Below are 72,089 nucleotides of genomic sequence, written 5' to 3' on the forward strand. Positions count from 1 at the left end.
TGCGAGTGGCTGGACGACTGGACAGCGGGTTGGACTGGGACATAAACAGTTATACAACAAACAACAGAAACCCCAGCCAGTCAAGAGCTGCTAATGCTAAAAGCGCTAGTCAATCATTTCAGTTTACATCATCCCTGGGCAGTGTGCCTCCTGGTAGTCTAGGGTCATTACTGTTACTAGTAGAGGGTGGCGGAGAAGGAAAGAGACAGGGATGGGGCTGGAACTATTCATCTGTTAATTAGTTCATAGTTAATTAAGTTCGACACATATGCAGTGTACAGTATGTAACACACAGTGGACAGCCGTGGAAGACGTTCCAGACAGAACTGGCAATAGGCTAACTGGCAATAGGCTAACTGAAACGTTTTGTTGTTTTCAGAGTGTCTGAGATTCTTGCTGTAACGAAATGACTAATTAATGCGTAGATATACACACTCTCTCACGCTCTCTTCCTCGCTCTCTCTCTCTCTCACACACAAAGCATTCTGAATCTTTCAGGATCCCCCAGGGCAGTGTTTCCAGCATCTGAGATGTCCTGGTCTTATCATGGGCTAGTCTGCCATGTGCAGTGGGACAGAACATTCTGAGAACATTGTGCAGTCACTTACATGCTGCCCTCCGTCTCCAGAAAAGGAGAACAGGGTCATTACAGGAACAGAATGAGATGTGGTCATAGTTAGAGCTCTCTATATTTCTAAATAGGAGATTTACATTTGACACTTTAGTCATGTAGCAACATGCAACAATTTTACTGAGGTACAGTTCATGTATAGAAATCAGTCAATTTAAAGTCAACCCTCCTCACACCCCAGATGAAGAAGCCAGATGTGGAGGTCCTGTGCTGGCGTGGTTACATGTGGTCTGCAGTTTTGAGGCCGGTTGGACGTACTGCCAAATTCTCCAAAACGAAGTTGGAGGCGGCTTATGGTAGAGAAATTAACATTAAATTCCCCAGCAACAGCTCTGGTGGACATTCCTGCAGTCTGAATGCCAGTTGCACGCTCCCTGAAAATGCCACTGAGTCATCAGTGGCATTGTGTTGTGTGACAAAACTGTTATAAATAAAGGTGAAATAAATAAATAAAAAACTGCACATTTTAGAGTGGCCTTTTATTGTCCCCAGCACAAGGTGCAATTGTGTAATTATCATGCTGTCTAATCAGCTTCTTGATATGCCACACCTGTCAAAGGAGAAATGCTGACTAACCGGGATGGAAACAAATTTGTTTGCCTTATGGAACATTTCTGGGATCTTTTATTTCAACATGAAAAGCCGGACCAACACTTTACATGTTGCGTTTATATTTTTGTTCAGTATATATCTATATTTTACTCCAAGAATCTATTTAATTTAATTTTTGCTACTGTAGGTAGGTAGCATTAGCTAGCACTGGTCATGTGTATCTGAGCCAAAACGCTGCCAAATCGCAATAAAATCACAGTATTGAATCACAATACATATAGAATCATGAGAATCACAATACATATAGAATCATGAGAATCACAATACATATAGAATCACAATACATATAGAATCACAATACATATAGATTCACAATACATATAGAATCATGAGAATCACAATACATATAGATTCATGAGAATCACAATACGTATAGAATCATGAGAATCACAATACATATAGAATCATGAGAATCACAATACATATAGATTCATGAGAATCACAATACGTATAGAATCATGAGAATCACAATACGTATAGAATCATGAGAATCACAATACGTATAGAATCACAATACATATAGAATCATGAGAATCACAATACATATAGAATCATGAGAATCACAATACGTATAGAATCATGAGAATCACATTACATATAGAATCATGAGAATCGCAATACATACAGTATCATATCGGCACCTAAGTATTGTGATAATATGGTATGGTGAGGCCCCTGGTAATTCCCAGCATCATCTAACAAGCAGGTAATGAAAGCATGAGTAAGGCCGTGCGTCAGTGTTGACCAGTGGTAATGTTTGTGCCACACAGAGGGGAAGTGAGACTGGAAGGGGTCAGTGACTGTTCTGTTCCTTTTACTAACATGACACACACACACACACACACACCCCAGGCATATCCTATCAAGCACAGCTCAGAAGTAAACATATTGGATGCACATGCAGGGCCATGTAAATATAAAGCTACACAAATACTGACATTGTAAATAGGTCAGTATGTAGTAAACGGTTGACATGTAGAAAGAGAGTGAGAGAGAGCAAGAGAAGAGGAATTGGTGAATGAAGAGGTGGAGGAGGAGTGGGTGAACGAAGAGGTGGAGGAGGAGTGGGTGAATGAAGAGGTGGGGGAGGAGTGGGTGAATGAAGAGGTGGAGGAGTAGTGGGTGAATGAAGAGGTGGAGGAGGAGTGGGTGAATGAAGAGGTGGAGGAGTTGTGTGTGAATGAAGAGGTGGAGGAGGAGTGGGTGAATGAAGAGGTGGGGGAGGAGTGGGTGAATGAAGAGGTGGGGGAGGAGTGGGTGAATGAAGAGGTGGAGGAGGAGTGGGTGAATGAAGAGGTGGAGGAGTAGTGGGTGAATGAAGAGGTGGAGGAGTAGTGGGTGAATGAAGAGGTGGAGGAGTAGTGGGTGAATGAAGAGGTGGAGGAGTAGTGGGTGAATGAAGAGGTGGAGGAGGAGTGGGTGAATGAAGAGGTGGAGGAGGAATGGGTGAATGAAGAGGTGGAGGAGGAATGGGTGAATGAAGAGGTGGGTGAATGAAGAGGTGGAGGAGGAAGAGGAGGAGGATGGGGGCAAAGCTTTAGTTGACTGGTCGATTGTTTGGTCGACCAAGATTTCTTTAGTCGAGCAGTAGCAAAAATAAATATATATGTCATGGTGTACAAGACCCCTATTATTGGCTCCTGTCTGAGTGGACTGATCCACAGTGGAGGCCTGTCTGATTGGACATGATCCACTGTGGACTGATCCATGTTTCTCTGATCCATTGTGGAGGCCGTGAGGATGGCATAGTCCATCAGTCTAAGACATGCTACTGAAATTGTATATAGTTATATTATTACTTAAGAACAGAGTTCCTCTGTCCAGTGTCTGTGTTCTTTTTCCCATCTTAATCTTTTATTTTTATTGGCCAGTCTGAGATGTGGCTTTTTCTTTGCAACTCTGCCTAGAAGGCCAGCATCCTGGAGTCGCCTCTTCACTGTTGACGTTGAGACGGGTGTTTTGCGGGTACTATTTAATGAAGCTGCCAGCTGAGGACTTGTAAAGTGTTTGTTTCTCAAACTAGACACTCTAATGTACTTGTCCTCTTGCTGTTGTGCACCGGGGCCACCCACTCCTCTTTCTATTCTGGTTAGGGCCAGTTTGAGCTGTTCTGTGAAGGGAGTAGCACACAGCGTTGTACGAGATCTTCAGTTTCTTGGCAATTTCTCGCATGGAATAGCCTTTATTTCTCAGAACAAGAATAGACTGATGAGTTTCAGAAGAAAGTTCTTTGTTTCTGGCCATTTTGAGCCTGTAATCAAACCCACAAATAATGATGCTCCAGATACTCAACTAGTCTAAAGAAGGCCAGTTTTATTGTTTCTTAAATCAGAACAACAGTTTTCAGCTGTGCTAACCAAATTGCAAAAGGGTTTTCTAATGAATGATAAAATGATAAACTTGGATTAGCTAACACAACGTGCCATTGGAACACAGGAGTGATGGTTGCTGATAATGGGCCTCTGTACACCTATGTATTACACCAGTATTTTACTTGCTATATTGTATTTACTTTGCCATCATGGCCTTTTTTGCCTTTACCTCCCTTCTCACCTCATTTGCTCACATTGTATATAGACTTGTTTATACTGCATTATTGACTGTATGTTTGTTTTTACTCCATGTGTAACTCTGTGTCGTTTTATCTGTCGAACTGCTTTGCTTTATCTTGGCCAGGTCGCAATTGTAAATGAGAACTTGTTCTCAACTTGCCTACCTGGTTAAATAAAGGTAAAATAAATAAATAAATAAATGTAGATATTCCATTTAAAATCAGCTGTTTCCAGCTACAATAGTCATTTACAACATTAACAATGTCTACACTGTATTTATGATCAATTTGATGTTATTTCAATGGACAAAACATGTGCTTTTCTTTTAAAAAAGCAAGGACATTTCTAAGTGACCCCAAACTTTTGAACGGTAGTGTATATCTACAGAAATAATACAGATGCTGCTTCTTAATATGAATAATTAATAATAATAATTATGAATAATAATAGTAATATTAATCATACTAAAAAAATACTATGAATAATAATAAATAACAACAATATGAATACTAATTAATAATAGTAATAAGAATGAATAAGAATCATATTAATAATAATAATGAACAATATAATTGATACTATTAATAATATTAATAACAATAATAATGATAATATTACTATCAATAATAATACTATCAACAATAATACTATCAATAATAATACTATCAACAATAATACTATCAATAATACAATTAATAATACTATTCATAATAATAATATTAATAATGATAATATTACTATCAATAATAATACTATCAACAATAATACTATCAATAATACAATTAATAATACTATTCATAATAATAATATTAATAATGATAATATTACTATTAATTATCAATAATACTATCGATAATAATACTATCGATAATAATACTATCAATAATACAATTAATAATACTATTCATAATAATAATATTAATAATGATAATATTACTATTAATTATAAATAATACCACCGATAATAATACTATCGATAATAATACTATCGATAATAATACTATCGATAATAATAATAATAACCCTCCGTTTTCTTGATCTCCTTATTGGTATTATTACTATTATTGTTATGATCATCATTATACTAATCGTAGAGGCTTTCCTTCCCATTGACCATAGCTACTGCCAGAGCCTGAAGCGGGGTTGTTTCGGACGCATACAGTCCACATTCAAAGTTTCCAAACGGCAAAAACATTCAATGAGATCCAGGGATATGGTGCAAAAAAAGATTCTCCAATCAACTTAAAGCATAGATTACTTGACGTGACTGTTGTTTGTATGTCTGTAAGGTTAGAAGTATCAGGCAACAAGGTATGACCCAAGTGCAGACTGTGTGAAGTAACAATGTTAATTGTAACAACAGAGACAGGTCAAGGAAGGCAGGGGTCGAAAATCCAGAGTAGAGGTCAAGGCACAGTACAGCAGGCAGGCTCAATGTCAGGAACAGGCAGAGTGGTCAGGCGGGCAGGTACAGGGTCAGGACAGTCAAGGGTCAAAAACCAGGAGGACGAGAAAAAGAGAGACTGGGGAAAACCAATACACTGGTCGACTTGACAGAACAAAACAAACTGGTAACAGACAGACAGAAAACACAGGTTTAAATACGCAGAGGACAAGTGGGGAAGATGGGAGACACCTGGAGGGGGTGGAGACAAGGACAAGTGGGGAAGATGGGAGACACCTGGAGGGGGTGGAGACAAGGAGAGGTGAAACAAATCTAATAAGTAACAAAAGGGATACAGTGCCTTGCGAAAGTATTCGGCCCCCTTGAACTTTGCGACCTTTCGCCACATTTCAGGCTTCAAACATAAAGATATAAAACTGTATTTTTTTGTGAAGAATCAACAACAAGTGGGACACAATCATGAAGTGGAACGACATTTATTGGATATTTCAAACTTTTTTAACAAATCAAAAACTGAAAAATTGGGCGTGCAAAATTATTCAGCCCCCTTAAGTTAATACTTTGTAGCGCCACCTTTTGCTGCGATTACAGCTGTAAGTCGCTTGGGGTATGTCTCTATCAGTTTTGGACATCGAGAGACTGAAATTTTTTCCCATTCCTCCTTGCAAAACAGCTCGAGCTCAGTGAGGTTGGATGGAGAGCATTTGTGAACAGCAGTTTTCAGTTCTTTCCACAGATTCTCGATTGGATTCAGGTCTGGACTTTGACTTGGCCATTCTAACACCTGGATATGTTTATTTTTGAACCATTCCATTGTAGATTTTGCTTTATGTTTTGGATCATTGTCTTGTTGGAAGACAAATCTCCGTCCCAGTCTCAGGTCTTTTGCAGACTCCATCAGATTTTCTTCCAGAATGGTCCTGTATTTGGCTCCATCCATCTTCCCATCAATTTTAATGATGCTGCCACCACCATGTTTGACAGTGGGGATGGTGTGTTCAGGGTGATGAGCTGTGTTGCTTTTACGCCAAACATAACGTTTTGCATTGTTGCCAAAAAGTTCAATTTTGGTTTCATCTGACCAGAGCACCTTCTTCCACATGTTTGGTGTGTCTCCCAGGTGGCTTGTGGCAAACTTTAAACAACACTTTTTATGGATATCTTTAAGAATTGGCTTTCTTCTTGCCACTCTTCCATAAAGGCCCGATGTGTGCAATATACGACTGATTGTTGTCCTATGGACAGTCTCCCACCTCAGCTGTAGATCTCTGCAGTTCATCCAGAGTGATCATGGGCCTCTTGGCTGCATCTCTGATCAGTCTTCTCCTTGTATGAGCTGAAAGTTTAGAGGGACGGCCAGGTCTTGGTAGATTTGCAGTGGTCTGATACTCCTTCCATTTCAATATTATCGCTTGCACAGTGCTCCTTGGGATGTTTAAAGCTTGGGAAATCTTTTTGTATCCAAATCCGGCTTTAAACTTCTTCACAACAGTATCTCGGACCTGCCTGGTGTGTTCCTTGTTCTTCATGATGCTCTCTGCGCTTTTAACGGACCTCTGAGACTATCACAGTGCAGGTGCATTTATACGGAGACTTGATTACACACAGGTGGATTGTATTTATCATCATTAGTCATTTAGGTCAACATTGGATCATTCAGAGATCCTCACTGAACTTCTGGAGAGAGTTTGCTGCACTGAAAGTAAAGGGGCTGAATAATTTTGCACGCCCAATTTTTCAGTTTTTGATTTGTTAAAAAAGTTTGAAATATCCAATAAATGTCGTTCCACTTCATGATTGTGTCCCACTTGTTGTTGATTCTTCACAAAAAAAATACAGTTTTATATCTTTATGTTTGAAGCCTGAAATGTGGCAAAAGGTCGCAAAGTTCGAGGGGGCCGAATACTTTCGCAAGGCACTGTATATCTCAACCAGGTCAATATAAATCATCAAGGTACCTGATATTTCATCATATACATTCATATATTTACACACACGTACACGGAGCTCTGTATGTTTTTATACAAATATGTAGATTTGTACATCTCATTACTCTCCTTACTGGCCTGATATAGGCTACACTATCTAGCTCCTCTCCTTACTGGCCTGATATAGGCGACACTGTCTAGCTCCTCTCCTTACTGGCCTGATATAGGCTACACTGTCTAGCTACTCTCCTTACTGGCCTGATACGAATCCAAGATGGCGTAGCAGTAAGTCGTCCTGTCGTGTCGTGTCCCTGTATATTTTGTTTATATTTTGTTTATTTTTCGTTTTTTTTACATATTTTTCGTTTTTTACATAGCTATCCCTTTAAAAACATTTTGCTAAACCTAAGCTTCCAAATACGCTGGATCTTCACAACTAGCTATCCAGCTAAACCGCAACCCTGGACGATTACCCCTGGCTAGCGTTTCCACCCACTTAGCTTGAAGCTAGCCCGGCCTGCGCTACCACCGTAGCATACTCCTGAGCTACAATACCCGGGCCCACGACCGGTCTATCGATGTCACCGCACGAAGAGGAATAAACAGACTCACCCCATCGCGACGTCCCCCAAAGGCTAACTCTCTAGCCCTCGCTATCTCCCTGCTTGCTAATTCGGACTGCTAACTGCTAGCTTGTCCAGCTCCGGTCCGCTAACTGCTACCTTGTCTAGCCCGGGCCTACAAACTGTTAGCTTGTTAGCACAAGCGTCCCAAACGCGTCCCAAACGCCCTCCGGACCCATATTTACTTTCTATCTCTTTTGACTTTTAATTTGTTTATACCTTCCGGAAACCCGCCTCACCCAATGTGATACGGAATCGCTATTATTTTTTATTTATTTTTAGAACACACTCAAGAACCTCCAGAAGCTAACCAGCTAACTAGCTACAAGCTATTTAGTCATTGTTCGTTTTTTTAACCTGGATAACACTCGCCAGTCCAGCTTCCCTTCCCCATCCACCGCTGCCCCCTGGACACTGATCTCTTGGCTACATAGCTGATGCACGCTGGACTGTCCATAAATCACGGTACTCCATTCTGCTTGTTTGTTTTATCTGTTGGCCCCGTTGCCTAGTCTACGCCATTTTACCTGCTGTTGTTGTGCTAGCTGATTAGCTGTTGTCTCACCTACTGTTTTAGCTAGCTTTCCCAATTCAACACCTGTGATTACTGTATGCCTCGCTGTATGTCTCTCTCAAATGTCAATATGCCTTGTATACTGTTGTTCAGGTTAGTTATCATTGTTTTAGTCCACAATGGAGCCCCTAGTTCCACTCTTCATACCCCTGATAACTCCTTTGTCCCACCTCCCACACATGCGGTGACCTCACCCATTACTACCAGCATGTCCAGAGATACAACCTCTCTCATCATCACCCAGTGCCTGGGCTTACCTCCGCTGTACCCGCACCCCACCATACCCCTGTCTGCGCACTATGCCCTGAATATATTCTACCATGCCCAGAAACCTGCTCCTCTTATTCTCTGTCCCCAACGCTCTAGGCGACCAGTTTTGATAGCCTTTAGCCGCACCCTCATACTACTCCTTCTCTGTTCCGCGGGTGATGTGGAGGTAAACCCAGGCCCTGCATGTCCCCAGGCACCCTCATTTGTTGACTTCTGTGTTCGAAAAAGCCTTGGTTTCATGCATGTCAACATCAGAAGCCTCCTCCCTAAGTTTGTCTTACTCACTGCTTTAGCACACTCTGCTAACCCTGATGTCCTTGCTGTGTCTGAATCCTGGCTCAGGAAGGCCACCAAAAATTCAGAGATTTCCATACCCAACTATAACATCTTCCGTCAAGATAGAACTGCCAAAGGGGGAGGAGTTGCAGTTTACTGCAGAGATGGCCTGCAAAGTAATGTCATACTTTCCAGGTCCATACCCAAACAGTTCGAACTACTAATTTTGAAAATTACTCTCTCCAGAAATAAGTCTCTCACGGTTGCCGCCTGCTACCGACCCCCCTCAGCTCCCAGCTGTGCCCTGGACACCATTTGTGAATTGATCGCCCCCCATCTAGCTTCAGAGTTTGTTCTGTTAGGTGACCTAAACTGGGATATGCTTAACACCCCGCCAGTCCTACAATCTAAGCTAGATGCCCTCAATCTCACACAAATCATCAAGGAACCCACCAGGTACAACCCTAACTCTGTAAACAAGGGCACCCTCATAGACGTCATCCTGACCAACTGGCCCTCCAAATACACCTCCGCTGTCTTCAACCAGGATCTCAGCGATCACTGCCTCATTGCCTGTATCCGCTACGGAGCCGCAGTCAAACGACCACCCCTCATCACTGTCAAGCGCTCCCTAAAACACTTCTGTGAGCAGGCCTTTCTAATCGACCTGGCCCGGGTATCCTGGAAGGACATTGACCTCATCCCGTCAGTTGAGGATGCCTGGTCATTCTTTAAAAGTAACTTCCTCACCATTTTAGATAAGCATGCTCCGTTCAAAAAATGCAGAACTAAGAACAGATACAGCCCTTGGTTCACCCCAGACCTGACTGCCCTCGACCAGCACAAAAACATCCTGTGGCGGACTGCAATAGCATCGAATAGTCCCCGTGATATGCAACTGTTCAGGGAAGTCCGGAACCAATACACGCAGTCAGTCAGGAAAGCTAAGGCCAGCTTCTTCAGGCAGAAGTTTGCATCCTGTAGCTCCAACTCCAAAAAGTTCTGGGACACTGTGAAGTCCATGGAGAACAAGAGCACCTCCTCCCAGCTGCCCACTGCACTGAGGCTAGGTAACACGGTCACCACTGATAAATCCATGATTATCGAAAACTTCAATAAGCATTTCTCAACGGCTGGCCATGCCTTCCGCCTGGCTACTTCAACCTCGGCCAACAGCTCCTCCCCCCCCGCAGCTCCTCGCCCAAGCCTCTCCAGGTTCTCCTTTACCCAAATCCAGATAGCAGATGTTCTGAAAGAGCTGCAAAACCTGGACCCGTACAAATCAGCTGGGCTTGACAATCTGGACCCTCTATTTCTGAAACTATCTGCCACCATTGTCGCAACCCCTATTACCAGCCTGTTCAACCTCTCTTTCATCTCGTCTGAGATCCCCAAGGATTGGAAAGCTGCCGCAGTCATCCCCCTCTTCAAAGGGGGAGACACCCTGGACCCAAACTGTTACAGACCTATATCCATCCTGCCCTGCCTATCTAAGGTCTTCGAAAGCCAAGTCAACAAACAGGTCACTGACCATCTCGAATCCCACCGTACCTTCTCCGCTGTGCAATCTGGTTTCCGAGCCGGTCATGGGTGCACCTCAGCCACACTCAAGGTACTAAACGACATCATAACCGCCATCGATAAAAGACAGTACTGTGCAGCCGTCTTCATCGACCTCGCCAAGGCTTTCGACTCTGTCAATCACCATATTCTTATCGGCAGACTCAGTAGCCTCGGTTTTTCGGATGACTGCCTTGCCTGGTTCACCAATTACTTTGCAGACAGAGTTCAGTGTGTCAAATCGGAGGGCATGCTGTCCGGTCCTCTGGCAGTCTCTATGGGGGTGCCACAGGGTTCAATTCTCGGGCCGACTCTTTTCTCTGTGTATATCAATGATGTTGCTCTTGCTGCGGGCGATTCCCTGATCCACCTCTACGCAGACGACACCATTCTATATACTTTCGGCCCGTCTCTGGACACTGTGCTATCTAACCTCCAAACAAGCTTCAATGCCATACAACACTCCTTCCGTGGCCTCCAACTGCTCTTAAACGCTAGTAAGACCAAATGCATGCTTTTCAACCGGTCGCTGCCTGCACCTGCATGCCCGACTAGCATCACCACCCTGGATGGTTCCGACCTAGAATATGTGGACGTCTATAAGTACCTAGGTGTCTGGCTAGACCGCAAACTCTCCTTCCAGACTCATATCAAACATCTCCAATCGAAAATCAAATCAAGAGTCGGCTTTCTATTCCGCAACAAAGCCTCCTTCACTCAAGCCGCCAAGCTTACCCTAGTAAAACTGACTATCCTACCGATCCTCGACTTCGGCGATGTCATCTACAAAATGGCTTCCAACACTCTACTCAGCAAACTGGATGCAGTCTATCACAGTGCCATCCGTTTTGTCACTAAAGCACCTTATACTACCCACCACTGCGACTTGTATGCTCTAGTCGGCTGGCCCTCGCTACATATTCGTCGCCAGACCCACTGGCTCCAGGTCATCTACAAGTCTATGCTAGGTAAAGCTCCGCCTTATCTCAGCTCACTGGTCACGATGGCAACACCCATCCGTAGCACACGCTCCAGCAGGTGTATCTCACTGATCATCCCTAAAGCCAACACCTCATTTGGCCGCCTTTCGTTCCAGTACTCTGCTGCCTGTGACTGGAACGAATTGCAAAAATCGCTGAAGTTGGAGACTTTTATCTCCCTCACCAACTTCAAACATCAGCTATCTGAGCAGCTAACCGATCGCTGCAGCTGTACATAGTCTATTGGTAAATAGCCCACCCTTTTCACCTACCTCATCCCCGTACTGTTTCTATTTATTTACTTTTCTGCTCTTCTGCACACCAATATCTCTACCTGTACATGACCATCTGATCTTTTATCACTCCAGTGTTAATCTGCAAAATTGTAATTATTTGCCTACCTCCTCATGCCTTTTGCACACATTGTATATAGACCCCCCCTTCGTTTTCTACTGTGTTATTGACTTGTTAATTGTTTACTCCATGTGTAACTCTTTGTTGTATGCTCACACTGCTATGCTTTATCTTGGCCAGGTCGCAGTTGCAAATGAGAACTTGTTCTCAACTAGCCTACCTGGTTAAATAAAGGTGAAATAAAAAAATAAAAAAAATAAAAATAAAAATATAGGCTACACTATCTAGCTCCTCTCCTTACTGGCCTGATATAGGCTACACTGTCTAGCTACTCTCCCTACTGGCCCGATATAGGCTACACTGCCTAGCTCCTCTCCTTACTGGCCTGATATAGGCTACACTGTCTAGCTCCTCTCCTTACTGGCCCGATATAGGCTACACTGTCTAGCTACTCTCCTTACTGCAGCAAGTGAGAGCAAAGGACACTGCCACATGTTGTTGGCTTGCTGAACAAACTGTACCCATTGAGCAGTGTAAACCAGTGGTCACTAACCAGTCCATGTTCAAGACATTCCATCACCAAACATTTCAGTAGAAACGGCTTGACTCCACTTGTATTATTAGTATTATTATTGGTATTAGTATTATAATTAGTATCAGTATTATTAGTATTAGTATCAGTATTATTATTAGTATTATTATTATTAGTAGTAGTATTATTATTAGTAGTAGTATTATTAGTAGTATTATTATTATTAGTAGTAGTAGTAGTATTAGTATTATTATTATTATTAGTGTTATTATTACTAGTATTATTATCAGTATTATTATAGTATTATTATCAGTATTAGTAGTAGTATTATTATAGTATTATTATTAGTATTATTATTATTATTATTATTAGTAGTAGTAGTATTATTAGTAGTATTATTAGTAGTAGTAGTAGTATTATTAGTAGTATTATTAGTAGTAGTATTATTATTAGTAGTAGTAGTATTATTAGTAGTATTATTATTAGTAGTAGTAGTATTATTAGTAGTATTATTATTAGTAGTAGTAGTATTATTAGTAGTATTATTATTAGTAGTAGTATTATTAGTAGTAGTATTATTATTAGTGTTATTATTATTATTATCAGTATTATTCGTGTTGCGCTGTTGGCGGCAGGGACACTTCATTCTGAAGCTCTGTGCACCGTGTATGAAAAGGGTTCCATTCGTCTGAAAAGACAGACTCCACCTTCCCGAGTTCCCAGTGGTCTTGAAAGCACCATGACAAAAGGTACCATCAGTCCAGTTAATTAAAAAAGCTCATTATTAGCAAATCATTTCAATTTATGCTCAGCTGTGCCTCGCAAGTGCTCGCACCAACTGATCTATTTTGTTATCAAAGCTTGAGTTTTGAAATATAGTATGGTTTGAGAAAAATTATATTGGCAGGTCAGGCATATAGCCAATATGCTGTGATAATGTACTAGGCCGACTGCAAAAAAAAAAAATTATTAGGTTAATGTTACATTTTTTATCTGATTGGTAGATCTCGGCTTGCTTTTTGACTGGGAAAGTGATCTTTACTCAGGTTGATGCCCACTGGTGTAGACTGTATCACAGTGACATCCAGGGGCGGCAGGGTAGACTAGTGGTTAGAGTGGTGAACTAGTAACCGGAAGGTTGCAAGTTCAAATCCCCGAGCTGACAAGGTACAAATCTGTCGTTCTGCCCCTGAACAGGCAGTTAACCCACTGTTCCTAGGCCGTCATTGAAAATAAGAATTTGTTCTTAACTGACTTGCCTAGTTAAATAAAGGTAAAAATAAATAAAAAACCACCTTTTTAAAAAAAAGGTGGTTACTACCAAATATTACAATCTATTTTTCATGAAGACAGCTATTCTACTCTAAATAAAATAAAGTGGGATGGAATAAATGTCACGCCCTGACCTTAGTTATCTTTGTTTTCTTTATTATTTTGGTTAGGTCAGGGTGTGTTTTTGTATTGTTTAGGTGTTTTTGGCCTGTCTAGGGTTTTTGTATATCTATGGGGTTTTAGTATGTCTAGGTATATGTAGGTCTATGGTGGCCTGAATTGGTTCCCAATCAGAGACAGCTGTTTATCGTTGTCTCTGATTGGGGATCCTATTTAGGTTGCCATTTTCCATGTTGGTTTTGTGGGTTATTGTTTATGTGTAGTTGCCTGTCAGCACTCGTGTCTTATAGCGTCACATTTGTTTGGTTAATTTGTTTAGTGTTCTTCGTGTAAATAAAGAAGTATGTATTCTTATCACGCCTTGGTCTCCTCGTTATGACGACCGTGACAAATTAGAGATGGTGACCAAATTCAGATAGTGACCAATACTACAAGTTATTTCTCCCTCGCCCATCGACAGAAACATCCATTTATTTGACCAGTTTTCACTAGACCCATGCTGCTGCTGCTGCCAACTAGCCAACATATACTAGCTGGGAAGGGCTTTTCAGGATGACTGACTGAAATGAATCCATTCGTCTCCACACTCAACTCTCAGCTGTGCAACATACGTCATCCATTTGGGCTCCAGGCGTGTCCAGGGAGCAAGGAAGAAAGGGCTAGGGATGGGTATTAGGATGATTTTACTATTCTAATAATAGTGTGATATTTTTTCAGATAGAATCAAATAAAAGTTAAAAAAGAGACTCAATCATATGGACACCAATGCTCACAGCACAGGAACTTCTCTATTCCTCTCCCATCTCTTTCTACCTTCCTCAATCCCTACATCTTGCTTTCCCTCCCTCCCTCCTTCCTTCCTTCCTTCCCTTCCTCCCTTTCATCCCTTCCTCACCTCACTGCACCCCTCCATCCTGACACACAATCAGCCCCCCCTTTCCTCCACTTCAATGCCCCCTCCATCCTGACACAATCAGCCCCCTCCATCCTGACACAATCAGTCCGCCCCCTTTCCTCCACTTCTCTGCCCCCTCCATCCTGACACAATCAGCCCCTCCTTTTCCTCCACTTCTCTGCCCCCTCCATCCTGACACAATCAGCCCGCCCCCTTTCCTCCACTTCTCTGCCCCCTCCATCCTGACACAATCATCCCCCCCTTTCCTCCACTTCTCTGCCCCCTCCATCCTGACACAATCAGCCCCCCCCTTTCCTCCACTTCTCTGCCCCCTCCATCCTGACACAATCAGAACCCCCCCTTTCCTCCACTTCTCTGCCCCCTCCATCCTGACACAATCAGCCCGCCCCCTTTCCTCCACTTCTCTGCCCCTTCCATCCTGACACAATCATCCCCCCCTTTCCTCCACTTCTCTGCCCCCTCCATCCTGACACAATCAGCCCCCCCCTTTCCTCCACTTCTCTGCCCCCTCCATCCTGACACAATCAGAACCCCCCCTTTCCTCCACTTCTCTGCCCCCTCCATCCTGACACAATCAGCCCGCCCCCTTTCCTCCACTTCTCTGCCCCTTCCATCCTGACACAATCAACCCCCCCCTTTCCTCCACTTCTCTGCCCCCTCCATCCTGACACAATCAGACCCCCCCCTTTCCTCCACTTCTCTGCCCCCTCCATCCTGACACAATCATCCCCCCCTTTCCTCCACTTCTCTGCCCCTTCCATCCTGACACAATCATCCCCCCCTTTCCTCCACTTCTCTGCCCCCTCCATCCTGACACAATCAGCCCCTCCTTTTCCTCCACTTCTCTGCCCCCTCCATCCTGACACAATCAGACCACCCCCCTTTCCTCCACTTCTCTGCCCCCTCCATCCTGACACAATCAGCCCCTACTTTTCCTCCACTTCTCTGCCCCCTCCATCCTGACACAATCAGCCCCTCCTTTTCCTCCACTTCTCTGCCCCCTCCATCCTGACACAATCAGACCCCCCCCTTTCCTCCACTTCTCTGCCCCCTCCATCCTGACACAATCAGCCCCTCCTTTTCCTCCACTTCTCTGCCCCCTCCATCCTGACACAATCAGCCCCTCCTTTTCCTCCACTTCTCTGCCCCCTCCATCCTGACACAATCAGCCCCCCCCCTTTCCTCCACTTCTCTCCATGCTTTAGAGTTATACCACTGCGTTACACACCACAGTGAGGGAGATTCTCTGTGACAGTTTATATGAGCCAATGGCCTCACCTAAACACCAACCAGAAGCACCACTGTTGAGACGACAGGTGAAGCAGGGGTTTGTGTGTGTGGATATATAACCTATATATAGCTGAGCTGTAGATGTGTGTGTATGTGAGAGTCTATGTGTGAAGAGACAGTACAAGTGCCAGTGACAGAAACGTGTGACTGCGTGTGTGTGCGTGCGAGAGAACTCTTCAGTGTAGAATGCATCCAGTCCTAGGCGATGGAATTATTTTTCTTAGGCTCAAATCAACATGCAGAAAGAGTGGTCTGTCTTGCAGCAGCACCATACATACTATGACGCAGGTTGGTGGAGGTGACAGAGGTTTCGACATACATCGATGAGACAATACGAGATACATTCCCCCCTTCTCCCAAAGGTGTTACTTGTTGACACAGGTTGGTGTAACAGTATAACTTTACACCGTCCCCTCACCCATACCCGGGCGCGAACCAGGGACCCTCTGCACATATCAACAACAGTCACCCACGAAGCATCGTTACCCATCGCTCCACAAAAGCCGCGGCCCTTGCAGAGCAAGGGGAACCACTACTTCAAGGTCTCAGAGCAAGTGACGTCACCGATTGAAACACCACTAGCGCGCACCGCTAACTAGCTAGCCATTTCACATCTGTTACATTGGCACCCTGTTTCATTTGGGGATTTTACTATAGTATGTTTGTGTGCACAAAAGCAAATGTTGATCCGCAAAAAATATACAAAGAGAAAAAATTAAGTTGATATTAGCTGACCAACATGCATCAATATTTATGCATATTTCATTTTGTCTTTTTTTTTGTAAACTGGCGACCATTTCACTCGCTATACTTTTCCATCTGCAATAGTCTTCATCTGCTGCTAAATAAAATGTGTTGCATTCATACCACTGAATAAACAGAAAGGCTATTTAATACCAAATCCAGTCAGCTGATGTTCTGAAAGAGCTGCAAAATCTGGACCCCTACAAATAAGCCGGGCTAGACAATCTGGACCCTTTCTAAAATGATCTGCCGAAATTGTTGCAACCCCTATCACTAGCCTGTTCAACCTCTCTTTTGTGTCGTCTGAGATTCCCAAAGATTGGAAAGCAGCTGCTGTCATCCCCCTCTTCAAAGGGGGGGACACTCTTGACCCAAACTGCTACAGACCTATATCTATCCTACCCTGCCTTTCCAAGGTCTTCGAAAGCCAAGTCAACAAACAGATTACCGACCATTTCGAATCCCACAGTACCTTCTCCGCTGTGCAATCTGGATTCAGAGCTGGTCATGGGTGTACCTCAGCCACGCTCAAGGTCCTAAATGATATCTTAACCGCCATCGATAAGAAACAATACTGTGCAGCCGTATTCATTGACCTGGCCAAGGCTTTCGACTCTGTCAATCACCACATCCTCATCGGCAGACTCGGTAGCCTTGGTTTCTCAAATGAATGCCTCGTCTGGTTCACCAACTACTTCTCTGATAGAGTACAGTGTGTCAAATCGGAGGGCCTATTGTCCGGGCCTCTGGCAGTCTCTATGGGGGTTTCACAGGGTTCAATTCTCGGGCCGACTCTCTTCTCTGTATACATCAATGATGTCGCTCTTGCTGCTGATGAGTCTCTGATCCACCTGTACGCAGACGACACCATTCTGTATACTTCTGGCCCCTCTTTGGACACTGTGTTAACAACCCTCCAGACGAGCTTCAATGCCATACAACTCTCCTTCCGTGGCCTCCAATTGCTCTTAAATACAAGTAAAACTAAATGCATGCTCTTCAACCGATCGCTGCCTGCACCTGCCCGCCTGTCCAACATCACTACTCTGGACGGCTCTGACTTAGAATATGTGGACAACTACAAATACCTAGGTGTCTGGTTAGACTGTAAACTCTCCTTCCAGACTCACATCAAACATCTCCAATCCAAAGTTAAATCTAGAATTGGCTTCCTATTTCGTAACAAAGCCTCCTTCACTCATGCTGTCAAACATACCCTACTAAAACTGACCATCCTACCAATCCTCGACTTTGGCGATGTCATTTACAAAATTGCCTCCAATACCCTACTCAATAAATTGGATGCAGTCTATCACAGTGCCATCCGTTTTGTCACCAAAGCCCCATATACTACCCACCATTGCGACCTGTACGCTCTCGTTGGCTGGCCCTCGCTTCATACTTGTTGCCAAACCCACTGGCTCCAGGTCATCTACAAGACCCTGCTAGGTAAAGTACCCCCTTATCTCAGCTCACTGGTCACCACTATCTGAGCAGCTAACCGATCGCTACAGCTGTACATAGTCCATCTGTAAATAGCCCACCCAATTGACCTACCTCATCCCCATACTGTTTTTATTTATTTACTTTTCTGCTCTTTCTGATCATTTATCACTCCAGTATTAATCTGCTAAAATTGTAATTATTCGCCTACCTCCTCATGCCTTTTGCACACAATGTATATAGTCTCCTTTTTTTCTGTGCTATTAACTTGTTTATTGTTTACTCCATGTGTAACTCTGTGTTGTTGTCTGTTCACACTGCTATGCTTTATCTTGGCCAGGTCGCAGTTGTAAATGACAACTTGTTCTCAACTAGCCTACCTGGTTAAATAAAGGTGAAATAAATTTAAAATTAAAAAATAGCATCACCCACCTGTAGCATGCACTCCAGCAGGTATATCTCTCTGGTCACCCACAAAACCAATTCTTCCTTTGGCCGCCTCTCCTTCCAGTTCTCTGCTGCCAATGACTGGAACGAACTACAAAAATCTCTAAAACTGGAAACACTTATCTTCCTCACTAGCTTTAAGCACCAGCTGTCAGAGCAGCTCACAGATTACTGGACCTGTACATAGCCCATCTATAATTTAGCCCAAACAACTACCGCTTCCCCTACTGTATTTAATTATTTATTTTGCACCCCATTATTTCTATTTTGCACATTCTTCCACTGCAAATCTACCATTCCAGTGTTTTACTTGCTATATTGTATTTACTTCGCCACCATGGTCTTTTTTTACCTTTACCTCCCTTAGCTCACCTCATTTGCTCACATTGTATAGAGACTTATTTTTCTCAATCTGTATTATTGACTGTATGTTTATTTATTCCATGTGTAACTCTGTGTCATTGTACGTGTCAAACTGTTCTCTACTTGCCTACCTGGTTAAATAAAAGGTGAAATAAATATATATATATTTTTAAATGAGCCTGTTTGATCCCAGGGTCAAGTGATAGACGAGAAAAACTACAGGAGAGGATGACAGGAGATTTCCGTGGAGGAGTGCGAGCCTAGTGCCTAGGTCCTGACAACACCGGTCTTACCCCCATCATAGTCCAGGAAGCCCCTGTCGGTTGCTGAAACAATTGTTCAGCATTGAACCCTCCACACACACACACACACACACACACACACACACCCAACCAAGAGTGCTGCTCTGCTGCGCATACATAAACAGGGACCCTACAGTGACTGACAACAGACCACTAGCAACAGCGCCCCACTAAGCCTCCGCATGGTCACTGCAACTACAGTACAACACTTCAAACCAGGGAAACAATTATATCAGCAAGGTTGGCTTTGGAATCCTCTGCACTGGGATAATAATATTCTTCCAGTGCTCTATCAAACCGTTTTTTGAGGGATATTCCATCAAAATAATGCAACCATGTTTAACACCTTTGTCAACATCAACTAACTATTACATTCTATAATATTCCACAAGGAACCGGCTTTAACTACTGGGACAAATACAATATCTGCAATGTAGTGGCAAAACAACTGCTTGGGTAATGTTTGAAGGATAGCTAACAACAGTAATATATACTCTAGCGTGGCTAATATTTTGCAATCTGAATGCAAATGTGAAAGTATCCAGATGTGTGCTGAACAGCAAATGTTTGTAGCTCAAATGAATGTATATTAAGCATGCATATCAAGCACTGAATAGGTACAAAACCTAGGTACAAAAATCTCTACAAATGACTTTTAACCACTTCTGTAGAATGATGTAATCAGGGGCTGAAGAATTTGCAAGGGAAGGGATTATAATATTATGACGATACTGAACATGGACATGTTCAAACGTTGTCTTGCAGCGCCATCTTGTGGTCTGTCGCGTTATAAAGCCCTGTTCCCCTCTTTCCAAATAAATTACAAAATGATGAGACAAACATTCCATTGATGCAGTAAGGTCTTCACGAATGTAATTTTCACAATGTCCAAGATTTCTTCAGAAATAAAGACAAGTAGGCAAGTAAGGTCAGAACACATACCAAGCACAAGGATAGCATCGTCCTTCATGACGTGATGCTGAAGTAGATGATGGAACTTGGAGAAGTCTCCGAACCATTCAAACGACTTCTCTGTCTTGTACCTCTCATCCCAGTAGTCCACGTCTTTATACCTGGAGTTACGGTCGGGTAGATACTCCATCCCCACGCTGTCCCTCACTGTACAAGGAATGCAATGATAGCTATACACAATGTATAGAAATTAAAACAGAATTGATGCGTTTCTGTATAAAATGGAACATAAATAATTTTGTGAGTCACCCTTATGTTGTGAATGGCATTGCTGAGTTGATTATAGATCAATGTAATTAACTAGACTGTTGACAGTGTTATGTTATGATGACTGCCACAGGTTGTGGCTGTGCTCGTCTAAACCAACGACAATACCACAACGTGTTTACATACAGTACTGTCTATGATCATCGCTATGTAGCCATAGCCATCTATCTATCTAGCTACATTTTACGATGAATGCCCATGTGACATTGTAAACTCTTGTTCGCTTACGTCAGTCAGTTATGTCCTCACTTCATGCAGTTTTCATGAAAATAATTTGAAATGAAAGGAAAGGAACATATAGGCTAGCTGTTCATTGGAGCGTTATCCATATTCCACGTGTTGCTCGCAGGAAACCTTCCGTAATACACTCCGCGCAAAGCATCCTGGGGCAATGATATCCCATCTGATCACATCTGAGGAACCGACGTTACGGTGTAGCAGGATCAGCTGTATCTGCAAATACACCTGGTAAAAGTCTGCGACGTTGCCTACTACTGTTGTGACAATGTCTTCACTTTCATTCATTTCCGTCCGTTTGCAATCACATGACATTAACTGTGCAGTTTTCATGTGTGTAAAACGAGGAAGAAATTGTTAGGCTACATTGTGACAGTTGGCCCAGTTCGTGGGTGATGATTTAATGTAAGATCCAATGGCACCGGGCGATGCAAATTGAACTCAATTGAACAGCTCTTCATCTAGTCTGCACGGTAGACTAATATTTTGGACAGAAAAACATGTATTTAGTAGGCGCTATAATAACCATGAAGACTATTAATAAGCAATGTTTTTGTGGTGTCATATTACTCTAATTTTGGTCTGAAACATATTAGTGGTTTCCTTTCAATTGTTAAGTAAACACGTTTTAACTTTTACATGTGCATTTATAACACCACGCCTACTTCCTGGTCCTGCAGATTTTAATAGTTCACCCATTCAGGTCATGGAATGAACAGATCTCTCCCTGTGTCGGAGTTGAGCCCTAGTATTCCTTCCTTTTCACTCGACCCTTTATGGAGACATTTCTTGGGCGCCATTCCTTATTTTCATCCCGCAGACAGAGCAACATAAACCGCAAACAACACGACGATTTTAGAGGTAGGGTTTGAGAGGGGTTTAAACTTAAGCATGATACTTTCTAAGCGTGATACTTAATGATACCTTAATGTATCAACTGTATACGTTCTGTACAGTGTTCTTATCGGCTTGTCAACTGTTGGCATAAAAATACTAGTTGCACAATTTGTCTCTACTGAATGGCTTTATTATAACTGGTAATAATGTCTTCAAAGTTCCCAGGGACTGCGGTTGAAAATTAGCCGGTTGGCTAAAACCGGCACTTTTACTGAAATGTTGATTAATGTGCACTGTCCCTGTAAAAATAAAAATAAACTCAAACTCAAAGTCATTTGCATGATGCATAAAATGAGAGAAAGAGATTGTTCTTGCTCTAAACAGTATTGTTTCTACTGCATCTACAAGTATTTTATTAAGTCAATACATAAGTAGTGTTTTTTTTTTCCTTTGCAGATGAGGGCCATTGGGAAAGTGTCCTTTCAACTGAAGGCACTCAGTATATTCCCAATTAACTTTAAATGTCAGATCCGTGGACATAGGGTATCTCCTCCTCAAAACTTTACTGGCTATGAGAGTATCAAACAACAATACAGCCCTCAGATACCAGAGTACTTCAACTTTGCAGAAGATGTGCTTGATGTGTGGGCAGAGAAAGAAAAGGTAGAGTATACCTTGTTTATCTAACCTTCGACTTTCATTTCCAGTGCTTGACTTGGACTGAAATAGCTTTCAGTACTCGTTTTGGGTGCCAGTACTGTTTATATTTAGGTGCAGGAGCTCCACAATACTTTTATTTAATATTCTATAAGAGGAACAGGAGCTCAAGCAGAAGAACATTTGAGCTGCCAGTACTCTACTCAGGTGAGCTCCTCCCCAAGTCAAGCACTGTCCGTTGCATATATTATCATGGGGGAATGAAAAAATGGTAACACTTGACTTGAACCCTCTGACTGTGACATAGTTGTTATAACTGTTATGTCAGTGTTATGACAACATCATGATGACCGCCTTTAGGTAGCAGGATAGTTGACATATCATTCATATTGGCAGAGGGATATGTTCTACATTAAACTTTACGGTTTCAGATGAACTCAAATGTAAATGTGAAATCACCATTGTTTATTTCAGAAAGGAGAGAAAGGATCTAACCCTGCCTTCTGGTGGGTGAATGACAGAAAGCAGGAGGTGAGGTGGAGTTTTGAGGAGCTGGGCTTCCATTCCAGAAGGCTGGCCAATGTTCTGTCAGGTGCCTGTGGTCTCAACCAGCAGGACCGGGTGTTTCTGGTACTACCCAGGGTTCCAGAGTGGTGGCTCGTCAATGTGGCCTGTCTCAGAACCGGTGAGCTAGAAAAGATCTAATCCAGAAATCCAAGACTTCATAATAGATTGAATCAAAATTGCATTGTCTAGACCAGTGATATTGAAACTTTTTCAGCGGGGACCACATTTTTTTCCCCAGAATTTCTGGGGACCCAATTTTTGTCACTAGAAAATCTGGTGATTCACATTTTTATTTGGCGTACCCCCGACGGCTTTGCCTTTGGGAATACCTGCTCTAAGAGAACCAATACGTACATTTATTTACTTAGTACAATTTTATTTGTCAAATGATATTTTTCAATAAGATTTGTATTTTGTTCCCATAAAATAATCTGTCCTCTTCATTTTTGGATCCCAATTTTTTATTTGTCGACCCCACTGAAATCCCCCGTCGACCCTGACTTTGAATACCACTAGTCCAGACATAATGCTATCAGATAGCATATGTTTAGTTCAATAAATATGTTTGGGGCAATACAGTTTTTGTAGACAAGCTGCTAAATGAATAAAACAATATAAATGTGATGCCTAGGGCCGCGTGTACTATCTGATCTCCTGACCTGAACAGGAAAAATGTACAACCTTATTTATTCCAGTGCCTTGTCATTAGCTATGACTAGGGCCCCAAGATTTCCCTTCAGGAAAATCTCCTATCCCTGGTGAAGTCCTATGTCCCCCACAGGGACAGTGCTGCTGCCAGGCACCTCTCAGCTGACAGCCAGGGACATCCTCCACCGGCTGCAGACCTCCGGGGCCCGCTGTGTCATCACAGACGAGTCCCTGGCCCCCCTGCTCGATGCCGTGGCCTCTCAGTGCTCCAGCCTGCAGCACAAAATACTGGTGTCCCCCACCAAGAGAGAGGGCTGGAAGAACTTTGGAGATCTGGTGAGGTAAAGATTACTTAGGTCAGCAAAAACTCCAAAGACACTTGTCATAGAAAGGATCATATATTTATATATTTCTTAATTCCATTATTTTACTATGTTTTTTGCCTCACCCGCAATAACATCTCATAAATATGTGTATTTGACCAATTTGATTTGGATGGGATCATGATGGCTCCAGTTCACTGTGTCTGATCTATTGGTTTGGTCTGGATGGGATCATGATGGCTCCAGTTCACTGTGTCTGATCTATTGGTTTGGTCTGGATGGGATCATAATGGCTCCAGTTCACTGTGTCTGATCTATTGGTTTGGTCTGGATGGGATCATAATGGCTCCAGTTCACTGTGTCTGATCTATTGGTTTGGTCTGGATGGGATCATGATGGCTCCAGTTCACTGTGTCTGATCTATTGGTTTGGTCTGGATGGGATCATGATGGCTCCAGTTCACTGTGTCTGATCTATTGGTTTGGTCTGGATGGGATCATAATGGCTCCAGTTCACTGTGTCTGATCTATTGGTTTGGTCTGGATGGGATCATAATGGCTCCAGTTCACTGTGTCTGATCTATTGGTTTGGTCTGGATGGGATCATAATGGCTCCAGTTCACTGTGTCTGATCTATTGGTTTGGTCTGGATGGGATCATGATGGCTCCAGTTCACTGTGTCTGATCTATTGGTTTGGTCTGGATGGGATCATAATGGCTCCAGTTCACTGTGTCTGATCTATTGGTTTGGTCTGGATGGGATCATGATGGCTCCAGTTCACTGTGTCTGATCTATTGGTTTGGTCTGGAAGGGATCATGATGGCTCCAGTTCACTGTGTCTGATCTATTGGTTTGGTCTGGATGGGATCATGATGGCTCCAGTTCACTGTGTCTGATCTATTGGTTTGGTCTGGATGGGATCATGATGGCTCCAGTTCACTGTGTCTGATCTATTGGTTTGGTCTGGATGGGATCATAATGGCTCCAGTTCACTGTGTCTGATCTATTGGTTTGGTCTGGATGGGATCATAATGGCTCCAGTTCACTGTGTCTGATCTATTGGTTTGGTCTGAATGGGATCATAATGGCTCCAGTTCACTCTGTCTGATCTATTGGTTTGGTCTATCTACATCTTGCTTGTTACTTTCAGCATCTCTGTACTGACCAAACTCTCTCCATAGGAATGCGTCCAGCGACCATGAGTGTGTGAAGACTCGCAGTGATGACCCTATGACCATCTTCTTCACCAGTGGGACCACAGGTTCACCTAAGATGACCCAACACAGCCACAGCAGCTATGGGATAGGCCTCACTGTCAACGGAAGGTAGGTCCGCCAACATTAATCTCAGTTAACACAGATGTTTACATAGTCTGTCCACGAGAGATTACTTCAACATAATCATAACCACAAACACAACACAACCATAACCACGCCACAACCATAACCATGCCACAACCATAACAACGCCACAACCATAACATAATCACAACCATAACATAACCACGCCATAACATAATCACAACCATAACATAACCATAACCACGCCACAACCATAACATAATCACAACCACGCTACAACCATAACATAATCACAACCATAACATAACCATAACCACGCCACAACCATAACATAATCACAACCACGCTACAACCATAACATAATCACAGCCATAACATAACCATAACCACACCACAACCATAACATAATCACAACCACGCTACAACCATAACATAATCACAACCATAACATAATCACAACCACCCCACAACCATAACATAACCACAACCATAACATAATCACAACCATAACATAATCACAACCATAACATAACCACAACCATAACATAATCACAACCACGCCACAACCATAACATAACCACAACCATAACATAACCACAACCACGCCACGCCACAACCATAACATAACCACGCCACAACCATAACCATAACCACGCCACAACCATAACATAATCACAACCACGCCACAACCATAACATAACCATAACCACGCCACAACCATAACCACACCACAACATAACATAATCACAACCATAACATAACCATAACCACGCCACAACCATAACATAATCACAACCACGCCACAAAACCATAACATAATCACAACCATAACATAACCACAACCACGCCACAAAACCATAACATAACCACAACCATAACTTAACCACGCCACAACCATAACATAATCACAACCACGCCACGCCACAACCATAACATAACCATAACCACGCCACAACCATAACATAATCACAACCACGCCACAACCATAACCACAACCATAACATAACCATAACATAATCACAACCATAGCATAATCACAACCACGCCACAACCATAACATAATCACAACCATAACCATAACCACGCCACAACCATAACATAATCACAACCATAACATAACCACGCCACAACCATAACATAATCACAACCATAACATAACCACGCCACAACCATAACATGGGTTGAATTTAGATTGCACTGACTAATTGCTGTTGTGAAAGCAGCAGCTACTCTTCCTGGGGTCCACACAAAACATGAAGCATGACATAATACCCATTGAACTGAACCCTAATTGGGGTTTATCTCTGTCCTACTCCCTCCCTCCTGGCTGTGTGGAGGTACTGGTTGGACCTGACAGAGAGGGATGTCTTGTGGAACACATCTGATACAGGCTGGGCCAAGTCTGCCTGGAGCAGTGTCTATGCCCCCTGGATCCAGGGAGCCTGTGTCTTCATCCACCATATGCCCCGCTTCGACAGCCACACTGTACTGGAGGTGTGTGTGTGTATGTGTGTGTGTGTGTTCATACACCATATGGTCTGAAAACAACACCTATTCCCTTACATCTTTGATGTCAGCACATCTGAGGGAAGTGGATTGCTTCAGATCTGCAGGCACTGCATTTGACCACTAGAGGGCCCTGCATGTCCATTCTCACTATATAGAACCCCTCTCTGTGCCTTCCACTGCAGGTGTGTCGTGGCTAGGTTGAATGTAGTGGGGAAATGTTGTTATTTCATGTCATTACAGATATTGATATTTCATGTGTTTTTCTTTGAAGACTCTCTCCAGCTACCCCATATCCACATTCTGCACGGCTCCGACTGCTTATCGAATGCTAGTGCAAGAGGACATGTCCAGGTATTTGCTTACACACTGATTAAACAATGTCTCCTTTTTAGATTACAACCAAATCGTTATTGACATCTGAGACATCTCTTTTTTTTGTCAGTTATAATTTCAGCAACTTGCAGCATTGTTTGTGTGCTGGTGAACCCATCAACCCAGAGGTGATGGAGAAGTGGAGGAGTGCCACTGGACTGGACATCTACGAAGGATATGGACAAACTGAAACTGTGAGTTAAGTTGGAGGTGATAAAAGGTTACACAGAGAATGGTGTCTTAGCTTCTCTGTCATTTCACTTCCAGGTACTGATAGCTGGTACTTTTAAGGGCATGAAGATCAAACCCGGGGCTTTTGGGAAGGCTTCACCAGAGTATGATGTGCAGGTATATGCAGTCAACAGACAACAGTGTTGAAAATTATCCAAGTCATTCATTCGTGTAATGTGTGCTTAACCATCAACATGAATCAATGTGTAATCAATAAAGTTTCCACGTTTTGATACAAACTGCGGACATTGGCAGCATTTGTGTTCCTATCTCAGGTCGTAGATGAAGCCGGTAATGTCTTGCCCAGAGGAGTGGAGGGGAACCTTGGTATCAGAGTGAAACCACACAAGCCCTTTTCCCTGTTTACTGAATACACAGTATGTACCACCACTTCACTGCAGATCAACTAGCCACCTGGTCTCCCTGTCTGTTTTCTTCCAATAGCAATTGATGAAATATCCACATCATTGATTTTTATTTTATTTAACCCAGACTTAACTAGGCAAGTCAGTTAAGAACAAATTCTTATTTACAATGACGGCCTAGCCCGGAAGACGCTGGGCCAATTGTACACCGCCCTATGGGACTCCCAATCACAGCTGTTTGTGATACAGCCTGGATTGTTTGATTGACTGACTGACTAGTCCTTCAATTTGATATTGATTTGAACCTTCTGAAATACATTGAGACTTGCTTTGTTTTCTTGCATCTTAATATTGTAATATTTGTATACACATCTATGCAGGGTGACCCTGATCGAACAGCAGAGTGCTATGTTGGGGACTTCTACCTGACTGGTGACAGGGGTGTCATGGATGAGGACGACTACTTGTGGTTCGTGGGTCGAGCTGATGACGTCATCCTGTCAGCTGGGTAACACTATGGTCGACTTCCTGCCCGACTAGATGTGCAGGCCTTGCATTGCATCAACCAATGGTTGCGTGCCACGTCATCGACTGTGCAGTTGGGAATTAGATTGCTTTGTCATTATGCTGCATTCGTAACCAAGTGAGAGGTGGGAATTTATCAGTTGTGAAGTTGTAAATACCAGTTGGATGCGTTCACGTGCTTTGAACTTGTTGAGAAACCCTGATTGGCTAATGGCCAAATAGCTGATTAAACACTAAACTAAAAATACAGCTATCATGCTTGTAAACAACTTATGGTGTCCAAAACTATATTAATACATTGTTTTTATAAATAATGTTTTGTTGCATGTAACTGCCGAAAATGCTGTTATCGAGGTCATTTCCTTAGTAGGTGAGGTCAGGGGTCACTATGTGGGAGCTCAGGATGATAGTTTCCCACTAGTCTCCCAGTTTTATGTGTAAATTCCCACTTTCCTCTTCATTACGAATGCAGCATTAGCTGACATGTTAAATACCTATCCAGGCGTTGTAAGATCTGCCATGTCTCAGCAATGTAGTCGGGCAGGAACTCAACCTATATCTATACCTATATACCTATATCTATATACCTATATCTATACCTATATCTACACCTATATCTATATACCTATATCTATATACCTATATCTATACCTATACCTATATCTATATACCTATACCTATATCTATACTTATATCTATATACCTATATCTATATCTATACCTATATCTATATCTATGGGGCACAAATGTGAATTTAAAGTTCTTCTCAGTCAATGAATAAGCTCAATCTGAGTCTGGAAAACTGAACAGAAATGTTTAGTTGACTATCCCCTATTGGTTATGTAATTATTACTCCAGAATGTCCGTTATTCTGAAGGACGATTCGGACAGGATTAGTTTTTTCCAAACTGCCCCCTGTAATTATGACTTGTTTTCAATAAATTGAAAGCCTGGAGGGTTTTATTCTAGGTGTGAAGATATTTCAACATGTCCAGGGGATACCGGCACACTGATAACGCCAGCTTGGTTCCCAAGTTTCTAAACCAAACCAGCTTTGATGTAGTGTCGCCATAATATTTGAATTGAGGAAGTGTCATCATAATCATTAGAATATATCAGCAATCTGTAGTACGTCCTAAATGCCCCCCAGCCTTCAGATGTGAGCTAAACAGTGCACGTGCACCTGAGATGTGTTTTAAGGCTATGGATGAGAAAGTTAACTTATCATTTCCAAATGTTTAGGTCAGTTCTATGCTGCTTTGAGATCTATTAACAGCAACTTTTGCATCAAATAGGCCCAATATTTTTTTACAGATGCATTTGACAATATTCAATTCATAATCACAAAATATATAAAGAAAAGCATTCACTGTGAAAGTTGATACATATATGCCATTTATATATCACTTATGCGCAGCACTTAGTTCAATTTATCCAATCAGTTATTGTTTTCTTGCTCAAACCGTGAGCGAGCAACACCTGTCAAACTCAGACATTTCTCTGAAAACACAGGGATGTCTATTCACAGGACTAGCGTTATCCGAGGACCTTGGAGTTCGCCAAACAGTAGGTTACTCTGGCTGGGATTGTTACTCTCCTGCCATGTAAAAATGACTGGCAGATTCGGACGGGACTAAAATGACAAATGTGGTGTTTTGTGCTCGTGCACATCATTACATTACACGACCTCCCCTAGTAAAACTAATCCTGTCTGAATAGGACTAAAGTCTGGGTTTGTATAGGTACTGTATTCGTAGTGAAACTAATCCTGTCTGAATAGGACTAAAGTCTGGGTTGTTTGTATAGGTACCGTATTCCTAGTAAAACTAATCCTGTCTGAATAGGACTAAAGTCTGGGTTGTTTGTATAGGTACCGTATTCCTAGTGAAACTAATCCTGTCTGAATAGGACTAAAGTCTGGGTTGTTTGTATAGGTACCTTATTCCTAGTGAAACTAATCCTGTCTGAATAGGACTAAAGTCTGGGTTGTTTGTATAGGTACCGTATTCCTAGTGAAACTAATCCTGTCTGAATAGGACTAAAGTCTGGGTTGTTTGTATAGGTACCGTATTCCTAGTGAAACTAATCCTGTCTGAATAGGACTAACGTCTGGGTTGGTTATTTAGGTACCGTATTCCTAGTAAAACTAATCCTGTCTGAATAGGACTAAAGTCTGGATTGGTTATTTAGGTACCGTATTGGTCCATTTGAGGTGGAGAACGCTTTGATTGAACACCAGGCTGTGGCTGAGTCAGCCGTGGTCAGCAGCCCTGACCCTATCAGAGGAGAGGTACAGTATGGATGGATCAATCAAATCCATTAAAGTAATAGGTCATCCTCACCCAGAATCAAAGCAGTCAGATGATTTCAGAGCTCAGAAGTTGTTAGACTATGGACTATCTTGTTGGTTAGATCTCTATAAATGAACCTATATTGGCTTCAATCCCAAAATCATTCATAGCGACTGCACTATAATTGGGCTCCCGAGTGGCGCAGCGGTCAAAGGCACTGTATCTCAGTGCTAGAGGCATCACTACAGACCCTGGTTCGATTCCAGGCTGTATCACAACTGGCCGTGATTGGGAGTCCCATAGGGCGGCGCACAATTGGGCCAGCGTCGTCCGGTTTAGGAGGCCGTCGTTGTAAATAAGAATTTGTTCTTCACTGACTTGCCAAGTTAAATAAAAGTTAAATAATGGTTACATAAAACAACCCAGTTAATATGCCCTCCATCTTCCCAGGTTGTGAAGGCATTTGTTGTTCTAACAGCAGAGTACAAATCTCAAGACCAAGATCAACTTAAGAAAGAATTACAGATGTATGTGAAGAAAGTTACTGCACCGTACAAGTATCCACGCAAGGTAATTGTTATTCTTTTGTAAAGCTATTTATTGTTGAAAATAAAGCTTGATCAATATCTATTAGAAGGCAAAAAATAAGGTAATTTATTAATAAGACTTTTCTCATCTTCACAGGTAGAGTTTGTGGAACAGCTACCAAAGACAGTTAGTGGTAAAATCAGGAGAGTGGAGCTCAGGAACAAAGAATGGGGAAGATCCTGAATGGGTGGATGATCATCTGTTTACCTTCTTATTGGAACAGTGAAGAGAATGTAGTCTGTTTCTTTCTTTTCCTACTAGCACCGACTTTGCTGATAACTACTTAATTGAGGAAAAATGTCCTTACTGTGACGGTGATATGTGGTTGTCCCACCTAGCTATCTTAAGATGAATGCACTAACTGTAAGTTGCTCTGGATAAGCGCGACTGGTAAATGACTACATTTAAAATGTGAAATGAATCAAAACATCTGTGAAATGAATCAAAACATCTGTGAAATGAATCAAAACATCTGTGAAATGAATCAAAACATCTGTGAAATGAATGGCTCATGTCTTTTTCTATTTGTCTCCATCATTGCATGAATAGCTACTTCACACTGGTATGAATGAAAGAAACTTGAAGAATAAACTTTTGATTCAGTACATTACAGCACTGTGTGTGTGTGTGTGTGTGTGTGTGTGTGTGTGTGTGTGTGTGTGTGTGTGTGTGTGTGTGTGTGTGTGTGTGTGTGTGTGTGTGTGTGTGTGTGTGTGTGTGTGTGTGTGTGTGTGTGTGTGTGTTATTCCGTGAACAGCAGCAGTGATTTACTAGACAAATTAAGGCCCAAAGCAAAGTGATAATATTGAGAAAATCAACATCTATTTCTGTACAAACCTGTTTTGATTATCCCATGATCCTCGGAGGTCTTCTACTGAAGATTCTAGTTCACTGCATGTTCTGATTCACACACTTGTTGGTGTTGATTACAGTGTGCAGTCCAGGTAGACCCCTGGGTACTGGAGCATACCACAGCCCACGCCCCAGGACACCAACCCTAACAGCATGGTATGACCCACCAGAGGCCAACCTGAGTCCCCCTGCAGAAAAGAGAGACTGGCCCTGTGTGAATACTTTAATGCGATGTACATGTCTTTTCTCTCTTGTCTAGTTTCTAATCTGCAGGTCATTAGCTAAGTGGAAGCAAGATTTCCTATCTTATCTCAATCAGTACATCCTTCTCAGGGACCGGGCCATTGACTTAGTGGCAATCCGTGATTCAAACTGAGTTTCCCAGTGTGTGAGTGGCCTGTACCTTGATCAACTGGTTTTATACGACGTGGGTCTGCAGATATGGCCTTCCCAAATCTTCTGACCCCTCACCACGAGCCCTCCCTGCCCAGGTCCACCATCATCCTCTGACCCCTTACCAACGAGCCCTCCCTGCCCAGGTCCACCGTCATCCTCTGACCCCTCACTGCCCAGGTCCACCGTCATCCTCTGACCCCTCACTGCCCAGGTCCACCGTCATCCTCTGACCCCTCACTGCCCAGGTCCACCGTCATCCTCTGACCCCTCACTGCCCAGATCCACCGTCATCCTCTGACCCCTCACTGCCCAGATCCACCATCATCCTCTGACCCCTCACTGCCCAGGTCCACCGTCATCCTCTGAACCCTCACTGCCCAGGTCCACCGTCATCCTCTGACCCCTCACTGCCCAGGTCCACCGTCATCCTCTGACCCCTCACTGCCCAGATCCACCGTCATCCTCTGACCCCTCACTGCCCAGATCCACCATCATCCTCTGACCCCTCACTGCCCAGATCCACCATCATCCTCTGACCCCTCACTGCCCAGATCCACCGTCATCCTCTGACCCCTCACTGCCCAGATCCACCATCATCCTCTGACCCCTCACTGCCCAGGTCCACCGTCATCCTCTGAACCCTCACTGCCCAGGTCCACCGTCATCCTCTGACCCCTCACCAACGAGCCCTCACTGCCCAGGTCCACCGTCACTTCTGACCCCTCACTGCCCAGATCCACCATCATCCTCTGACCTCTCCCTGCACAGGTCCACCGTCATCCTCTGAACCCTCACTGCCCAGGTCCACCGTCATCTTCTGACCCCTCACTGCCCAGGTCCACCGTCATCCTCTGACCCCTCACTGCCCAGGTCCACCGTCATCCTCTGACCCCTCACTGTCCAGGTCCACCTTCATCCTCTGACCCCTCACCAATGAGCCCTCACCGCCCAGGTCCACCATCATCCTCTGACCCCTCACCAACGAGCCCTCACTGCCCAGGTCCACCGTCATCCTCTGACCCCTCACCAACGATCCCTCACTACCCAGGTCCACCGTCATCCTCTGATCTCTCACCAACGATCCCTCACTGCCCAGGTCCACCGTCATCCTCTGACCCCTCACCAACGATCCCTCACTGCCCAGGTCCACCGTCATCCTGGAGGGTCTTTGGGTTTGGAGAGAAGCATATCAGACTGTAGAGGGACTTGGAAAGTTAAGCTTGAACCAGTAACCTCCTGTGCCATAAATCCCAGTCCTCTTGGCAGGGACCATACGATGCTATACATACAGACTCACAGTACATAGCAGTGTGCCGCAGAGAGGACCCAACGCAGACGAATCAGGGCTCCACCCCACGGGGAGGAATTCACACGGAACAAGCTAACTGCAATTACTCGCTTGCATTTTTTGTATGTTTTTATTTAACCTTTATTTAACTAGGCAAGTCAGTTAAGAACAAATTATTCTTTACAATGACGGCCTAACCCGGACGATGCTGGGCCAATGGTGCGCCGCCCTATGGGACTCCCAATCACGGCCGGATGTGACACAGCCTGGTTAAAGAAGCCTTGTCAGAGCTGTGATGTGAATTACGTCTATACTTCAAGTTTACACTATACAGCCTCCAGCCTAATGTCAGTTTCAGGTGTATGTTCAGAAAGCCACAGCCTACATGGGTTTGATTAGTAATAATGTGTTGTGCTGTGCATGATGGAGCCCTTATGTAGACTACAGGTTTGGAATGAGAGAGAATACAGATTCCTGCTGGGCCTGTAATGAAAACACTTAACCTGAATAGCAATAGCACAGTTTTTCTCTCAAGCTTTTCTAGGTAGGCAGGCTTCCTGTGTTGATTAAGACACCTTGGAGCTGGTGTGGGATATGGCTTAGAAAATGTATGTCATTCTAAGGATGAGAAATGCGTTGTATTCCGAATGATCCCATTATCCCAACTGTTAATGCCAAATGTAACGGCTGCTAGCTGTCTAATGTAACGATACCAAACATAACATCATACTACATCATACTAATTTTTGTGTCTTGGATTTACGTTTACTATGTTACGTCTAGTCTATGATGACAGCTTGTCGACAGCGCACTTGCTGCTCTGTTCCATCCTGGCATTCCAGAGTGGTGGCATGGAGGACAGCACACTCGCGCAGGTTTCCAGGAACGGGCACACACAAGGCGGCACTTCTGAATGTAGCTAACATTGGATTTGTTGTGTTTGTTCCTTATTTAATTTTTTCTAATTTTCTTTGATTAGTCTATTACTTTTTTACTTGAACAAAATCGCCATGGCTTGGCCGTGCATAAGCAGAGTGTGCTGTCTGGCTCGGTTTTGGAACCAGTTTGATAAATCCGATCTTTCATTGCCACTGACCATCCAGAATTACTCAGACATCGCCGACCAAGAGGTGCGATCCGTCACCAGGCAGGGACCGACGGACCGGGTTCTGACGCACAACTATTCTAGTCCGGACCACCGCGGATCCCCCCAAACACCGGGAGATGCCCCGGGCACCCGGAGATCATTGAGAGGCCGGAGGGAAGCAAACTTCAAACCCCGGGAGGACTACCACCGACCCGGCGTGCCGTTCTCGAGTGTCACCCAGTACAAACAGGATTACAAACCCTGGCCTATTCCGAAGAAGGACAATTTCCCCTGGATTAGCAATTGTGGAAAAGGGGGCACCGTTGGTTCGGATAGCCCAGTAAACAGTTACCCCAATGCGAGCCAGACGAGAGGGGAGACGGGGGAGAGAGAGGAGCTGGGCATGAGGTGGGGGGAGCAGGGGACCGGAACAGCTCAAAGCTCTTACAGGTAGGCTCCATCACTCTGACGCTGTCCTTTCAGACCCATTCTGTTTCTTTCATTTCAGCACCTGGAGCTGTCCACTCTCTCATAAACCATCGATAACTGCGCTCTAACCAAACGATTTCATTAGTATGCTTCAAGTTATTGTTTTCTGAAATTCGTTAAATAATTGTTATTCATGTACAGTGGGCTATTGGCACAAATGTAATCTGCAGTGTGTATAATTATGCAATACCTTTTGAACGGAAATTGCCACCAGGCTAGGTCTTGCAGTTCAGTGTGTGTGCGTGTGCGTGTGTGTGTGCATTCATGCAAAATACATTAGATGCATTAAGTGTCATGCTACAGAAATGACCAATAGTTTTCATCTGAACAGTAGACAGCTGCTAAAATAGAAACACAGCAAAACGCTTTAAATTATGAATAAACTCACACACATTTGATATCCCCTTGATTAGAGTGCATGATTAGAGACCAAATTAAAGCGTTTCTGCAGTTTGATAATCCTCAACATCCAATGGTGTTTCTTTATGATGACAGCATGCTCCGCCCCATTCTCATTTCCCAGAAGCACTGAGCTGAAATCTCATGCATCATTACCAGAACCCACCCAGGCCCCTGTATTGCTCTGCTCGAATCCCAGTGGACATCATTATCCTTAATCGATGATGAGCCTGATTAGCTTGTTGATGCTTTGGTTAGTCTGATTTACACAACAATACAGAATTTGCATAATTTTCTATGTAAAATAGCCGACAGTATAGAGAGCATAAAGCCAATGAACAAAACTTTTGCAGTGTTTGTAAAATAAGAATTATTGTCAGACCATGGGAACGCTCCCTTACACTTCCCTCTCCTCCTTGTAGGCAGGAGTACCGGCCTTGGACAGGGGCCAGACCGGCCAAGACCACTAGGAAACAACGCCCCCCTGCCCCGTACGCCAGCCCCCGGTCGGGGGTCTCCCACCTCCCCAATGAGACCAGCTACCAGGCCGCCTACAGTGGAGCCGGGGAGGCTTTCAGACACACAGAGCTTCACCAGAGGGACCATAATACCACCACCTCCACCGCTGGGCTGCCGATCACCACCTCCACTGTCCCCAAGGCCCCTGTAACCCTACTCCAGCCATCCTCCACCACAACCACCCCTATCATCAGCACCGGCCTCCAGCAGAGCAGCCTGCCAGAGAGACCCAACCTCAGTATAGGAACCATGGGAGAGGTGAGACAGAGGACAGAGTTTCACAGTGTTCAGGGCATAAATCCATCTTTTTCGAATGTTATTCAAAATGGTCTGAATCCTTGAGATGAGCAAAGTCTTAGTGGCAGCATCTCGTTCTATAGAAGTCATTGTACACATCTGTGACGATGCCCTGTTCTTTAGGTAGTACTATTTCAAAGGCAAAGTCAGTTGAAAGACACAAAGACACTGTGTGGGGAACATAGGGTAAGGGTATGGTTAGGGACATAGCCATTGTTCCAGCCTGGTCTCAGGTGTTCCCCGTGGTGCTGAGGCATCTCTAAGAGGTGATACTGTGATCCTGTTCTGTCCTAAAGCTGCTCAATGTGTCCCAGCTGTTTCAGATTATAACGCAAACTGCCAGGCCTATGACATTGACCTGGTTAGAGAGAAGCAGGCATTACATACAGAGAAAAGATAGTCAATAATATTCAGATATTTGGACAATTAGGATTTGGAGACTCAAATCACAGAGGTTTTGTGTCAGAGTGGGTTCGGATGGAGAGATAGAGAGGCGAGGTGAGAGAGAGAGGAGGGGTGAGAGAGAGAGGAGGGGTGAGAGAGAGGTGAGGTGAGAGAGGAGGGGTGAGAGAGAGGTGAGGTGAGAGAGAGAGCGAGAGAGAGAGGAGGGGTGAGAGAGAGGAGGGGTGAGAGAGAGAGGAGGGGTGAGAGAGAGATGAGGTGAGAGAGAGAGGAGGGGTGAGAGAGAGGTGAGGTGAGAGAGAGAGAGAGAGAGAGAGAGAGAGGAGGGGTGAGAGAGAGAGAGGAGGGGTGAGAGAGAGAGAGAGAGAGAGAGAGAGAGAGAGGAGGGGCGAGGTGAGATAGAGAGGAGGGGTGAGAGAGAGGTGAGGTGAGAGAGAGAGAGGCGAGGTGAGAGAGAGAGAGAGAGAGAGAGAGAGAGAGAGAGGAGGGGTGAGAGAGAGAGAGGAGGGGTGAGAGAGAGAGCGAGAGAGAGGAGGGGTGAGGTGAGAGAGAGAGGCGAGGTGAGAGAGAGGAGAGGCGAGGTGAGGTGAGAGAGGAGGGGTGAGAGAGAGAGGAGGGGTGAGAGAGAGAGAGAGAGAGAGAGGAGGGGTGAGAGAGAGAAAGAGAGAGAGAGGCGAGGTGAGAGAGAGAGGCGAGGTGAGAGAGAGAGAGAGAGAGAGAGAGAGAGAGGAGGGGCGAGGTGAGAGAGAGAGAGGCGAGGTGAGAGAGGAGGGGTGAGAGAGAGAGGCGAGGTGAGAGAGAGAGGCAAGGTGAGAGAGAGAGGCGAGGTGAGAGAGAGAGGCGAGGTGAGAGAGAGAGGAGGGGTGAGAGAGGTGAGGTGAGAGAGAGAGGAGGGGTGAGAGAGAGAGGTGAGGTGAGAGAGAGAGGTGAGGTGAGAGAGAGAGAGAGAGAGGGAGAGAGAGAGAGAGAGAGAGAGAGAGAGAGGAGGGGCGAGGTGAGAGAGAGAGAGAGGCGAGGTGAGAGAGGAGGGGTGAGAGAGAGAGGCGAGGTGAGAGAGAGAGGCGAGGTGAGAGAGAGATAGAGAGAGAAGTACTGTAAATCTTTCCTGTTTTGATCCCAGCCCGCCCCCTGTTCTCTCCCTGGGGTAGTTCAAGGCAGACGTTGTGTGACAGGGAGTGGAACTCTTTCGGGAATCTCCTGGGGTTTAATGCCATCCCACCTGCCCCGCTTCTCTGTGCCATCTGCCAGCGGCGAGTGGGAGAGAACGGGCTGAGCAGGCTCAGCTTTCTGCTTTCACTCACTGTCATCTATGCCAGAGAGATTGGCATAGATTAAAGAAAGAAGACACTCCTGCACACTGCTTGCTGGAATTTTTCAGTTTTAAATTTAATAGTAAGTTGAAACACACAAAAAAAGTGAAACTTTGAAAGCAAGCACTGTGGAGGAAAGTCTGTTTTTGAACCTTGTTTTATAAATATTCCAGCGTACCTGAGTGTTAGTGCTGTAGGTGTGCTGGTACATCTCTTTTCAGGAGCAGAGAGAAAGACAAGAAGAGGGAAGAACTTTCTTTGGGAACATTTTCTAAAAGCAAAAACATGCTCCACTATAGCTTCCCCCAAAAACATGCTCCACTATAGCTTCCCCCAAAAACATGCTCCACTATAGCTTCCCCCAAAAACATGCTCCACTATAGCTTCCCCCAAAAACATGCTCCACTATAGCTTCCCCCAAAAACATGCTCCACTATAGCTTCCCCCAAAAACATGCTCCACTATAGCTTCCCCCAAAAACATGCTCCACTATAGCTTCCCCAAAAACATGCTCCACTATAGCTTCCCCCAAAAACATGCTCCACTATAGCTTCCCCAAAAACATGCTCCACTATAGCTTCCCCAAAAACATGCTCCACTATAGCTTCCCCCAAAAACATGCTCCACTATAGCTTCCCCCAAAAACATGCTCCACTATAGCTTCCCCCAAAAACATGCTCCACTATAGCTTCCCCCAAAAACATGCTCCACTATAGCTTCCCCCAAAAACATGCTCCACTATAGCTTCCCCCAAAAACATGCTCCACTATAGCTTCCCCCAAAAACATGCTCCACTATAGCTTCCCCAAAAACATGCTCCACTATAGCTTCCCCCAAAAACATGCTCCACTATAGCTTCCCCAAAAACATGCTCCACTATAGCTTCCCCCAAAAAGCCACGATTAAACTTATGACACTTTTTGGCTAGTCACATGGCAGAACATGTTTTATCCTCCAAATCAGATATGCATAGCCAGTCTAAGCCAAATGTTGTAGAATGCCAGTACGACAGTGTTTGACAGGCCACAGGGTTTAATAATATGAGACATGTCATCTGTAGGTCATAGTCTATTAATTACCATGGCCCAGAAATCAGTGTGAGATGTGTGTGTTCAGCGTGAGATGGGTGTATGTGTGTGGTCAGGGTGAGATGTGTGTAGTCAGGGTGAGATGGGTGTATGTGTGTGGTCAGGGTGAGATGTGTGTAGTCAGGGTGAGATGGGTGTATGTGTGTGGTCAGGGTGAGATGTGTGTATGTGTGTGGTCAGGGTGAGATGTGTGTAGTCAGGGTGAGATGGGTGTATGTGTGTGGTCAGGGTGAGATGTGTGTATGTGTGTGGTCAGGGTGAGATGGGTGTATGTGTATGGTCAGGGTGAGATGTGTGTATGTGTGTGGTCAGGGTGAGATGTGTGTATGTGTGTGGTCAGGGTGAGATGTGTGTAGTCAGGGTGAGATGGGTGTATGTGTGTGGTCAGGGTGAGATGTGTGTATGTGTGTGGTCAGGGTGAGATGTGTGTATGTGTATGGTCAGGGTGAGATGTGTGTATGTGTGTGGTCAGGGTGAGATGTGTGTATGTGTGTGGTCAGGGTGAGATGTGTGTGGTCAGGGTGAGATGTGTGTATGTGTGTGGTCAGGGTGAGATGTGTGTAGTCAGGGTGAGATGGGTGTATGTGTGTGGTCAGGGTGAGATGTGTGTATGTGTGTGGTCAGGGTGAGATGTGTGTAGTCAGGGTGAGATGGGTGTATGTGTGTGGTCAGGGTGAGATGTGTGTATGTGTGTGGTCAGGGTGAGATGGGTGTATGTGTATGGTCAGGGTGAGATGTGTGTATGTGTGTGGTCAGGGTGAGATGTGTGTATGTGTGTGGTCAGGGTGAGATGTGTGTAGTCAGGGTGAGATGGGTGTATGTGTGTGGTCAGGGTGAGATGTGTGTATGTGTGTGGTCAGGGTGAGATGTGTGTATGTGTATGGTCAGGGTGAGATGTGTGTATGTGTGTGGTCAGGGTGAGATGTGTGTATGTGTGTGGTCAGGGTGAGATGTGTGTGGTCAGGGTGAGATGTGTGTATGTGTGTGGTCAGGGTGCATGCAGGGAAATGTACACCTCTACAGATGGCTGCTATGTAAGATCTGTTTCCAAAACAAATTGGGTGCAAAGGATTTAACTCCTGAAAAGTAGACATTAGATACAAACTACAGGCTATCCGCTATGGTCATCATATTGAACCCTCTCTCTGTACAGCCCCTCACCCATCAACCAAGCCCTCACCCATCAACCAAGCCCCATCAACCAAGCCCTCACCCATCAACCAAGCACCATCAACCAAGCCCTCATCCATCAACCAAGCCCTCACCCATCAACCAAGCACCATCAACCAAGCACCATCAACCAAGCCCTCACCCATCAACCAAGCCCCATCAACCAAGCCCCATCAACCAAGCCCTCACCCATCAACCAAGCACCATCAACCAAGCCCTCATCCATCAACCAAGCCCTCACCCATCAACCAAGCACCATCAACCAAGCACCATCAACCAAGCACCATCAACCAAGCCCTCACCCATCAACCAAGCCCTCACCCATCAACCAAGCCCCATCAACCAAGCCCTCACCCATCAACCAAGCCCTCACCCATCAACCAAGCCCTCACCCATCAACCAGGCCTCAGTGTACTGCCAGCTCTACCTACTGACATCAACCTAGTGCTCTATTGTTTTCATCCTTCTCTGAGCAATCTGCCAACACAAAGCAAAACCCAGGGGATCAATATTAAACAATACAGTCCAAACCTCCACACACTGCCAAGTCATTTTTGCCCCCCCCCCCACCCACTGAGCTCTCTGACCAAGCCCCCAGGCACGCACACATCCACTTGATCCGTTTTCATAGCATTCACCCATCCATCACGGCAATTAATACTGAAGTCCTTGTTATGCTTTTGAATAAACAAAATCAATAAACTTAGTTATGGAGAGGGAGAGAGTGATATACACTACGGTTTAAAAGTTTGGGGTCCTTGTTTTTGAAAGAAAAGCACATTTTTTTGTCCATTGAAATAACATCAAATTAATCAGAAATACAGTGTAGATATTGTTAATGTTGTAAATGACTATTGTAGCTGGAAACGGCTGATTTTTAATGGAATATCTACATAGGCGTAGAGGCCCATTACCAGCAGCCATCACTCCTGTGTTCCAATGCCACGTTGTGTTAGCTAATCCAAGTGTATCATTTTAAAAGGCTAATTGATCATTGGAAAACCATTTTGCAATTATGTTAGCACAGCTGAAAACTGTTGGTCTGATTAAAGAAGCAATAAAACTTGCCTTCTTTAGACTAGTTGAGTATCTGGAGCATCAGCATTTGTGCGTTCGATTACAGGCTCAAAATGGCCAGAAACAAAGAACTTTCTTCTGAAACTCATCATTCTATTCTTGTTCTGAGAAATAAAGGCTATTCCATACGAGAAATTGCCAAGAAACTGAAGATCTCGTATAACGCTGTGTACTACTCCCTTCACAGAACAGCGCAAACTGGCTCTAACCAGAATAGAAAGAGGAGTGGGAGGCCCCGGTGCACAACTGAGCAAGAGGACAAGAAACAGACTTGTCACAAGTCCTCAACTGGCAGCTTCATTAAATAGTACCCGCAAAACACCCGTCTCAACGTCAACAGTGAAGAGGCGACTCCAGGATTCTGGCCTTCTAGGCAGAGTTGCAAAGAAAAATCCACATCTCAGACTGGCCAATAAAAATAAAATATTAAGATGGGCAAAAGAACACAGACACTGGACAGAGGAAGATTGGAAAGAAGTGTTATGGACAGACGAATCTATGTTTGAGTTGTTCGGATCATTAATTAAAAGATTTAAAATGAAAAGATGCTGGAGGAGTGCTTGATATCATCTGTCAAGCATGGTGGAGGCAATGTGTTGGTCTGGGGTTCTTTGGTGGTGGTAAAGTGGGAGATTTGTACAGTGTAAAAGGGATCTTGAAGAACGAAGGCTGTCATTCCATTTTGCAACGCCAGGAAGCATGGGGTTGAAATCTCTCCAGATAACCTCAACCAATTGACAATTAGAATGCCAAAGGTCTGCAAGGCTGTAATTGCTGCAAATGGAGGATTCTTTGATGAAAGCAACGTTTTAAGGACACAATTATTATTTAAATAAAAAATCATTATTGCCATAATATGGACTTGGTCTTTTACCAAATAGGGCTATCTTATGTATCCCACCTCTACCTTGTCACAACACAACTGATTGGTTCAAACTCATTAAGAAGGGAAACAATTTTTTTTAAGAAGGCACACCGGTTAATTGAAATGCATTCCAGGTGACTACCTCATGAAGCTGGTTGAGAGAATGCCAAGAGTATGCAAAGCTGTCATCAAGGCAAAGGGTGGCTACTTTGAAGAATCTAAAATATAAAATACATTTTGATTTGTTTAACACTTTTTTTGTTTACTACATGATTCCATGTGTTATTTCATAGTTTTGATGACTTCACTAATATTATACAATGTTGAAATTAGTACAAGTAGAGAAAAACCCTTGAATGAGTAGGTGTGTCCAAACCCTTGAATGAGTAGGTGTGTCCAAACCCTTGAATGAGTAGGTGTGTCCAAACCCTTGAATGAGTAGGTGTGTCCAAACTTTTGACCGGTACTGTATATATTTTAAATTAGCAATACCCATACAGCTAAGAAAAGATGCCTAGCAGTCTACAAGTCATTTAGTTCTGACAAACATGCAAGCTTTCAGAGTCCTCCCTCTCTGGTAAACATTTAGGCATACCATTCTGTAGTTCCATTAATGCGTCTACTGACAGTGTTTTCTCCCAACAGACATTTTAAGAACCTTCCAGAAATGTTTTTCAGCACCACTGGAGGACATGGCTTCAGCTTTTCAATGTGATATAAAAAGAGAGTTTTGTATAAAACCAGATGTACAGGGCAGGAATGGGGATGTGGTTTACAATGGGTTAAGTGCATAACAAGAGGATAAAACAAAGCATTATGCTAATCACTCTCCTTTGCACCCCTTTACTCTCTCACCCACTCTCCTTTGCACCCCTTTACTCTCTCACCCACTCTCCTTTCACCCCTTTACTCTCTCACCCCACTCTCCTTTCACCCCTTTACTCTCTCACCCACTCTCCTTTCACCCCTTTACTCTCTCACCCACTCTCCTTTCACCCTTACTCTCTCACCCACTCTCCTTCACCCCTTACTCTCTCACCACTCTCCTTTCACCCCTTTACTCTCTCACCCACTCTCCTTTCACCCCTTTACTCTCTCCCCCACTCTCCTTTCACCCTTTACTCTCTCACCCACTCTCCTTTCACCCCCTTTCACCCTTTACTCTCTCACCCACTCTCCTTTCACCCCTTTACTCTCTCACCCACTCTCCTTCACCCTTTACTCTCTCACCCACTCTCCTTTCACCCCTTTACTCTCTCACCCACTCTCCTTTCACCCCTTTACTCTCTCACCCACTCTCCTTTCACCCCTTTACTCTCTCACCCACTCTCCTTTCACCCCTTTACTCTCTCCACCCACTCTCCTTTCACCCTACCTCTCTCACCCAGTCTCCTTTCACCCCTTTACTCTCTCACCCACTCTCCTTTCACCCCTTTACTCTCTCACCCAGTCTCCTTTCACCCCTTTACTCTCTCACCCACTCTCCTTTCACCCCTTTACTCTCTCACCCACTCTCCTTTCACCCCTTTACTCTCTCACCCACTCTCCTTTCACCCCTTTACTCTCTCACCAACTCTCCTTTCACCCCTTTACTCTCTCACCCACTCTCCTTTCACCCCTTACTCTCTCACCCACTCTCCTTTCACCCTTTACTCTCTCACCCACTCTCCTTTCACCCTCCCTCTCTCATCCACTCTCCTTTCACCCTCCCTCTCTCACCCAGTCTCCTTTCACCCCTTTACTCTCTCACCCACTCTCCTTTCACCCCTTTACTCTCTCACCCACTCTCCTTTCACCCTCCCTCTCTCACCCACTCTCCTTTCACCCTCCCTCTCTCACCCACTCTCCTTTCACCCCTTTACTCTCTCACCCACTCTCCTTTCACCCCTTTACTCTCTCACCCACTCTCCTTTCACCCTCCCTCTCTCACCCACTCTCCTTTCACCCTCCCTCTCTCACCCACTCTCCTTTCACCCCTTTACTCTCTCACCCACTCTCCTTTCACCCCTTTACTCTCTCACCCACTCTCCTTTCACCCCTTTACTCTCTCACCCACTCTCCTTTCACCCCTTTACTCTCTCACCCACTCTCCTTTCACCCTCCCTCTCTCACCCACTCTCCTTTCACCCTCCCTCTCTCACCCAGTCTCCTTTCACCCCTTTACTCTCTCACCCACTCTCCTTTCACCCCTTTACTCTCTCACCCACTCTCCTTTCACCCCTTTACTCTCTCACCCACTCTCCTTTCACCCTCCCTCTCTCACCCACTCTCCTTTCACCCTCCCTCTCTCACCCACTCTCCTTTCACCCCTTTACTCTCTCACCCACTCTCCTTTCACCCCTTTACTCTCTCACCCACTCTCCTTTCACCCTCCCTCTCTCACCCACTCGCCTTTCACCCCTTTACTCTCTCACCCACTCTCCTTTCACCCCTTTACTCTCTCACCCACTCTCCTTTCACCCTCCCTCTCTCGATTTCCTTTTTTTATTGTCTCTCTCCTGCCTCCTTCCCTCTCACTGTTCCGTTAAATGTGAACTTCTCCCTTTTCTCACAATGCGTCTGACTAGAGGCACGGTCATGAGCCGAACCCTCAGGGTTCTATCAAGGGAGGGAGGGAGGGAGGGATAAAAAGAGAGCGAGAGAGAAATAATGGATTATTTGCCATTTTGTTAAAGTGTGATGCGATGCAGTGGGCTGCAGACCTTTCAGTGTGAATGTAATTTAGGAGAGGCAGACCTGGCTGCTGTACCGAGTCGAATACAATGTGTGTTGGAGAAGGGAGTGAGGGGGTGGACACCCCCACAGAGATATAAACACACAGGCAAACAGACTCTGAAGCACGCACACAAAAATATATATTTTTGAAGCCGCAGTTTGACAGATTTCATGTACAGACACAGCCTCTCATCCAGAAAATAGTCACATTACATTTTCTTTATTGGCCCAAGAGACTGTTGATGAGACTACAGACCTACAACTCAGAAAAGTATGCTTTGATCTCAAGACAAACTCTGCCAAGTACACCTTCCATTGTATCACTACTAGTCAAACTCTGCCAAGTACACCTTCCATTATATCACTACTAGTCAAACTCTGCCAAGTACACCTTCCATTGCATCACTACTAGTCAAACTCTGCCAAGTACACCTTCCATTGCATCACTACTAGTCAAACTGCATTGGAAAAGGCAGATTCATATCTAGAACATCCCACTGGGCACAGACGTCAAATCAATGTCTATTGCACTTTGGTTCAACGTAATTTCATTGAAGGACGAGGAAACACCAGTGTATTCCCAGTGGGATGTTATTTGATGGATGCAGCATGCAAACTTCCTTTCAGGGTCGAGTGATATTCCATTAATGTAGGCCAAATAGGTTCCGGCTGGATGTTATTTCAGAAAGTCTGGCATCAGCAGCATTTTGCAGTGATGAATTCTGTTTACTAGTTCAGTGGTGAAATCGGTCTACTAGTTCAGTGATGAATTCTGTCTACTAGTTCAGTGATGAATTCTGTCTACTAGTTCAGTGGTGAATTCTGTGTACTAGTTCACTGACAGCAGTGGTGAATTCTGTCTACTAGTTCAGTGGTGAATTCTGTCTACTAGTTCACTGACAGCAGTGGTAAATTCTGTCTACTAGTTCAGTGGTAAATTCTGTCTACTAGTTCAGTGGTGAAATCGGTCTACTAGTTCAGTGATGAATTCTGTCTACTAGTTCAGTGATGAATTCTGTCTACTATTTCACTGACAGCAGTGGTGAATTCTGTCTACTAGTTCACTGACAGCAGTGGTGAATTCTGTCTACTAGTTCAGTGGTGAATTCTGTCTACTAGTTCACTGACAGCAGTGGTGAATTCTGTCTACTAGTTCACTGACAGCAGTGGTGAATTCTGTCTACTAGTTCACTGACAGCAGTGGTGAATTCTGTCTACTAGTTCACTGACAGCAGTGGTGAATTCTGTCTACTAGTTCACTGACAGCAGGTCTGATGCACTATGACAGCACAACCAAACAAGTCACCTCTCATATACTGTAGGTTATCTCCTATTTGAACAGCACAAGACCTGTATTGCCTGTGGTTATCTTTCAGTAATCCATGTCATGTTTGTGTTATTGCAGGAGCAGTTGGTGAGGACCAAGCTCTCTCCCAACCCATCTGCAGTGTTTCAAAGCAGATCTAGGATCTTCAACATATGACAGACTTTCCAAACTATTCTACTGGTTACCGGGAGACCAAAGAACCAATGAGGGGAATGTTCTCTGTCCATTCCACACTACAACAAAATCTATGCAGGGAATGTACAGCTTAATGTAACCAGAAAGGAAAACCCTGTACAGCTTAACAGTGTAGTGAATGACAAACCAGATGTCACAAAACAATTTTAAAATCCTGTTCTATTGCTATGAAAATCGTATATATGCATGTAACACGCTAGTTTGAAGTCAAGCTTCTTTTGCAGTATTAGACACTCCAAGACAACATGGCTGCTCTGTAATGTGTGTTTGTGTGTACTGTATGTATATGTATGTGCACCTGTTGAGATGGAATGATTTGTGTTTGATCCTTTTCTGTATATACTGTTGGATCTATTGAAATGACAAGGAGACGACTTTTTGTGAAATTTATGCTCAAACTGCACTTAGTCCAGAAAGTAAGGTGTTCCTTCGATCTCTGCAAGTATTTTATCAACAGAAACAAAAACATATATTCATACATTTTTATTCAATTAGGTAACTATTTTGAGAAAGTAATTGTGCCGGTGTTCGTTCATTTTGTAAATCTGTTTAAAAAAAAAAACGGTTAAATATTAAATGATGTACAGTATATTACAATAAAAGAATATCAGGTTCTTAACACCATCAGGTTGTTTACTCCATCAGGTTGTTTACTCCATCTGGTTATTAACATCACCAGGTTCTTTACTCCATCAGGTTCTTAACACCTTCAGGTTGTTTACTCCATCGGGTTCTTAACTCCACCGGGTTCTTAATGCCATCAGGTTCTTGACTCCATCAGGTTATTATCCCCATCAGGTTATTTAATTCATCAGGTTCTTAAATAAATCAGGTTTCTTTACTCCATCAGGTTCTTATCTCCTTCAGTTTCTTATCTCCATCAGGTTCTTAAAGCCATCAGGTTGTTTACTCCATCAGGTTCTTACCTCCATCAGGTTGTTTAATCCATCAGGTTCTTAAATAAATCAGGTTCTTATCTCCATCAGGTACTTTACTCCATCAGGTTGTTTACCCCATCAGGTTCTTTACTCCATCGGGTTCTTTACTCCATCGGGTTCTTATCTCCTTCAGGTTCTTACCTCCATCAGGTTCTTAACGCCATCAGGTTCTTATCTCCATCAGGTTGTTATCTCCTTCAGGTTGTTTAATCCATCAGGTTCTTAAATAAATCAGGTTCTTTACTGCATCAGGTTCTTATCTCCTTCAGGTTCTTTACTCCATCAGGTTCTTATCTCCATCAGGTTCTTTACTCCATCAGGTTCTTTACTCCATTAGGTTCTTTACTCCATTAGGTTCTTAACACCATCAGGTTGTTTAATCCATCATGTTCTTAAATAAATCAGATGTTCTACTCCATCGGGCCCTTATCTCCATCAGGTTCTTTACTCCATCAGGTTATTATCTCCATCAGGTTGTTTAATCCATCAGGTTCTTAAATAAATCAGATGTTCTACTCCATCGGGTTCTTATCTCTATCAGGTTCTTTACTCCATCAGGTTCTTTAATCCATCAGGTTTTTTACCCCATCGGGTTATTATCTCCATCAGGTTCTTTAATCCATCAGGTTCTTAAATAAATCAGATGTTGTACTCCAACATATTCTTTACTCCTTCAGGTTATTATCTCCATCAGGGTATTTTCTCCTTCAGTTGGTTTACTCCATTGGGTTGTTTACTCCATCATGTTCTTTACTCCATCAGGTTATTATCTCCATCAGGTTATTATCTCCATCGGGTTCTTTACTCCATCAAGTTATTATCTCCATCAGGTTATTATCTCCATTGTGGTATTTTCTCCTTCAGTTAGTTTACTCTATTGGGTTGTTTACTCCATCATGTTCTTTACTCCATCAGGTTATTTACTCCATCGGATTCTTATCTACATCGGCTCCTTTCCTCCATCAGGTTCTTAACACCATCAGGTTCTTAACGCCATCAGGTTGTTTAATCCATCCGGTTCTTAAATAAATCAGGTTCTTTACTCCATCATGTTATAATCTACATCAGGTTGTTTACTCCATCAGGTTATTTACTCCACCCGGTTCTTTACTCCATCAGGTTATTTACTCCATCCGGTTCTTTACTCCATCCGGTTCTTTACTCCATCGGGGTCTTTACTCCATCATGTTCAAATCTACATCAGGTTCTTTACTCCATCAGATTATTTACTCCATCGGGTTCTTATCTACATCAAGTTGTTTACTCCATCAGATTCCTTACTCCATCAGGTTCTTTACTCCATCAGGTTGTTTACTCCATTAGATTCCTTACTCCATCAGGTTCCTTACTCCATCAGGTTCTTTACTCCATCAGGTTGTTTACTCCATCAGGTTGTTTACTCCATCAGGTTCCTTACTCCATCAGGTTGTTTACTCCATCAGGTTGTTTACTCCATCAGGTTGTTTACTCCATCAGGTTCCTTACTCCATCAGGTTCTTTACTCCATCTGGTTCTTTACTCCATCAGGTTCTTTACTCCATCGGGTTCCTTACTCCATCAGGTTCCTTACTCCACCAGGTTGTTTACTCCATCAGGTTGTTTACTCCATCAGGTTGTTTACTCCATCAGATTCCTTACTCCATCAGGTTCCTTACTCCATCAGGTTCCTTACTCTTTCAGGTTGTTTACTCCATCAGATTCCTTACTCCATCAGGTTGTTTACTCCATCAGGTTGTTTACTCCATCAGATTCCTTACTCCATCAGGTTCCTTACTCCATCAGGTTCCTTACTCCATCAGGTTCTTTACTCCATCAGGTTCCTTACTCCATCAGGTTCTTTACTCAATCAGGTTCTTTACTCCATCATGTTCCTTACTCCATCAAGGTCTTTACTCCATCAGATTATTTACTCCATCAGGTTCTTTACTCCATCAGGTTCTTATCTACTGTCTGGATTACCACCTTATTCCCTCCTCATTCCGGAAATCCTCCAACCAGGATTTCAGGAAAACCAGGGAATTTATTGAAATGTCCAGGAATTTTGCTGAGTGCTGATCTAGGATCAGGTCCCCCTGTCCATTTAATCTCCTTCATCATTATCTAAAATGCATATTAGTTTAATTATTGGGATACAGTAAATCAATATACATCAGGGTGGAGATGAGAGGTGGTTAGACACTGTGATGTGTGTTAGAACAGCTCAAATCAAATCAAATTGTATTGGTCACACACACATGGTTAGCAGATGTTAATGCAAGTGTAGCGAAAGGCTTGTGCTTCTAGTTCCAACAGTGCAGTAATATCTAACAAGTAATCTAACAATCCCCAACAACTTCCTAATACACACAAATCTAAAGGGGTGAATGAGAATATTTTTTTACATTTTATTTGACCTTTATTTTACTAGGCAAGTCAGTTAAGAACAAATTCTTATTTTCAATGACGGCCTAGGAACAGTGGGTTAACTGCCTGTTGGGGCGGTAAGCAAACTGAAGTGGGTCTAGGTTTGCCGGTAAGGTGGAGGTGATATGATCCTTGACTAGCCTCTCAAAGTACTTCATGATGACAGAAGTGAGTGCTAATCATTTAGTTCAGTTATGGCCACAATGGTGGCCATCTTGAAGCATGTGGGGACAACAGAATGGGATAGGGAGTGATTGAATATGTCTGTAAACACACCAGCCAGCTGGTCTGTGCTCTGTGGACGCGGCTAGGGATGCCGTCTGGGCCAGAAGCCTTGCGAGGATTAACACATTTAAATGTTTTACTCACGTCAGCCACTGAGAAAGTGGCTTGTTAGTCCTTGTTAGCACCACAAGCCTGTCCTCCCCAATTAAGGTGCCACCAACCTCCTGTGACCTTTTGGACATTGTTTATCTGGTGAGGTAGTGTCTGTGCTGATGTATCTGAGCAGCTGACACCCTGTCCATGATATTGATAATGGCTCACAGTTTTGTCTTTGTCACCCTCTTATGTAACCTGCTCCAACAATGGAGGAGCAGCACTGGGTCTGTCTGGGTCTGTGTGTGTCTGTCTGGGTCTGTCTGGGTGTGTCTGGGTCTGTGTGTGTCTGTCTGGATCTGTGTGTGTCTGTCTGGATCTGTCTGGGTCTGTGTGTCTGTCTGGGTCTGTCTGGGTCTGTGTGTGTCTGCCTGGGTCTGTGTGTGTCTGTCTGGGTCTGTGTGTGTTTGCATGCAAGCAGTTTTAGCCGAAATCTCTGATCACGGCAACTAAATTCGGAAAAACAATAATGATTAATTTCCCTGGTCCATCAACACGATCCACGGAATGGAACAACACCACAACAACACATTATAATACAGTGTATGACTTGTAGTGAATTCTGTACCCGTCTGTTCAGCCTATTAGTTGAATGGAGCCTGTTGAAATGGATTATAAATAACATCCACAGGATCAGATACACAAGCCCTTTTTTCAGATCAGTTCCCTTATCCCAGCCATACTCTTAGAGAAACCTAACCTCATCGAATCCATCAGCAACCTAACTTCATAGTAACCTAATAGTAATGAGCAAGGCTCCACAGGAAAACAATGTGTGCTAAACACGGTGACCTGCCCTGTTATTCATGACTATATTCTCTAATGCATGTCACACAGTTCTGATACGATCACAGAATATGATAACAGGGAGTATCCCTGTTGACACACACGGCTCTCTAATGCTTCCGTGTCGGGTCATTCTGGCTAATGTACCTGGAAACCTGGCTGTCCCTGTCCTGGTGTTGTGTATGGTCTCTGTCCTGGTGTTGTGTATGGTCTCTGTCCTGGTGTTGTGTATGGTCTCTGTCCTGGTGTTGTCTATGGTCTCTGTCCTGGTGTTGTGTATGGTCTCTGTCCTGGTGTTGTCTATGGTCTCTGTCCTGGTGTTGTCTATGGTCTCTGTCCTGGTGTTGTGTATGGTCCCTGTCCTGGTGTTGTGTATGGTCTCTGTCCTGGTGTTGTGTATGGTCTCTGTCCTGGTGTTGTCTATGGTCTCTGTCCTGGTGTTGTGTATGGTCTCTGTCCTGGTGTTGTCTATGGTCTCTGTCCTGGTGTTGTCTATGGTCTCTGTCCTGGTGTTGTGTATGGTCCCTGTCCTGGTGTTGTCTATGGTCTCTGTCCTGGTGTTGTCTATGGTCTCTGTCCTGGTGTTGTCTATGGTCTCTGTCCTGGTGTTGTCTATGGTCTCTGTCCTGGTGTTGTCTATGGTCTCTGTCCTGGTGTTGTGTATGGTCTCTGTCCTGGTGTTGTCTATGGTCTCTGTCCTGGTGTTGTGTATGGTCTCTGTCCTGGTGTTGTCTATGGTCTCTGTCCTGGTGTTGTCTATGGTCTCTGTCCTGGTGTTGTGTATGGTCCCTGTCCTGGTGTTGTCTATGGTCTCTGTCCTGGTGTTGTCTATGGTCTCTGTCCTGGTGTTGTGTATGGTCCCTGTCCTGGTGTTGTGTATGGTCTCTGTCCTGGTGTTGTGTATGGTCTCTGTCCTGGTGTTGTCTATGGTCTCTGTCCTGGTGTTGTGTATGGTCTCTGTCCTGGTGTTGTCTATGGTCTCTGTCCTGGTGTTGTCTATGGTCTCTGTCCTGGTGTTGTGTATGGTCCCTGTCCTGGTGTTGTCTATGGTCTCTGTCCTGGTGTTGTCTATGGTCTCTGTCCTGGTGTTGTCTATGGTCTCTGTCCTGGTGTTGTCTATGGTCTCTGTCCTGGTGTTGTCTATGGTCTCTGTCCTGGTGTTGTGTATGGTCCCTGTCCTGGTGTTGTGTATGGTCTCTGTCCTGGTGTTGTGTATGGTCCCTGTCCTGGTGTTGTCTATGGTCTCTGTCCTGGTGTTGTCTATGGTCCCTGTCCTGGTGTTGTGTATGGTCCCTGTCCTGGTGTTGTCTATGGTCTCTGTCCTGGTGTTGTGTATGGTCTCTGTCCTGGTGTTGTCTATGGTCTCTGTCCTGGTGTTGTGTATGGTCCCTGTCCTGGTGTTGTGTATGGTCCCTGTCCTGGTGTTGTGTATGGTCCCTGTCCTGGTGTTGTGTATGGTCCCTGTCCTGGTGTTGTGTATGGTCTCTGTCCTGGTGTTGTCTATGGTCTCTGTCCTGGTGTTGTCTATGGTCTCTGTCCTGGTGTTGTCTATGGTCTCTGTCCTGGTGTTGTGTATGGTCCCTGTCCTGGTGTTGTGTATGGTCCCTGTCCTGGTGTTGTCTATGGTCTCTGTCCTGGTGTTGTCTATGGTCCCTGTCCTGGTGTTGTCTATGGTCTCTGTCATAAAAATACTGCCTCTTATGTATCAAAGGTGGCCATTAAAGGTGGACTGCAACATTGGCATTGTGTGTCTGGCTTCTAGAATAGTAACCAATTCAGTGATCTTCCAGTATGAAAAGTGTGTGTGAATATTTATTTAATCCCTCTCTCTGCACCAGATCCCTTCTCATCCCTCTCTCTGCACCAGATCCCTTCTCATCCCTCTCTCTGCACCAGATCCCTTCTCATCCCTCTCTCTGCACCAGATCCCTTCTCATCCCTCTCTCTGCACCAGATCCCTTCTCATCCCTCTCTCTGCACCAGATCCCTTCTCATCCCTCATTTTCCATTCCTTCTGTGAAAAAGATGAAGGGAGCGAGGCCCAGGAGTTGAGCCACATTGAGAGAACATAAGGTACTGCCATCTGACCCCCCATTGAGAGAACATAAGGTACTGCCATCTGACCCCCCCCCCCCCTCAAAACCACCTCTTCAGACCAGCACCCTGTAATCTCTCAATCTATGGGGAGATTACAGGGTCAAACAGGATACTTAATCACCATCTGTAAACACAAGCACAGTTTTTATTTAAAAAAATGTTTTCCATTTTAACAATACATATTTTGGTGTGCACTGGAAACTGAAAAAACAATGGTCAATTGATATTACTTTTTACAGTAAATAAAAGGCAAGGTGCCCACTCAGTTTGTTACATTTTAATGTCACGTACACAATGAGTTGCCTTTCTTGCAAGCTCTATACCCAACAATGCATTAACCAATAATGTAATTCAAAGAAATAACATACTGTAGGACAAAAACACACAATAAATAAAAATAAGAACCCGATAAAGTAAGTAAGGTTACTATATAGAGGGTCAGTACCATATTTACAATGTACAGGGAGACTAGAGTGATAGAGGTAGATATGTATAGGGGTAAGGTTACTATATAGAGGGTCAGTACCATATTTACAATGTACAGGGATACTAGAGTGATACAGGTAGATATGTACAGTACATTCAAAAACTATTCAGACCCCTTTTTGCACTGTCACAGGACTCACTCACGCACACTGACACTCCAACACACACACACACACACACACACACACACACACACACACACACACACACACACACACACACACACACACACACACACACACACACACACACACACACACACACACACACACACACACACACACACACAAATCATAATATACACTGCTGCTACTCCTGATGCCTAGTCACTTTACCCCTATACAGTGCATTCATAAAGTATTCAGACCCCTTCCCTTTTTCCACATTTTGTTATGTTACAGCCTTATTCTAAAATTGATTAAATTGTTATTTTTTCTCTCTCATCAATCTACACACAATACTCCACAATGACAAAGTATTCAGAACATTGACTCAGTACTTTGTTGAAGTACCTTTGACAGCGATGACAGGCTTGAGTCTTCTTGGGTTTAATGCTACAAGCTGGGAACACCTATATTTGGAGAGTTTCTCCCATTCTTCTCTGCAGATCCTCTCAAACTCTGTCAGGTTGGATGGGGAGCGTCGCAGCACAGCTATTTTCAGGTCTCTCCAGAGATGTTCGATCGGGTTCAAGTCCGGGCTCTGGCTGAGCCACTCAAGAACATTCAGAAACTTGTCCCGAAGCCACTCCTGCGCTGTCTTGGCTGTGTGAATTAGGGTCGTTGTTCTGTTAGAAGGAGAACCTTCGCCCCCAGTCTGAGGTTCTGAACACTCTGGAGCAGGTTTTCATTAAGAATCTCTTTACTTTGCTCCATTCATCTTTCGCTCGATCCTGACTAGTCTCCCAGTCCCTGCCGCTGAAAATCATCCCCACAGCATGATGCTGCCACCACCATGCATCACAGTAGGGATGGGGCCAGGTTTCCTCCAGACGTGATGCTTAGCATTTAGGCCAAAGAGTTCAATCTTGGTTTCATCAGACCAGAGAATCTTGTTTCTCATGGTCTGAGAGTCCTTTAGGTGCCTTTTGGCAAACTCCAAGCGGGCTGTCATGTGCCTTTTACTGAGGAGTGGCTTCGGTCTGGCCACTTTACCATAAAGACCTGATTGGTGGAGTGCTGCAGAGATGGTTGTCCCTCTGGAAGGTTCTCCCATCTCCACAGAGAAACTCTGGAGCTCTGTCAGAGTGACCATCAGGTTTTTGCTGTCCTCCCTGACCAAGGCCCTTCTCCCCCTATTGGTCAGTTTGGCTGCATGGTCAGCTCTAAGAAGAGTCTTGGTGGTTCCAAACTTCTTCCATTTAAAAATGAAGGAGGCCACTGTGTTCTTGGGGACCTTCATTGCTGCAGAAATGTTTTGGTACCATCTCCCAGATTTGTGCCTTGACACAATCCTGTCTCAGAGCTCTACGGACAATTCCTTCGACCTCATGTCTTGGTTTTTGCTCTGACATGCACTGTCAACTGTGGGACCTTATATAGACAGGTGTGTGCCTTTCCAAATTACTTCCAATCAATTGCATTTACCACAGGTCAAATCAAATCAAAGTTTGTCACATGCGCCGAATACAACAGGTGTTTACAATGAAATGCTTACTTACAGGCTCTAACCAACAGTGCAATTTTTAAGAAAGAAAAAAGGTATTAGATGAACAATAGATAAGTAATAAATAAAAACAACAGTAACAAGACAGTGAGAAATAACAGTAGTGAGGCTATATACAGTAGTGAGGCTATATACAGTAGTGAGGCTATATACAGTAGTGAGGCTATATACAGTAGCGAGGCTATATACAGTAGCGAGGCTATATACAGTAGCGAGGCTATATACAGTAGCGAGGCTATATACAGTAGTGAGGCTATATACAGTAGTGAGGCTATATACAGTAGCGAGGCTATATACAGTAGTGAGGCTATATACAGTAGCGAGGCTATATACAGTAGTGAGGCTATATACAGTAGCGAGGTTATATACAGTAGTGAGGCTATGTACAGTTGCGAGGCTATATACAGTAGTGAGGCTATATACAGTAGTGAGGCTATATACAGTAGTGAGGCTATATACAGCAGCGAGGCTATAACAGTAGTGAGGCTATATACAGTAGTGAGGCTATATACAGTAGTGAGGCTATATACAGTAGTGAGGCTATGTACAGTTGCGAGGCTATATACAGTAGTGAGGCTATTTACAGCAGCAAGGCTGTAACAGTAGTGAGGCTATAACAGTAGTGAGGCTATATACAGTAGAGAGGCTATATACAGTAGTGAGGCTATATACAGTAGAGAGGCTATATACAGTAGTGAGGCTATATACAGTAGTGAGGCTATATACAGTAGCGAGGCTATATACAGTAGTGAGGCTATATACAGTAGTGAGGCTATATACAGTAGTAAGGCTATATACAGTAGTGAGGCTATATACAGTAGTGAGGCTATATACAGTAGTGAGGCTATATACAGTAGTGAGGCTATATACAGTAGAGGGGCTATATACAGTAGCGAGGCTATATACAGTAGTGAGGCTATATACAGTAGTGAGGCTATATACAGTAGCGAGGCTATATACAGTAGTGAGGCTATATACAGTAGAGGGGCTATATACAGTAGTGAGGCTATATACAGTAGAGGGGCTATATACAGTAGTGAGGCTATATACAGTAGTGAGGCTATATACAGTAGTGAGGCTATATACAGTAGTGAGGCTATATACAGTAGAGGGGCTATATACAGTAGTGAGGCTATATACAGCAGCGAGGCTATATACAGTAGTGAGGCTATATACAGACACTGGTTAGTCGGGCTGATTGAGGTAGTATGTACATGAATGTATAGTTAAAGTGACTATGTATATATGATAAACAGAGAGTAGCAGCAGCGTAAAAGAGGGGTTGGGGGGGGGGGCACACAATGCAAATAGTCCGGGTAGCCATTTGATTACCTGTTCAGCAGTCTTATGGCTTGGGGGTAGAAGCTGTTGAGAAGCCTCTTGGACCAAGACCTGGTGCTCCGGTACTGCTTCCCATGCGGTAGCAGAGAGAACAGTCTATGACAGGGGTGGATGGGGGTCTTTGACAATTTTTAGGGCCTTCCTCTGACACCACCTGACATGCACTGTCAACTGCTGGACCTTATATGGACAGGTGTGTGCCTTTCCAAATAATGTCCAATCAATTGCATTTAACACCAAGTGGACTCCAACCAAGTTGTCGAAACATCTCAAGGATGATCAACGGAAACAGGAGGCACCGGAGCTCAACTCCAGTCTCATAGCAAAGGGTCTGAATAGTTATGTTTCTAAAAACCTGTTTTCGCTTATGGGCTATTGTGTGTAGTTTGATGAGGAAAAACATGCATTTAATCCATTTTAGAATAAGGCTGTAACATAACAACATGTGCAAAAAGGGAAGGGGTCTGAATACTTTATGAATGCACTGTATAGGGGTAAAGTGACTAGGCATCAGGAGTAGCAGCAGTGTATATTATGATTTGTATGTAAGTGGGTGTTTGTATGTGGGTAGAGTCCGTATAAATGTGTGTGTGTGTGTGTGTGTTGGAGTGTTGGAGTGTCAGTGTGCGTGAGTGAGTCCTGTGACAGTGCAAAAAGGGGTCTGAATAGTTTTTGAATGTACTGTACATATCTACCTCTATCACTCTAGTATCCCTGTACATTGTAAATATGGTACTGACCCTCTATATAGTAACCTTACCCCTATACATATCTACCTGTATCACTCTAGTATCCCTGTACATTGTAAATATGGTACTGACCCTCTATATAGTAACCTTACCCCTATACAGATCTACCTCTATCACTCTAGTCTCCCTACTTTATAAATGCACTGTATAGTGGTAAGGTGACTAGGCATCAGGATATATGATAAACAGAGTAGCAGCAGTGCATATGATGATTGTATGTAAGTGGATGTGTGTATGTGGGTAGAGTCCGTATAAATGTGTGTGTGTGTGTGTGTATGTGTGTAGAGTAGAAGCTGTTTATTAATCTGATGGCTTGGGGATTGAAGCTGTTCAGGAGCCTGCTGGTGTCTTGATGCACCGGTACCACTTGCATTGCGGAAGCAGAGAGAACAGTCTATGGGTTTGGTGGCTGGAGTCTTTAATGATTTTCTGGGCCTTCCTTTCACACCGCCTGGTATAGAGGTTCCGGATGGCAGGGAGCTCAGCCCCAGTGATGTACTGGATTGTCTGCACCACCTACTGCAGCGCCATACAATGAAGGACGGTGCTGTTGCCATAGCAAGCAGTGATGCAGCCAGCCAAGATGCTCTCGATGGTGCAGCTGTTGAACTTTTTGAGGATCAGAGGGCCCATGCCAAACCTTTTCAACCTCCTGAGGGGGAAGAGACGCTGTTGCGTCTTCTGCACGACTATGCGCACGTGTGTGGACCATTTGAAGTCCTAAGTGATTTGGACACAGAGGAACTCGAAGCTCTCGACCCGCTCCCCTGCAGCCCTGTCGATGTGGATGGGGGCGTGGCTCGGCCCTCCGTTTCCTGTCGTCCACGATCAGCTCGTTGGTCTTACTGACATTGAGGGAAATGTTGTTGTTCCGCCCTCACACTGTCAGGTCTCTTACATCCTTCCTGTAGTCTGTCTCACCATCGCCGGTGATCAGTCCTACCACCATCGCGTCGTCAGCAAACTTGATCATGGTGTTGGAGTCGTAGATGAACAGGGAGTACAGGAGGGGACTAACCGCACAACCCTGTGGGGCCCCCGTGTTGAGGGTCAGTGTGGCGGAGGTGATGTTGCCGACCCTCACTGCCTGGGGTCGGCCCGTCAGGAGGTCCAGGATCCAGTTGCAGAGGGAGGTGTTTAGTCCCAGGGTTCTAAATAAAGGTGAAATAAAATAAATAAAATAAGCTTGGTGACGAGCTTGGATGGGACAACGGCGTTGAACGCTGAGCTGTAAGCAATGAACATTATTCTCCTATAGGTATTCCTCTTATCTATGTGGGTGGGGGCAGTGTGGAGAGCAATTGAGTTTGCGTTGTCTATGGATCTGTTGGGGCAGTATGTAAATTAGAGTGGGTCTAGTGTGTCTGGGATGATGGAGTTGAGGTGTACCATTACCAGCCTCTCAAAGACCTTCATGATTACAGAAGTGAGGGCTACAGGGTGGTAGTCAATGTGGCATGAAGCCTTAGAGGTCTTGGGAACAGGAATGATGGTGGTCAGCTTAAGATGTGGGGATTACAGACTGGGACAAGGAGAGGTTGAAAATGACTGTGAATATGCCTGCCAGCTGTTCTGAACATGCTCTGAGAACACACCCTGGAATACTGTCTGGCCCAACGGCCTTGTGGGTGTTGACCTGATTAAAGACCTTACTCATGTCAGCCTCAGAGAGCGAGATCACTCAGTCCTGTGTGTCGGTGACGGAGGTTTGGTTAAACAGGCGAGGTGGCCAGTCAGTTTAGACTCAGGATTGGTTAAACAGGCAAGGTGGCCAGTCAGTTTAGACTCAGGATTGGTTAAACAGGCAAGGTGGCCAGTCAGTTTAGACTCAGGATTGGTTAAACAGGCAAGGTGGCCAGTCAGTTTAGACTCAGGATTGGTTAAACAGGCAAGGTGGCCAGTCAGTTTAGACTCAGGATTGGTTAAACAGGCAAGGTGGCCAGTCAATTTAGACTCAGGATTGGTTAAACAGGCAAGGTGGCCAGTCAATTTAGACTCAGGATTGGTTAAACAGGCAAGGTGGCCAGTCAATTTAGACTCAGGATTGGTTAAACAGGCAAGGTGGCCAGTCAGTTTAGACTCAGGATTGGTTAAACAGGCAAGGTGGCCAGTCAGTTTAGACTCAGGATTGGTTAAACAGGCAAGGTGGCCAGTCAGTTTAGACTCAGGATTGGTTAAACAGGCAAGGTGGCCAGTCAATTTAGACTCAGGATTGGTTAAACAGGCAAGGTGGCCAGTCAGTTTAGACTCAGGATTGGTTAAACAGGCAAGGTGGCCAGTCAGTTTAGACTCAGGATTGGTTAAACAGGCAAGGTGGCCAGTCAGTTTAGACTCAGGATTGGTTAAACAGGCAAGGTGGCCAGTCAGTTTACAGTGAGAACACACTACTAACAAGATTCATAAAGAAACATCTTTTTTATTTAATTTAACTTGGCAAGTCAGTTAAGAACAAATTCTTATTTACAATGACGGCCTACCGGGGAACAGTGGGTTAACTGCCTGTTCAGGGGCAGAACGACAGATTTGTACCTTGTCAGCTCAGGGATTCGATCCAGAAACCTTTCAGTTACTGACACAACACTCTAACCACTAGGCTACCTGCCGCCTCATATCATATTCACTCCAACACAAGCTAAATCTCCACCAACCATGTACACAACATCCAATATGGATCACATTCAAAGGGATGTTCATTCTTTCACCTTAAGAGTAAAACACTTCATCTGATCCTCAGCCAGGTATGTTAGTGATCCTCAGCCAGGCATGTTATGAGTGATCCTCAGCCAGGCATGTTATGAGTGATCCTCAGCCAGGTATGTTATGAGTGATCCTCAGCCAGGTATGTTATGAGTGATCCTCAGCGTGCTTTGTTATGAGTGATCCTCAGCGTGCTCTTCAGTAGGGAACAATGTTATGGAAAGTACAGAAATAAATATATTGTGTAGAACAGAGTCTGGTGGTGTTATTGTGATATCTATCTGGCTCTGTGACTACCGTCGGTGGGGGACCCACAGCCCGACCGCACACCTCCCTAAAAATCCCCAACCAACACGGACCCACAGCCCGACCGCACACCTCCCTAAAACCCCCAACCAACGCGGACCCACAGCCTGACCGCACACCTCCCTAAAACCCCCAACCAATGCGGACCCATAGCCCGACCGCACACCTCCCTAAAACCCCCAACCAACGCGGACCCACAGCCCGACCGCACACCTCCCTAAAACCCCCAACCAACGCGGACCCACAGCCTGACCGCACACCTCCCTAAAATCCCCAAACAACACGGACCCACAGCCTGACCGCATACCTCCCTAAAATCCCCAACCAACGCGGACCCACAGCCTGACTGCACACCTCCCTAAAATCCCCAACCAACGCGGACCCATAGCCCGACCGCACACCTCCCTAAAATCCCCAACCAACGCGGACCCACAGCCTGACCGCACACCTCCCTAAAATCCCCAAACAACACGGACCCACAGCCTGACCGCACACCTCCCTAAAATCCCCAACCAACGCAGACCCACAGCCTGACCGCACACCTCCCTAAAATCCCCAACCAACGCGGACCCACAGCCTGACCGCACACCTCCCTAAAATCCCCAACCAACGCAGACCCATAGCCCGACCGCACACCTCCCTAAAATCCCCAACCAACGCAGACCCACAGCCTGACCGCACACCTCCCTAAAATCCCCAACCAACACAGACCCGTGGACCTCTATTCATTTGAATGTGGTGACGGATGGAGAAATTGATTGAGCCGCGCTGAAAATTTGAAAATGATGAAAGCCAAAGGTCCAATATTCTACAACACTGCTGTGCAGAAGAGTATACAGTTTGGACTCTGATAAGCGCTTAAGAAATCATGTCATCTCTTAACGTTCAGAAAGTTGTGCAATCCTGAATTCCACCCAGATATTAGTGTTGTCTGTTCTACTTGATTCTACTTCATGATACTGAGATATGAAAAGTAACAGACTAGTGGTTTGAACTGTCAGTTAAACTGGTTGAAACCAGTTGGTTTTGTATGTCCAGGAGCCATTAATAGCTAAAGGATGTGATGATATATCCTCTCTGTAAAGACTGATTTCTCTTTCTCTAGAAAATGGATGATTGAAGAGAGAAGTGGAAGGGTGCCAGGGTAGAAGGGCTCTCTGCAGGGAGAGATGCTGGAGAGAAGTGGAAGATTAATAGAGAGAGAGGAGAGAGAACAGGAAACAGTGATACATAGAGAAAGAGGAGAGAGAACAGGAAACAGTGATACATAGAGAGAGAGAACAGGAAACAGTGATACATAGAGAGAGAGAACAGGAAACAGTGATACATAGAGAGAGAGAACAGGAAACAGTGATACATAGAGAGAGAGAACAGGAAACAGTGATACATAGAGAAAGAGGAGAGAGAACAGGAAACAGTCAGAGAGAATGTGAGAGAGTGAAACTGTTCTGTTGCAGACAGATGGTCCTCACTGTTGCTGTTGTCACTGTCTGCTGCGGTCCGACTGTTGCTGTTGTGGCCACTGTCTGCTGCGGTCAGTGTTCTTCTGTCTGGCCAACCGTTCACTTTGACCCCAGAGAGACATGGCCAAACCCTTGTTACTGCCCGTCTCTCAGCTAGTGACACTGATGGGAGAAGCCTGAGTGTGTGTGTCTCTCAGTCTGAGCGTGTGTGTGTTGGAGAGGAAGTCAGATGTGGGGACGCTGCTGGCAGCCTGGTGAACGGTAATAGCTGTGACCTCCCTGGGGACACAACAGGAGCATATTCATACTATTAATCTAATAGCTTATTAGATAAAGACGAATAAAACATTTCACCAACGTTAGTGGTTCAACACCAGTGGAGGCTGCTGAGGGGAGGATAATAATGGCTGGAAGGGAGTCAATGGAATGGTATCAAACCTGGAAACCATGGAAACCATGTGTTTGATGTATTCGATACCATTCCACTGATTCCACTCCAGTCATTACCACAAACCCATCCTCCCCAATGAAGGTGCCACCAGCCTCCTGTGTTCAACACAGTATGGATGGAGAATAAGAGTGTGTCTCACCTGTTCTGGAGGAATTTGAAGTGAGCCCCAGCTAGTGCTTCTCTCAGGATGCCAATGGCCTACAGAAGAAAGATACACTATGTTATCCATGTCACGTGTTATCAGTACAGGACAAAAGACTGGTACACAGGACAACTTTCTTCATTCATTAATCTAGTCTCTTAACTGTCATTCTCATTGTTCATTATGCTGTGTGTTTGAGGCATCTGGAGCGACTGACCTTGAGAATCATGATCGTGATCCCCGGAGAAAATCACAGTCTTCTTTATACTACCACCATCATCATCATCATCATCATCATCATCAGTACAGCTGAGTGTCTTGTTGTGAGAAAATGTCAGGGTAGAAGGGCTCTCTACAGGGAGAGGTGCCAGGGTAGAAGGGCTCTCTGCAGGGAGAGATGTCAGGGTAGAAGGGCTCTCTGCAGGGAGAGGTGCCAGGGTAGAAGGGCTCTCTGCAGGGAGAGATGTCAGGGTCAAAGGGCTCTCTGCAGGGAGAGATGTCAGGGTTGAAGGGCTCTCTGCAGGGAGAGATGTCAGGGTAGAAGGGCTCTCTGCATGGAGAGATGTCAGGGTAGAAGGGCTCTCTACAGGGAGAGGTGCCAGGGTAGAAGGGCTCTCTGCAGGGAGAGATGTCAGGGTAGAAGGGCTCTCTGCAGGAAGAGATGTCAGGGTAGAAGGGCTCTCTGCAGGGAGAGATGTCAGGGTAGAAGGGCTCTCTGCAGGAAGAGATGTCAGGGTAGAAGGGCTCTCTGCAGGAAGAGATGTCAGGGTAGAAGGGCTCTCTGCAGGAAGAGATGTCAGGGTAGAAGGGCTCTCTGCAGGGAGAGATGTCAGGGTAGAAGGGCTCTCTGCAGGGAGAGATGTCAGGGTAGAAGGGCTCTCTGCAGGAAGAGATGTCAGGGTAGAAGGGCTCTCTGCAGGAAGAGATGTCAGGGTAGAAGGGCACCATTGAACCTTACTTCCTCTATATTTGTCACATGCATGCACAAATGCCGTCTCTCGTCAGAATGAGGATCGAACCAAAACACAGCGTGGTAAGTGTTCATGATTCTTTATGAACCAAAACACAGCGTGGTAAGTGTTCATGATTCTTTATTAACCAAAACACAGCGTGGTAAGTGTTCATGATTCTTTATTAACCAAAACACTTGAACAAAATAACAAAGTGAAAAAAACGAAACAGTTCTGTTAGGTGCAATAAACTACACAGAAAACAACTACCCACAAAACAAAGGTGGGCAAAAGGCTGCCTAAGTATGATTCCCAATCAGAGACGATAGACAGCTGCCTCTAATTGGGAACCACACTTGGCGAAAACAAAGAAATAGAAAACATAGAAATAACGAAACTAGAATGCCCACCCTAGTCACACCCTGGCCTAACCTCTATGGCCAGGGCGTGACAAACGCACACAACACACCTTCCCCTCTCCCCCATACACACCCATAGAGGCTTGGGCGGTATACCGTGTACCGGGGTATTTGGAAAAATCCACGGGATGGTTTTTCAATACCGTCAAAACTATTTCTTAATAGTTTTTCAATAAATGTGAATATTTGGAGTTACTTTTTGTTGTTGTTGTATTTTACCCCTTTTTCTCCCCAATTTCGTGGTATCCAATTGTTTAGTAGCTACTATCTACCAATATGTCGGAGGAAACACCGTGCACCTGGCAACCTTGGCTAGCGCGCACTGCGCCCGGCTCGCCACAGGAGTCACTGGTGCGCTATGAGACAAGGATTTCCCTACCGGCCAAACCCTCCCTAAACCGGACAACGCTAGGCCAATTGTGTGTCGCCCCACGGACCTCCCGGTCGCTGCCGGTTACGACAGAGCCTGGGCGCGAACCCAGGGTCTCTAGTGGCGCAGCTGGCGCTGCAGTACAGCGCCCTTAACCACTGCGCCACACGGGAGGCCTCTTTTTGTAGTTACTTTTACAGTAAATACCTGCAGTCAACTTGTGCAATACGTTAGGAGATGAAACAGACCACGTTCTTCATTTCACCTGCCATTATGAAGTTTATCCTAGTTCCACAGAACAGTGTTTGTTTGTCAATAGCACAACGGGAGACGGTTGGAGCTGGACAGTCCATAGCGGTCTATATCTATCAGTGAGTCTCTGTTGTGTGGAGCACATGAAGTGATGACGTTACACTTGTATTGCAATTCACTACTAAATGTTTGCCATCAGATATCTTATAAGCTCGAATGTTCTACTGCTTGAGTTCCTGCACCTCTTATAGAATATTATCTCAGAAGTATTGTGGAGCTCCTGCACCTAAATATAAACAGTACCAGCACCCAAAATGAGTACTGGAACCTATTTCAGTCCAAGTCAAGCACAATTTGCCATTTATGTTCGTTTTCTCTCGTTAGCATTTAGCTAACAACGTCTATGCAATTTCACAGATAGTTTGTACTAATTTTGTTAGCATTCTGGTAATAGAGGCCCAATGGGCTTTTCGTGCGTTTTAGTGCCCCCTTGTGTGCTATGCCAGTAATACAGTAAATCCCAGGATGAAAGAAGGACGGTATAATGTCAATATGAACATTTGGATACCAACCAACTCTACAGTCCTCATACCTGGCTCATTGTCTACCTGTGTAAGGATGCCCTCTACGGTCCCTTCACCAGGGTTTGGGGTGTGTAGACCCTCTGTCAACACTACTGGACCACCTCTCTGGTCTCAGGAGGGGTTAAGGGTGTGTAGACCCTCTGTCAACACTACTGGACCACCTATCTGGTCTCAGGAGGGGTTAAGGGTGTGTAGACCCTCTGTCAACACTACTGGACCACCTCTCTGGTCTCAGGAGGGGTTTGGGGTGTGTAGACCCTCTGTCAACACGACTGGACCACCTCTCTGGTCTCAGGAGGGGTTTGGGGTGTGTAGACCCTCTGTCAACACTACTGGACCACCTCTCTGGTCTCAGGAGGGGTTTGGGGTGTGTAGACCCTCTGTCAACACAACTGGACCACCTCTCTGGTCTCAGGAGGGGTTAAGGGCCTGCAGACGGGGGCAGCACAGCAACATGTCACGGACCACTTCCTGCATTCAACATACTTGACACAACACACATATTAAATACACAACACCCAAAACCCAATAAAATAAACACAATTGACACCTTATAAGGGAGACACACAAAGTGTTGTGCATAGTAAACGTGCCAGCTCTGATTACACACAATTCCCAGCAATCTACTTAAATTCACTCCTCTTCAAAACAGCTTTCACTCAAATTATGGTTTGCATATTAATCACATGGAGGCTGTTGATTTGGAGTAAACAGAGGGAAGGAAACTAATATACTAATTGTTTTTTGGCTAGCCAGCCCAGAGCCAGCCCAGAGCCAGCCCAGAGCCAGCCCAGAGCCAGCTCTCTCCAGGGTGTCTTAGGCATATTTTCCCCTGAAGCTCCTCTCCAGTGTTATGAGTTCGTTTGAGTTCCCATTCCAAAGTCAGTAGTCAGACATGAGAGGATCATCCCCACACACCCAGCCAGTTCATAGCATCACATGACCTTCCCTCCCACAGTGTATTTCACTGGGTAGAATAAGTCTGACGTCTGGGCTCTGGGGCAGGAAGCATAGAACAATACTGTCTGAGAGACTGACTGTCAGAGAGTCCAGAGTAGAAAACCAGGCCAGACTGAATCCATAGACTGTTTGGTTATACAGGGCCTTTAGGCAGCAGCTGGGGTTAAAAGTGTGTGTGTGAGAGAGTGCTTTCTGTAGAAATGAAAGAGGATGATGACAGGGCAAAGAGAGAGACACTCATCAGATCTGACAGAGGAGAGACATGAGGTAAGCAGGAAATATGCATAGTCACTGTCTCATGTACACACACACACACAAAAACAATGCTAACAAACACTGACATGTTTTTACATGTTGTACACAGCCAGATCAACAAACACACAGACAACAACACAATCACACAGACAACAACGCAAACAAACCCTCTTACCTCAGCCGCCCTGCGTTTCCCAATGTTCCAGGAGTAGTAATGCTCAGTAGACACTGCACAGAACGGATGAGATCCTCGGCTAAACAACACAACATCAACCATACAACACACAACATATCAATCAATCAATCAAATGCATTTATATAGGCATTTTATAGAAGCCCAGCCTAAAACCCCAAACAGCAAGAAATGCAGATGTAGAAGCATAGTGGCTAGGAAACACTCCCTAGGAAGGTAGGAACCTAGGAAGAAACCTAGAGAGGAACCAGGCTCTGAGGGGTGGCCAGTCCTCTACTGACTGTACTGGGTAGAGAGGAACCAGGCTCTGAGAGGTGGCCAGTCCTCTACTGACTGTACTGGGTAGAGAGAAACCAGGCTCTGAGAGGTGGCCAGTCCTCTACTGACTGTACTGGGTAGAGAGGAACCAGGCTCTGAGAGGTGGCCAGTCCTCTACTGACTGTACTGGGTAGAGAGGAACCAGGCTCTGAGGGGTGGCCAGTCCTCTACTGGCTGTACTGGGTAGAGAGGAACCAGGCTCTGAGGGGTGGCCAGTTCTCTACTGACTGTACTGGGTAGAGAGGAACCAGGCTCTGAGAGGTGGCCAGTCCTCTACTGGCTGTACTGGGTAGAGAGGAACCAGGCTCTGAGGGGTGGCCAGTCCTCTACTGGCTGTACTGGGTAGAGAGGAACCAGGCTCTGAGGGGTGGCCAGTCCTCTTCTGACTGTACTGGGTAGAGAGGAACCAGGCTCTGAGAGGTGGCCAGTTCTCTACTGACTGTACTGGGTAGAGAGGAACCAGGCTCTGAGGGGTGGCCAGTTCTCTACTGACTGTACTGGGTAGAGAGGAACCAGGCTCTGAGGGGTGGCCAGTCCTCTACTGACTGTACTGGGTAGAGAGGAACCAGGCTCTGAGGGGTGGCCAGTCCTCTACTGACTGTACTGGGTAGAGAGGAACCAGGCTCTTAGGGGTGGCCAGTCCTCTACTGGCTGTACTGGGTAAAGAGGAACCAGGCTCTGAGGGGTGGCCAGTCCTCTACTGACTGTACTGGGTAGAGAGGAACCAGGCTCTGAGAGGTGGCCAGTCCTCTACTGACTGTACTGGGTAGAGAGGAACCAGGCTCTGAGGGGTGGCCAGTCCTCTTCTGGCTGTACTGGGTGGAAAGGAACCAGGCTCTGAGGGGTGGCCAGTTCTCTACTGACTGTACTGGGTAGAGAGGAACCAGGCTCTGAGGGGTGGCCAGTCCTCTACTGACTGTACTGGGTAGAGAGGAACCAGGCTCTGAGGGGTGGCCAGTCCTCTTCTGGCTGTACTGGGTGGAAAGGAACCAGGCTCTGAGGGGTGGCCAGTTCTCTACTGACTGTACTGGGTAGAGAGGAACCAGGCTCTGAGGGGTGGCCAGTCCTCTACTGACTGTACTGGGTAGAGAGGAACCAGGCTCTGAGGGGTGGCCAGTCCTCTACTGACTGTACTGGGTAGAGAGGAACCAGGCTCTGAGGGGTGGCCAGTTCTCTACTGACTGTACTGGGTAGAGAGGAACCAGGCTCTGAGGGGTGGCCAGTCCTCTACTGACTGTACTGGGTAGAGAGGAACCAGGCTCTGAGAGGTGGCCAGTCCTCTACTGACTGTACTGGGTAGAGAGGAACCAGGCTCTGAGGGGTGGCCAGTCCTCTACTGACTGTACTGGGTAGAGAGGAACCAGGCTCTGAGAGGTGGCCAGTCCTCTACTGACTGTACTGGGTAGAGAGGAACCAGGCTCTTAGGGGTGGCCAGTCCTCTACTGGCTGTACTGGGTAGAGAGGAACCAGGCTCTGAGGGGTGGCCAGTCCTCTACTGACTGTACTGGGTAGAGAGGAACCAGGCTCTGAGAGGTGGCCAGTCCTCTACTGACTGTACTGGGTAGAGAGGAACCAGGCTCTGAGGGGTGGCCAGTCCTCTTCTGACTGTACTGGGTAGAGAGGAACCAGGCTCTGAGAGGTGGCCAGTTCTCTACTGACTGTACTGGGTAGAGAGGAACCAGGCTCTGAGGGGTGGCCAGTCCTCTTCTGACTGTACTGGGTAGAGAGGAACCAGGCTCTGAGGGGTGGCCAGTCTTCTACTGACTGTACTGGGTAGAGAGGAACCAGGCTCTGAGGGGTGGCCAGTTCTCTACTGACTGTACTGGGTAGAGAGGAACCAGGCTCTGAGGGGTGGCCAGTTCTCTACTGACTGTACTGGGTAGAGAGGAACCAGGCTCTGAGGGGTGGCCAGTTCTCTACTGACTGTACTGGGTAGAGAGGAACCAGGCTCTGAGGGGTGGCCAGTCCTCTACTGACTGTACTGGGTAGAGAGGAACCAGGCTCTGAGGGGTGGCCAGTCCTCTACTGACTGTACTGGGTAGAGAGGAACCAGGCTCTTAGGGGTGGCCAGTCCTCTACTGGCTGTACTGGGTAAAGAGGAACCAGGCTCTGAGGGGTGGCCAGTCCTCTACTGACTGTACTGGGTAGAGAGGAACCAGGCTCTGAGAGGTGGCCAGTCCTCTACTGACTGTACTGGGTAGAGAGGAACCAGGCTCTGAGGGGTGGCCAGTCCTCTTCTGGCTGTACTGGGTGGAAAGGAACCAGGCTCTGAGGGGTGGCCAGTTCTCTACTGACTGTACTGGGTAGAGAGGAACCAGGCTCTGAGGGGTGGCCAGTCCTCTACTGACTGTACTGGGTAGAGAGGAACCAGGCTCTGAGGGGTGGCCAGTCCTCTTCTGGCTGTACTGGGTGGAAAGGAACCAGGCTCTGAGGGGTGGCCAGTTCTCTACTGACTGTACTGGGTAGAGAGGAACCAGGCTCTGAGGGGTGGCCAGTCCTCTACTGACTGTACTGGGTAGAGAGGAACCAGGCTCTGAGGGGTGGCCAGTTCTCTACTGACTGTACTGGGTAGAGAGGAACCAGGCTCTGAGGGGTGGCCAGTCCTCTACTGACTGTACTGGGTAGAGAGGAACCAGGCTCTGAGAGGTGGCCAGTCCTCTACTGACTGTACTGGGTAGAGAGGAACCAGGCTCTGAGGGGTGGCCAGTCCTCTACTGACTGTACTGGGTAGAGAGGAACCAGGCTCTGAGAGGTGGCCAGTCCTCTACTGACTGTACTGGGTAGAGAGGAACCAGGCTCTTAGGGGTGGCCAGTCCTCTACTGGCTGTACTGGGTAGAGAGGAACCAGGCTCTGAGGGGTGGCCAGTCCTCTACTGACTGTACTGGGTAGAGAGGAACCAGGCTCTGAGAGGTGGCCAGTCCTCTACTGACTGTACTGGGTAGAGAGGAACCAGGCTCTGAGGGGTGGCCAGTCCTCTTCTGACTGTACTGGGTAGAGAGGAACCAGGCTCTGAGAGGTGGCCAGTTCTCTACTGACTGTACTGGGTAGAAAGGAACCAGGCTCTGAGGGGTGGCCAGTCCTCTTCTGACTGTACTGGGTAGAGAGGAACCAGGCTCTGAGGGGTGGCCAGTCCTCTACTGACTGTACTGGGTAGAGAGGAACCAGGCTCTGAGGGGTGGCCAGTTCTCTACTGACTGTACTGGGTAGAGAGGAACCAGGCTCTGAGGGGTGGCCAGTTCTCTACTGACTGTACTGGGTAGAGAGGAACCAGGCTCTGAGGGGTGGCCAGTTCTCTACTGACTGTACTGGGTAGAGAGGAACCAGGCTCTGAGGGGTGGCCAGTCCTCTACTGACTGTACTGGGTAGAGAGGAACCAGGCTCTGAGGGGTGGCCAGTCCTCTACTGACTGTACTGGGTAGAGAGGAACCAGGCTCTTAGGGGTGGCCAGTCCTCTACTGGCTGTACTGGGTAAAGAGGAACCAGGCTCTGAGGGGTGGCCAGTCCTCTACTGACTGTACTGGGTAGAGAGGAACCAGGCTCTGAGAGGTGGCCAGTCCTCTACTGACTGTACTGGGTAGAGAGGAACCAGGCTCTGAGAGGTGGCCAGTCCTCTACTGACTGTACTGGGTAGAGAGGAACCAGGCTCTGAGGGGTGGCCAGTCCTCTTCTGGCTGTACTGGGTGGAAAGGAACCAGGCTCTGAGGGGTGGCCAGTTCTCTACTGACTGTACTGGGTAGAGAGGAACCAGGCTCTGAGGGGTGGCCAGTCCTCTACTGACTGTACTGGGTAGAGAGGAACCAGGCTCTGAGGGGTGGCCAGTCCTCTTCTGGCTGTACTGGGTGGAAAGGAACCAGGCTCTGAGGGGTGGCCAGTTCTCTACTGACTGTACTGGGTAGAGAGGAACCAGGCTCTGAGGGGTGGCCAGTCCTCTACTGACTGTACTGGGTAGAGAGGAACCAGGCTCTGAGGGGTGGCCAGTTCTCTACTGACTGTACTGGGTAGAGAGGAACCAGGCTCTGAGGGGTGGCCAGTCCTCTACTGACTGTACTGGGTAGAGAGGAACCAGGCTCTGAGAGGTGGCCAGTCCTCTACTGACTGTACTGGGTAGAGAGGAACCAGGCTCTGAGGGGTGGCCAGTCCTCTACTGACTGTACTGGGTAGAGAGGAACCAGGCTCTTAGGGGTGGCCAGTCCTCTTCTGGCTGTACTGGGTGGAAAGGAACCAGGCTCTGAGGGGTGGCCAGTCCTCTACTGACTGTACTGGGTAGAGAGGAACCAGGCTCTGAGGGGTGGCCAGTCCTCTACTGACTGTACTGGGTAGAGAGGAACATCTCGAGCTGACCCCCTCTGAGCAAGGCGGTGTAAACAGAACTGTCTCGTGCTCAACGGTATATGGTAGTAGCAGAAGAGATAAAATGGAAAGGAATTTGCTTTATATTTGACTTGTTTTATTGAGTTTTTACCTGAAATTGCAGTAACAGCTTGTTACATTCTGAAATATGTGGTTGTCTCTCCTAGCTATCTGAAGAAATGCACTAACTGTACGTTTTCTCACCAAGTTGTGGGTAACATAAATTGTGTTAGCCACTAATATTGATCGCTAGTTAGCTGGCTCATGTTAGCTAGCATGTTTAATGTAGCTAACTAATATAGCCTGGTACCAGTGCTGGTGTAGGCCGAGATAAGCTTGTTTGTGCAACGGTATCTTCCAAATCAGAAAGGAAAATTATGAATAGATTAGCTAGCTACATGAGGTAAGAAAACATGTAATGTAACATCTCATTAGGGTCCTCTGGAAACACTGACCAACACTTTGGTTCCTACCCTGTCAATAATTCCTCCCTGGCTTATTCATTAATTGTTATGTCAGAAAACAATGTATTCAAAGTGCTGACCCCTATATTCCAGCTATATAATTAGAATAATCATTCTATTTCCACGATTCCAACAGTTCAACAATAAACACGGCCTAGATTATTTTGCCCATATCTTGTAGCCCAACGTGGCAGAGTGTGAAAATGATAACAAAAGTGTAGGAAATGCAGAAACTGTTGAAAATGCTGAAAAGGACTTTAGTTTGAAGTTGAATTGAACAGTATAAAACTATTATAATAGAGAAAGCCCTCTTGAAATCACTTTTAATGTATGTATGTGTTGCCATCCTAGGTTCATGAACTACTCATAAAGCATAGTTACAACTTTTATTATTCAAAAAGGTGTGTGTGAGAAAGAGGAATTTGAACATTGCAATGCCCTGCTCCTCTCTCTCTCCAGCTGTACTAACTAAATCCCCAGCCCATTGAAGCTCATCTCTCTGTCTCCCAGCGCACCTCATGTTCTTTATCTGGATCTTGGTAATAGGTCAAATCCCACAGCACACAGACCAGTCTAGGGGTTATATATAGATATAGATTCCGCTCTCCAGTTGCTGCTGTGAGTCTGTTTATATAATGGACAGGTAGGCTAGCGGTTATATATAGATATAGATTCTGCTCTCCAGTTGCTGCTGTGAGTCTGTTTATATAA

The 72,089-nt window shown here is 45.3% G+C and overlaps 2 protein-coding genes across 3 annotated transcripts; both read left to right on the top strand.

Moving 5' to 3' along the window:
- Window positions 1–20,805: 20,805 nt before the first annotated feature.
- acsm3 (acyl-CoA synthetase medium chain family member 3) lies at window positions 20,806–31,496 on the top strand. Of its 2 annotated transcripts, XM_020473627.2 has the most exons (15): window positions 20,826–20,901; window positions 21,351–21,531; window positions 21,964–22,170; window positions 22,639–22,849; window positions 23,513–23,720; window positions 24,884–25,027; window positions 26,341–26,497; window positions 26,784–26,863; window positions 26,955–27,078; window positions 27,152–27,232; window positions 27,391–27,492; window positions 27,861–27,988; window positions 30,196–30,295; window positions 30,747–30,866; window positions 30,981–31,496. In XM_020473627.2, exons 3-15 carry the CDS (start codon window positions 21,964–21,966, stop codon window positions 31,065–31,067), a joined length of 1,749 nt encoding a protein of 582 aa, XP_020329216.1. In that variant the 5' UTR covers window positions 20,826–20,901; window positions 21,351–21,531; the 3' UTR covers window positions 31,068–31,496. The 2 variants fall into 2 exon arrangements, with proteins under 2 accessions (XP_020329217.1, XP_020329216.1); XM_020473628.2 differs by lacking the exon at window positions 21,351–21,531 and having other exon boundaries at window positions 20,806–20,901; window positions 30,981–31,389.
- Window positions 31,497–31,623: 127 nt separating this feature from the next.
- On the top strand, window positions 31,624–47,206 carry map6d1 (MAP6 domain containing 1). Its single transcript, XM_031810976.1, has 3 exons — window positions 31,624–34,957; window positions 35,818–36,172; window positions 46,244–47,206. The coding sequence occupies exons 1-3, from the start codon at window positions 34,431–34,433 to the stop codon at window positions 46,319–46,321; spliced, it is 960 nt and encodes a 319-aa protein (XP_031666836.1). The 5' UTR covers window positions 31,624–34,430; the 3' UTR covers window positions 46,322–47,206.
- The last annotated feature ends 24,883 nt before the right edge of the window (window positions 47,207–72,089 follow it).

The sequence above is a fragment of the Oncorhynchus kisutch genome, linkage group LG30, assembly GCF_002021735.2.
Source record: "Oncorhynchus kisutch isolate 150728-3 linkage group LG30, Okis_V2, whole genome shotgun sequence".
In the NCBI taxonomy this organism is placed as follows: domain Eukaryota; kingdom Metazoa; phylum Chordata; class Actinopteri; order Salmoniformes; family Salmonidae; genus Oncorhynchus; species Oncorhynchus kisutch.

Excerpts from the sequence above, each read along its gene's own strand:
- acsm3 (XM_020473628.2), top strand. The coding sequence starts at position 21,964 with ATGAGGGCCATTGGGAAAGTGTCCTTTCAACTGAAGGCACTCAGTATA. Across the intron at positions 22,171-22,638 it reads TGTGGGCAGAGAAAGAAAAG|AAAGGAGAGAAAGGATCTAA; the intron begins GTAGAGTATACC and ends TGTTTATTTCAG. Across the intron at positions 25,028-26,340 it reads GGCCTCACTGTCAACGGAAG|GTACTGGTTGGACCTGACAG; the intron begins GTAGGTCCGCCA and ends GGCTGTGTGGAG.
- map6d1 (XM_031810976.1), top strand. The coding sequence starts at position 34,431 with ATGGCTTGGCCGTGCATAAGCAGAGTGTGCTGTCTGGCTCGGTTTTGG. Across the intron at positions 34,958-35,817 it reads ACAGCTCAAAGCTCTTACAG|GCAGGAGTACCGGCCTTGGA; the intron begins GTAGGCTCCATC and ends TCCTCCTTGTAG. Across the intron at positions 36,173-46,243 it reads GTATAGGAACCATGGGAGAG|GAGCAGTTGGTGAGGACCAA; the intron begins GTGAGACAGAGG and ends GTGTTATTGCAG.